Source organism: Colossoma macropomum, unplaced genomic scaffold (assembly GCF_904425465.1).
Source record: "Colossoma macropomum unplaced genomic scaffold, Colossoma_macropomum, whole genome shotgun sequence".
In the NCBI taxonomy this organism is placed as follows: Eukaryota; Metazoa; Chordata; class Actinopteri; order Characiformes; family Serrasalmidae; genus Colossoma; species Colossoma macropomum.
The window spans coordinates 676,571-748,659 of record NW_023495818.1 but is presented as its reverse complement, the minus strand read 5'-3'; positions in this window follow the sequence as shown (position 1 = coordinate 748,659).

The following is a 72,089-nucleotide window of genomic DNA, read 5'->3' as shown; positions in this document are numbered from 1 at the left end:
ATAAAAATCACCTATGTTCTGTTACATCATTCACTACATAGTTCCAAACTGCTTCTGGAAGCAACATCAGCACAAGAACTGTGAAATGGGTACACAAGCCTAAAATCACTATGCGCCTCGGCTGGAGTGACTGGCGCTACTGGACTCTGGAGCAGTGGGAATGTGTTCTCTGGAGTGATGAATCATGCTTCACTATCTGGCAGTCTGATGGGTGAATCTGGATTTGGTCAATGGCAGGAGAATGCTACCTACCAGAAACAGTAAAGTTTGGTGGAGGAGGGATAATGGTCTAGGGCACTGACCACCTGCTTGTTTCATTACAAAAAGAGCATAATCAGTCCTGTTTAACTGGACTTAATGCAGTGCAGGATGTGAAATATTTAAAAAAAAAAAAATCATTCTATTCACAGTTTTTGGTAGACATTTTTAAATTTTAAATTTTTTACTGATCCAACATGTCAAACCCCAGAAAAAAAGATATATTTTGATGCATATTGTATATCATGAAAATGTATAACAAAGTATTACAATGTTGTATTTTGCTATATTGACCACACCTAGTCTGTGTTTCATGTGAAACTGCGCTTGTTGCTGATTAAATTGTCTGCTAGGAAAAAAAAAAAATCTTAAAGGGATTTAATTGAATTACTTTTGTGTCTATTAAAGGAAAACTCCAAGCAGTTCTCTGCAGCATACAGTCAATATATAATGGGCACCTGCCCATTATTTTCTATTATAACTGTTTACTGTATCTGACTACCACTGGTGAACCATGGCTGTTAGATCTAGGCCTTCAATTTGGGCCAAAAATGTAAAAACTCAAAATGTTTAAAAATTCTACCTCTATGAAAATGGTAATGTCTGCTAACATCCCTATAAGATTCTAGTAGTTTCTTAGCACTAAGCTAATAGTGTGTCACATGAACACCTACTCACGAGGTTGAAATTGGCTTCTTATTTGAGTTTTCATTTCCACATTTAGGCACCAGAATGTGCCAGAATGTTACTGCTGTACCATTTAAGGGGGTACCGAAAATTTTACAAAAGCAGTTCTAGATTAAACACAGACATCTGAAGCTTCTAAAAGCCATTCTATGTTTGACTTGAAGCTTATGACACATATATTAGAATATATTTTATATGTAGCAATTTCACAGTGACTCTTTCAGTAGTGAGCTCTGCTATAGAGCTGCCGCTCTGTTTTCTAACAATCCATTGATTAGGCTGCCACTCGTATACAGCCACTGATGTATCTACAACATCCAGAAAGCCTAGAATGATGTTTCTTTCTCACAAAATTGATCCTGCCTCTCGGAAATCAAAACATGATTGGTTGATTGATCTGTCATGTCACAAGTATACTAATTGTTGTTTCCACATATTAGGACTTCTCTTCAGCTCTTGGAGTCCTAATCAATATGAGAGCTTGCTTAGCTATATGTACCTAGATACCACAGAGAAAAACAATTCATGACTTGCAGAGTTTAAATAAAAGTTTTAAAAAAGAAAAATGTATTCTATTAAATAATAATAAAAAAAAACAGCTAAAAATTACAGACATGCATTTTTTTAATTCCCTGAAATGATTCAGCCTTTTCTGAAGGCCTAAAGGGCCCTGAAGGTTCCCCTCTGCTGACCAGATGCTGCACATATATATATATATATATATATATATATATATATATATATACATATATATATATATATATTTTAATTCACTCCCCCCATTGCCAAGACCTGACTTTAGAAATAAAAGAAAACAAAAACTTATTTGGTTGCCAAATTTTACTTAGCAGTGCAGAACACATAAGGTTCCACACAAAGGATGGTCTTTGCCTCTAGCTCCTGACAAGTGGTCAACACTGAATGATGTCACCTATGAATGAACTCCACTAGCAGAATACAATACATAGATATTCAGATACTGTATTTTCCAGCTTCTCCTGCTAATATAAACAGATGAGCTGCCAGACCTCCGGGAGAGTGCTGCACATGAACGTCGCAGGCAGATGAATAAATCATAATCAATCAATCTGCCAATCAATCAGGAGCGCCCATACGTGCCTCTTGGCTCGGTGGAGCACAGATGCGGCGGCGCTTAGGTGCAGGGTGGCGTGTAATGTGTGTGTGTGTGTGGGGGTGTCACGTCTGTAAACGCTGCAGTGGTAAATTAGTCCCTATGGGAAGCCATCAGAAGACGCTTTTTACCCAGCAGGCATAACAATCCTTAAGTCAGCCGGCAGGTTGAACCATCCCTCGGTAAGCAGGGCAGGAAATAGGGGACTTGTTTGTGGCTAGCTTTTAATAATCACATTGTTCTTATTTACAGACATTCCAGACGGTCATGATTTGTCACCTGTCTCATTAGGACTGTTCTGTATCAACATTAGGACAAATTTCAAGGTAGTTTTAACATCTGGACTTGCAGCATAACTTTTCCTATTGAGACAGGGCATCGGATAATTAAAGGTCCTATATCGTTGCATTATTTTTCTCACATTTTGAGTCTGACGTGGCTTGTAGGCACTGTTAAAGTGCCCACATTAACTAGTCTAGCCCTAACGGCCTTGGTATATCCCTACTTATGTTTCATTGTGAAGTTTGGGAAAGAAACGATTCAATTCTTGAAATGGCCAGTGGAAAATTGGCCCATCAGGAATTGCCTTTCTCCATAGTATCTAGGTAGATAGTAGTTAAGAGAGCTTTCCTATTAGTTAGGACTTCAGAAGCTAAACAGATAATGGGTGGGACCAGTTTCATGAGAAAGAACACTATTGGCCTTCTGGAAATCCTTCATACATCATTGACTGTGAATACGAGTGGCAGCCTAATGAGTGAGCAGTTAGAAATAGAAAACAGTGGTGGCAGCTCTATACCAGAGCTCACTACTGAAAAAGTCACCGTGAAACGTCTACAAGGTAAAATATACTGTCAGAGGCTTCAAGTAAACATGGAATATCTTTTAGAATTGTCAAATATCTGTTTTATGTAGAATGGCCAAAAATGTTAACGTGAACCCCCCCCCATTAATCTGTACATTGGGACCACATAGTTGTACATATTTTAATTTTGTGTACTTATTTATACCCTTACTTATCCTCAACTAATTTAGCTTTTTATTTCTCTATTTCAAATGTGTGGCTGTCGCCTCACAGCAGGAAGGGCCTGGGTTCGATTCCCCGGCCGGGCGACCAGGGTCCTTTCTGTGTGGAGTTTGCATGATCTCACTGTGTCTGCGTGGGTTTCCTCCCACAGTCCAAAGACATGCAGTCAGGCCAATTGATCATGCTAAATTGCCCGTGAGTGTGCGAGTGAATGTGTATGTCTGTCTGTCTGCCCTGCGATGGACTGTTGACCTGTCCAGGGTGTATCCTGCCTTCCGCCTGATGACAGCTGGGATAGGCTCCAGCACCCCCCGCAACCCAGAAGGAGAAGCGGCTTAGATGTGTGTATGTATGTGTATTTATACTTATATTGTCTATTTTTTGAAAACATTTCAATTTCCCACATAGAACCGATAAAGTGCTATCTATCTTGTCCTATTTACATATATTTGCCTACAGCAGTTTGGCCCCACAAATTAAGCTGAAGTTAAACGCAGTCTTTCAGCTCAGACAGTTTTTTAAATGAAACACACAGTTCAGGCATTCAGAACAGAAGCCATTTACCTTAATCAGTCTTTAGAAATTTAAAAACGGTCATCTAAAAATGAACTATGACTGTTTTGGTACACTAAAATCACACAAATGTCATTCAAGAAAATTGAAGGATACTGGCCTCCTAATATCCTACGATATATATGGATCTGTAGCTGTAAAGGTGTAACTCGGAATCCACTGACAGACATCATAAAAAGATACTGAAACCTTGTCCTTCCAGTTGAATCGGACCAAACCAATCATTCCATTCCAATTATAGATTGCTTTCTTTCCAGATAGCCTATCATCAATGAAGTCATGAGGGAAATTCAGATTACATGTCAGTCACGATTTAAAACTAATGAGCGCACACTAGAAGATTGCTCAGACTCTTGGGAGGCTATAATAGTCTGTCAAAAATGACCAATAGTGGATGTAAGACTGTATTAACTATAATCAGAACTATATTTTCAGATTGTCACTGTTGTAAGAAAACTTTGTCTCAGAAATGGTAACTCTAGGAGGAGGAAAAACATTCTTAACTTTAGTTTATAGTAATTCTATCAGTCCATCTATGATCAAGTCTTCACACATTGTAAAGGAGAAGCTGGTGTTTATAAATAATGTTGAAAAATATGACAGTGTTTTGAAATGACAAATGATGGGTAAATGGAATATGATCAAATATACTTTCATCTGCTTCTTTTTTCTTGCATTAGTTATTAGTTAGTTATGATGTAATGCAAATTAATATTCTGCACAAACTTCTACTTATCAGCTCCTGAAAATGTTCTTAGGCTTGTTTATATTGCATACCACATAAATGATTATAAGCTACAAGTTATTTTCAATTTCTGCAAAATATGCAAATAAACATGTACTATGTGTACCTACAGTATTTAGCAAAAGTCAGAGATCACCCTTCATTTAAATATCAGTCAAAACATTTGTTTAGTTACCCATTTTTCAGGAGATATTTCTAATAAGACTAGATTAGATAGACTTGTACAAGGAAGGTAAAAGTCAAAGGAAAATAAGTAAAAAACATAAAAAAAACTAGAATTTTTCACTGGAGTTCAAAAAATGATTAAGCTCTTAAAATCACAAGGTTATTACATACTAAGGCTTTTTATTCAGTAACTACAGGGACCTCAGTGCGAACTGGTTAAGATATTCTTAGATTATAGAAGTATTTAAAAAAAAACTGTCATTTTAAGGGATTAAAAAAAGGGAAAATGTGAATTCTAACAATGATGTAGACCACCAGAACTGCCTCAGATAAACAGTACTTAAAGCTTTCATTTTTGAGAGAGAGGAGAAAATCAAGCTCCACTCTTACTTCAGATCTGAAACAATCCACAGGTGTTTCTGTCCATCCTTCCACTGTGAGAAGACAACTCAACACTATGAGTCTGAAAGGATGCGTAGCCGACAAAAAGATGTTATTGAGAAAAAGAAATAGACAAAAAAAAAATCAGAAAATCTGCAAATTAAACAAAGAAGCTGCTGTTGTTCTCAGAAGAATGTACTGACCACCCCAGAGTCGAGACCTCAGCATCACTGAATGTGTTTGGGGTTAAACGGATTATGAGAAGTAGAAAAGCAAACAACTTCTAAGACTGAACTTTGGAGGTGTGGAAAAATGTCTCTGCAGGTTTCTTTGAAACTGAAAGCAAGTCTCCTAAAAAAATAAAGGCAATGAGTGAACAAACTGAATACTGAATATATATCTAGTATGTTTTTTTTCTGTAAAACATGTTTTCTGCTTTTTGTTTGACTTTTTTGCACTAAAATCCTTTGCATAAACATTCATCAAAAGAAAGAAAGCTTTTGCCTTCTGCTGTGAAGTTACCATTTTGGAGATACTTGTTTTTCTATGGACAGTAACAGTGTATCACAATATATGTTAATATGTGTCTGCAGTTTTCTACTGCTTTATAAATAAATGATGAACAAATCAGAAGTTCAGATGGTATCCACTATTAGTGAATAAATATTACGTGATTAATTACAAAAGACATTTGAAAATAATAGTGAAAAAAATCATCATCATCATCATCATCATCATCATCATCATCATGGCTGTACTGTAGTGTGTCTGTTGTAAATCCCTATAAAAACAGTAATAAATAAAACAGGCCTCCAAATGACTTGGTCAGTATTGACAAACAGCAGTGATTTCATTGGTCACATTTTACAAATTATATACGTAGAGACAGGAGAGGGCGGATCCAGGAACAGGACACTGTGACATCACTTGAGATTAAGGGGCTACAAAAATATCTTATAAATCATTAGTAAACCACAATCAGGTAATGGTTGATATGTCTTTACAAAGTAATGTTAATATGTTACTAAATGACAAATAAATACCTTGTTAGTTCATGATTAGTCAGTATTGATGTAACAGATGATATATTCCAACTGGCTGACACTTGATGAAATTTTCTTCTTTTACATAAAGCCCACCCTTCCTAATGGTGGTGTTAAAGAACTGCAAAGCAACAACCTTTGGTACAGCATCCTTTTCAAATATTTCAGAACTGTTGAAAATAAAACCTGGGCCTGCCTTTCTATAAACTAATGGATGAATAACACAATAATACATTCACTGTTTTATAGCATGCAACTGAAGGTCTATGATGAGTATTTAACCTTGAAGTTATAACAGCAAGCCAATACCATCTTTCACCATTATATCCCTAGTAATCTGCATTGGCCAGCTGCAGGCCCAGCATATAAGCTTTTTGGTTCATTTTGATGCACTATTCCCAACATGCCAAAATGTCTACGCCGTTGGCACTGCACTGTTTGTGTAATTACGGTGTGTCTTCACCTTTACGCCACCTGTGCCTTGGCAACATAAATCACGGTGACATTAAAAAGGTTTGCAACCAAAACAGTAGCAGATTGCACATTTAATCTCTTAAAATAATCTTCTTGTTTCCCATTTTTCAGCCTGTGCCAGACTGTGGCGACTGACATGTGTACCTGACTGGGGTGCTCTCCCCTCTCTCTCTCTCTCTCTCCCTTTTTTTTTTTTCTATGAGAGAAAACAATTTCACTGTCAGGCTTTTGTCAAAATGCCAGACCCCAACAGGTGGCTAATATAATCTGCTCATGCGCACGCAATTTGTGGGGGAGTATTTTTTCTTCTTCTTCTTCTTCTTCTTCTTCTTTTTCCCCATGACTAGAGCAAAATTAATATTTACTCTTCGTATTTCATCTTTTTTCTCATCGAGATTAATGCTGTTATGAGACTCAGAGCGAGATTTAATGCAAGCTCCTACAAAAAGATCAATGCAAAAACATAGCGCAGTGCTAACGTTGAACGTACGTAAATATTAGCCAAGCATACAAAAAGAGAGCACAAGATAAGTAGGTCTTGTTGCAATACTTTGCTGTTCACTTTTTGAGAAACGAGAGAGATTTTTGTCTTGTTTGTCGGGTAGGGGAAGTTGTGTTTTTTGAATCTGACAGTGTGGGTGATTTAAGCAGAGGCTTTGAATGCAGAACTGGCTGTTATGTAAACGACAGGACAGGGGACTTTGCAGCGGCTTCTCCAAATGATTTACCAGGCAATTTGTTGCCTGCACCAGCAGCGGAATCAGACAGACTGGCTTAGGATGGAATTAGATCTCAGGTTCGGGGAGGGACAGCTGAGCGTCTTTTATTGCGGAATGCTGATGCCGCTGGTGTTCAGGCTAACAGCGAGGATCAGCTCTGAGTGTGTGAACTCTTACTTATTTGTCGGTTCAAGTATAGAGTTGAACTCTTCCCATCGGTACTCCTGGAAACTGATGATTGCAGGGAGTTGAGCGATTTCAGTGCCTAATAATTACCTCTAAATTGGCCTTGTCCTTCATTTGAAATAGTGCATTAAGGGACCCAAAACCGAATTTTCTCACTTTTCTGAAATAAAGTTGTAAGTGTACCATTTCAGTATCCAGCCCACACAGCTTTTATATGGAAAGTAAGTTAAAAAAGCATATCATTTTGAATTCATCAAGGCTGTAATGTCATAACAGTGAACACACTTACAGATGGTATTCACATATGGAAACTGGAGTGCAGCAAGTTGAATGACTTTAGTGAACTGTAAAAAAAAAAGAAAGAACTTTCACTGTCAAAGCAGTAAAAGGTTAAATGCATGTAGTAAACCATATATACTGTGCTTATTTTGGTGGTGTTACTGTTATTTTTATGGAGAAATATGCCAAGATAACTAGTTGAACTAGTGGAATTAATGTAAAAGACAGTATTTATGAGAAATTAAATGACTATAATTATACAGAAAACATACTTTCACTGTTAATTAGCAGGTTTTTTCTGGCACCTCTGCCTGCTAATTAATCATCTAAAAAGAAATATTATATATACAGTATTTGCCCCTTTCCAATTTCTTCTATTGTTTGTGTATTTGTCACATTTCAAAGTTTCACATCATTACACTACTTTCAAAATTAGACAGAGATAACAGAAGTACACACAAAATGCTGTTTTTAAATGATGATTTCATTTACTGAAGGAAAAGTACTGTTCAGCCCTACCTGGCCCTATGTGAAAAAGTAATTGCCCCTTCAGCTACTAAATCAACCGGTTAACCAAATTCAATTGACTATTGGGTTCACTTTCACTAGCCATACCCAGACATGATTACTGCCAGAATTGTTGAATCTAAGCATCACTTAAATAGAACTTGTCTGGCAATATGAAGCAGGCTATAAGATCCCAAAAAGCAGCACATGATGTCATGAGATTCAAATACAGATGCAAAACAAAGACACTACCAGTCTGAAAAGGGTTACACATCCATTGCTAAGTCTCTGGGACTCCAGCAAACCACAGTGAGAGCCATTATACAAAAAGGGAGAAAACTTGGAACAGCAGTACACTTACGTAACAGAGTAGTAGACCTGTTTCTAATAAAGTGGCCAGTAATGTGAGTGAACATATAAGGCAGGTGTTTCTAATAAAGTGGGTGATAAATGTGGATTAACAACAGATCTTAAGACCTTCTGAACGAGATCATCTATAGATTTATGTTCTACTGCCTTCAACCGTTCACATATCAACTAATGAGCACATAGTCAACTCATTATTTCATGTGTGTGCCTGTTTATTTATTTATTTATTTATTTATTTTTATTTTTTTAATGAATCCAGAATCTGTTTGGACACAGAGGGAACGACCTTGAAACAATGAGCTAAAGTGAATACATTTACCTCCTGAAGTAAATTGAACAGTAATGGCCAGCGGCCCAAATAAACATTGATAAATCGGAGGTAGCTCATGGAAATATTGGCATTAGGTTTAATCTGTTCTAATTACGCATTTGTCTTAATGGCCCTGTGGTGACAGGACTCTGTGCATTAGATGTATCTTTCTGTCAGAGGCCCACTCATTCTACCAGCAGAGCAACAAAAAAAAAAATCAAATCCCCGTTGCCTTGACAACGGATGATGAGTATCGGGGCCCCGATGCTCGGAAGCATAAATTTAGATGTGACATTATCTCGTTATTTAGAGGTGCTTACTCATAGCATGCGTTTGCCGGCTTTCAGGACGGGGGGCTGCAGTGCTTTATCCCGCCATGATGAGAATACAGATGCAGCAAATCAGCAAATCCTGTTATGCCTATGCATTCTCCATGTATGAGCTTCTCTTCATGTGTGTGTGTGTGTGTCACTACGTGGGTGTTACATATGACTGAGTGTGTCAGTACTGAATTTGGCAGTACTAATATTGTACTGTAGTAATATTGTCTTCGCTATTATTTCGCTGTTTTATTGGATTCTATGGGCTTTATGTGTGCTGCAAATGCTTTTTCACATCTAAAATCCGTGTTATTGCTGTATTGTTGACATCACATCTGTTTTTTATTGATTAGCTTGATCTACCAGCTTCACAAAGAGAAGCACACAAACATTACAATATACAAATCAAGCAATAAGCTCTTAAAATATGTTCTTCAAAGGTTCATTAGTGAAGGCAATGTTTACATAGAACCATGTAAACATTTAAAGTGCCATAATAGCTTAGAACTAGCATTCTATATGTTATTCATCATGTTATTTACTATTTTATAATGTAGCATTGCATTCTGCAGCCTCATCAGATTGACATAATTCACGATTTTGCATCTGATGGATTTTTCATCATCAAGATTGTTTCACAACAAAAAATACTCTACCTCAAAGTGCACGTAGTTTTTTTGAAAGTTCCTCCCACCTCCAAGATTCACCATCAAAAGCAGTCTTCCTGGGCTTTAAACCAGGAAGTCTTACACAGAGGCTGCTGCAGCACAGCTATAGGATGAGGCTAGACAATTTTACCATAGATGTAGCAGTTCATTTTGGCTGGAGTGCCCCTTTAAATGGTTCTTTACCGTTCAGGAAAATGTGTATCTTTCTAATCATGGTATGCTTGCCTTTGCAACCTTATGATGGCCAGATATCATATTCTGTATTGCATAAATTCTTCCTGGTCTTCTTCTTCTTCATATTATTTTTAATGGACCTACTGTCATTAGTTTCATGAACAATCTATCTCCACAATGGGGAACCTGTTTCAGTCCTTTAAAAAATCTTTTGAAAATGGGTCATCCCAAAAAAAAAACCACTGTATAACTACCTTTGTACATACATTAGCACTGAATAACATATTTATAAAGCAATAGTTTAGTATTTATGAGTAGATTGTGCTAGTTACCACAAGATGACATGCAATGTTCTATGAAGTAAATGACATTGCATTGATAAAAGGGATCTTAACCTATAACCATGGACAGTTGTTCCATTTATAACATTACTATGAAGCATCATTCCCAAGTAATAGAACTTCGAAGGCAGGTCTAGTTTAGACATTTATTTCTAAAAAACTCATGTCATTTACTTCAGCTGATGGTATCTTGTGATTGCTGGCATAAAAACTCAATGAATAGTCAAGTATTGATTTATAGATAAGTTATCAACGCATGTGTAAAGTTATCAGGTTTTGTTATAAGCAATAGAACCTATGAGTGTAATTATTTTACGTAGTGAATGAACCTTGAACCTAGAAAACCTTCAGCAGCTATTAGAGGTTAGCATCCTTTTTAGCATTCTTTGAAGTAGTGCATAAAACACTTATGCTGGGCTAATCACATGGGACGTACTTTTAACCCCTCTAGCTCTATCATTACATCTTTTTTGAGATGATGGACACTTTTTTCAGTTAGGGCACAGTCAGCACCTCCATTAATTGGCTCCTGATGTCTGCAGCGAAAGTGATGCCTTCCTCACTCCGCTTCACCGCAGCACCTTTCTCATACTGCTGTTTGGCCTCGACGTGGGACAACCCCACTTCCCCCATCCAATTTCACCCTGTCAAAGTCACTGTCTATCAAGCTGAGGAGATGAGTGACTAACCTGCTTGTTATTTGAAATGAGCCAGCTGCATGCTAATGTTATCCTTCCTTCTCTACAATCTACAGCCTTGATAAGCTTTGGGATTAACAACAGTGATGCCTTTAGCTGCACGCTAGGTTCATACTGAATTGTGTATCTTTCCTTGTCTGAATAAACATATCATAATGTAGGTTGCCATGTACGTTGCGCATAGACATTATATGGGTTACACTTTTTTACACAGAGCAATTGTTTATTAGAAACACATACTTTATATCTACACTCACTGGCCATTTTATCAGAAACACCTACCATATAGTATAGGTACACTCTGCAGGTTTACAGTTACTGATAGTAGCCCATCAGTTGCTGCACAATTTATCAGCCCACCTCCACCATATCTATCAATTAAAAAAAAGACATTGAAGCTGCTACACCAATATGCTGAATTCAAATTTTCAGTATTGGAAAGCACTCAAAATATCAGCATTGAATCAATGACTAACGGTTATTTTTCAATGTTAAAGAAACTTCCACCAACCAAATACCAATACTGGTTCAATGCTGATTATAAATGAAGGTTTTGACATTGATACACATTGAATCAATGACAATGTGCTATCTGGAAACTACAGAGCCCTGCAAGTGACATCCCATAGAAATGCCTTATTAAACTGGGGTCAAGGCTTAATTGCCAGGCCTTAATAACCATGCCTCATGACCGTGCATTAGGATCTCGTCCCCACTCCTTACTGACTCATGGTCATGACTTAATTATCTAGTTCCCACACCTTAATAAGTTGTGGCCACACATTATTTTTTATTTATACGGGATGTCATGAGCAGAGCTCTGTAGGAAACCCAGACAGCAAACTTTAAACAAAACAATATTGATTTGATGTTGTGAAACACCATTAAAAACACCTTGAACTGGCATTGATCTTTCTTGTTGTATCGGCCATTGATTCAACACTGGAAAATCAACCATGTCCAACATTGATCCAATGCTGATTCAACAGCACTCGCTGATGGTTGAATAGCTGTTGATCTGAAGTCACTACTGATGTTGATTCAATGTTGAAACAATGTTTACTTTTGTTTGTGCAGAGTGATTCATTTATTCAGCATTGAAAGCACTGAAAGCAGGTGGGAAGTGGTGGTGGTGTGTGGGGGGATCTGGGGTTTTGAGTATGAATTCATAGCCAAAACTCATTATGTGTGTTGTACTCTCTCTTTGCCTTAGCGTCTAGTGTGTAGGCCCTTCAGTAAAAGCAATTGTGCGAAAGACTGATTTTGATTTTGTTATACTTTCCTTTTCAGAAATCTGTTAGGATTTTGTTAAGAAGTTGTGTATGCCCAGCTTTACAGTGGGAGGCAAAAACAGTATTTGGAGACTTTCCAAAGGGAATGGGCAGTGAAATCTCTGATCTTCTGCATGCAATTGCATTACCCAATGCACCATTCTTTATACCTTTCTACACTTCTAGCTCTTATAGCTACATGGAGTGGGTAATGCAACCCCTTCCATACAGAAAATTAGAGGTTTGATTCCCCCCCTTCTCCTGACAACACTGCCATATAGGAATAAAAGTTCTTCGTTATGTCTCCAAACACTCTATTTGTTTACCACTGTAATTGCTCTGGATTACAGTGTCTGCTACATGCCAAAGAGTGAAAGTAAGGTGAGTTATATTTTGTAAACACTGAACTGAATTAATTATGAATATTGTACAACACTGATCAACATTGCATAAACATAGAGACACAGATTAAATGCTATTTTGGCATTAAATCAACATTAGTACTGGCATTAGATCAACAGCTGTTTAGCAATCAGTGAGTGCTGTTAAGTCAACATTGAATCAGTTCAGCATAGATTTTTCAATGTTGAACCAACAAGTAAGATCAAAATAAGATAAAAAAAAATCACAATAATTCTATAACCTTTTATCACAGCGTATGATTTCATCTGGATCTCTCTTTAAAAAGTAAAATAAAATAGGTTTTTAATGTTAGAAAGATAATATTATTTTTAAATAGGGGTATAGTTGTGAAATATTTCCGCTAAAACAAAGATTAAAATGGAAAAAAAAAGAAACTGCCCACATAACAATGCTCAGTGTTTATCACTATCAGCGCTGAAACCTTTACCAAGAGGCGTCAAGGTGCTCCAATATAAAATACAGCAAAGAACATGCGATTAGTACACATATTTTTAGAACATATAAATGACATGTACATTACTGTATCATATAATTATCATGAACATTGCGTGCCAGTGAAAACCTTTACTTAATTATCAGCATGTTTATCAAATACACTTGTGAAAGGAATACTAATTTCTGCTAGCAGGGAAATGAAGCTATTATTTAATGGAGAATATCAAGCTAATGACAGTGGAGTTTTTTCCACACTAGGTTCAGTACAAACTTGGTTTGAGACTTGTAACAGACATTCAGGCAACCTTTTGTACTTTATATGCTGTAGACATACAGTGAATCATTCAGTAAATATTTCAGTTTAATGCCAAACTACTGGATTCATCTGTTAGCTCATTAGCAGTCTGTCAGCTTTACTTTGAGATCTTTTTTTGTGCTTTTTACTTCATATACATAAGTTTTTGACAGCAAACATCAGTGTATTTGTGAGACTGACCATGTTTTCCTTCCTTAAGCTAGGGGCAATGTGAGTTTTTACATTTCTGAGGCCCTCCTTCTGCTGTGATTGTTTATGATCTCTGCTCTGAGTTGGGACTTTGTCACATGATAAGAGCAAGATAATAGAAGTTTATGAAAGCAGAAACTGCAGGTTGTTAAACTAAACATCTGAGAAGTTTCCAGTCACTTAACACAGTCTGTGAGACCGTCAGTACCTGATACATTCATACCAGTGCAACACACACTACCATGGCATTACTACTTTGGTGTCACTGCTGTGCTGAGAATGGTCCACCAGCCAAATAACATCTGGTCAGCGATGATACTAAGGCAGTCCCTTTTCATTGATGAATAGGGTAGAGAGTGGCTCATAAATTGCACAGCAACAGATGGGCTAGTAATTGTGCCTGTACACCTAGGAGTTTCTGATAAAATAGCCAATGAACTGGCACCCATACAATGGATCATGTTCTTCATGTTGTGCTTGTCTGTTGTTATAGCCGGACTACAGTTCAGCTCAGGCTTCTCTTGGTCCAGCTGCTAATTGTGTCACTATTAGCATGGCGACCTCGTCCCATCTTAAGGAAGCGACTCATCTCTGAACACTGGCTTCAGATCTTGTTAGGCTTTCGCTGCGTCTTCGTTGTCCCGGGCGAAGAGACAAGCATTAATGACATTGTTCTCATTTCCTCTCAAATTACTATGCAGAAGAGCCAATAGCTCCCTCATTCTCTCTCGCTCTCTCTCTCTTTCTTTGCAAGGAGGCCATTTCAGCCCACAAAAACACGGCAGGAGTGGGCTCTTCAGCTCCACGCCAAACGGATGGCACGTCTCGCAAAGTGATGCACCCTCCTTCTCCCTCCTGCTCTCTCTCCTTCCCTCTTTCCACACAGCTCATTTCAGGGAAATTATTCATGGCCGAGCCCGCGCACTGTAATCACTCCTCCAGTCCCGCGAAATCTCCATTTGTTCAAAGTGGCCGTAAATGAATTTTCAGATGGGCGCTATGAAGTGGTAATATTTGTATGGGGAAATTCGTATGCAAAACAGAATGATCTCTGTTCCTTGAGCACACTCAGAGTCGAAGACGGCTTGATGTACTCTTACATGTCGGATCTAACAAGAAGATTGGGAGCAGAGGAGGGCAACGATAGTGAGGAACATTTCCCCATCTTGCTTTACTCATCCAAACGAGCTTTTTCTAGCAGTTCTAGGTGCTTTCTGAATATATATGCCATTGTTAGTTTGATTATTACAACCCTGTTTCCAAAAACGTTGGGACACTGTGCAAAATGTAAATAAAAACACAATGTAATGATGTGCAGATCATTTAAACCCTACACTTAATTGAAAATAGTACAAAAACAACATAGCAAATGTTAAAACTGAGAAAATATATTGTTTTTTGAAAATATATAACCATTTTAAATTTGATGCCGGTAACACATAAAAAAAAAAAGTTGGGACGAGGGCATGTTTACCACTGTGTTTCATCACCCCTTCTGTTAACAACCACTCTGAAGAATTTGGGAAATGAGGAGACCAATTCCTTAGTTTAGAAAGTGAAAAGTTTTCTTATCTTGCTTGATATAAGATTTCAGCTGCATCACAGTTCAGGGTCTCTTTTGTCATATTTTTGTTTCATGCACCAAATGTTTTCAATGGGTGACGGTTCTGGACTGCAGGCATGCCAGTTTAGCACCTGGACTCTTATTACAGCGTCATGCTGTTGCAATACATGCAGAATGTGGTTTGGCATTGTCTTGCAAGATCTTTCTTGAAAAAGACGTTGTCTGGATGGCAACATACGTTGCTCCAAAACCTGTATATATCGTTCAGCATCCATGCCATGTGCACTAATGCACCCCTAAACCATCACAGATGCTGGCTTTTGAACTGTGCACTGATAACAAGCCGAATGGTCCCTCTCCTCTTTAGCCCAGAGGACATAGCATCCATGATTTCCTAAAAGAACTTCAAATTTTAATTCATCAGGCCACAGGACACTTTTCTACTTCATTTCAGTCCATCTTAAATGAGCTTGGGCCCAGAGAAGGTGGGAGCATTTCTTAATCCTGTTTTAAATTGCATTTGTGGATACTGCACTGAACTGTGTTCATAGACAATGGTTTTCGGAAGTGATCCTGAGCCCATGCAATGGTTTCCACTATGGAATCATGTCTGTTCGTAATTCAGTGCCATGTGAGGGCCCAAAGATCATTGTCAGCCAATACTGGTTTTTGGCGTTGTCCCTTGCATACAGAGATTTCTCCAGATTCTCAGAATCTTTTAATGTTAAATTAATGTTTGCTATTTTACGTTGAGAAACATTATTCTGAATTGTTGCACTATTTGCCCATGCAGTCCTCCACAGAGAGGTGAACCCCTCCTCATCTTTACTTCTGAAAAGCTCAGCCTCTCTGAGATGCTCTTTTTATACTCAATCATGTTACTGACCTGTTGCCAATTAACATAATTAATTGTGAAATGTTCCACCAGGTATTTTTTTAGCACTACACAACTTTACCAGTCTTTTGTTGCCCCCGTCCCAACTTTTTTTGAAACATGTCGTTAGTATTAAATTCAAAATGGGCATATTCCAACTTATTTTGGAAACAGCCTAAGAGAGTCTCCCCCAATTTTACATTTTAAAAGAAAAGTAAAGAAATCTAAACTAAGAAATAACACATATACAATTTAGTAGCAACTAAAAAACCTTCTAGATAGCCTTTTGCCTATATGCAGTTGCGTTAAAATTACCTGGGATGCTTTTCAACGGGCTTGAAAAAGTTTCCACATATGCTGAGGCCTGTTGTTGGCTGTGGAGAACTACTTCTTAGAGGGTATTTCAAATTTCCAAATTTGAAATTAGCAATGGTTGTTTGGGAAATAAATTCATGAATCAACTTTTCTATATAATATGTGTTAGAAACAAATTTAAAGAATTGAAAGAAGTAGCATTACTGAGTTTAAAAAGAAAAACATGCTAAAATATGTGTAAAGCCAGGGGCTCATACATCTTAACATGTTATCATCACATATACAGTCTCAAAAAGAAGGTCTGGCTTAAAGTTTAGGTCTCAAACACAATCATCAGATTTACCTGCTTGACGAGAGTCCAAAGCACAACTGATTTTAAAAAATGATCTTCCACACATTGTGTGCAATTACACATTTCCACCAGAGAGGCCTCCACATGCAAAGCATTTACCTAATGTAGCTTTAAGCAAAATGTCTTGAAGATTATTAAAAAAACATACATGCAATCAGATGTGTCCAAACGTTTGACCGATACCTAATACAATTTCCACAGTTTAGTTTCTTTGCATTCTTAAAAAAGAGTGTTTTAGAGGTCTTGACAGAGCTGAGCAGTTCTGTATTCAAGCAGTTAAATGTACTCATTATAAGTAACTGTGTGATTAATCTGACCTCAATCAAACTGAACACCTTTGGGATGAAGTGAAACACTGTTTGCGAGCCAGACTTCTCATCCATCATCAGTGCCTGACCTCACAAATACTCTTTTGACTGAATGAGCAAAAATTCCCACATACACACTCCACATAAGCCTTCCTAGAGGAGTTTAGGGTTCTTTGAGTATGTCAAAAAAGCTCGTATAGATGTGGTCAGGTGTCTACATTCTTATGGCCATATAGTGTGTATTTAGACCCAGAAATGATGACAATTGTTTCTTTTTTCCAGATGCTATCTGACATAGCACGTAGCTAAGGAAGGTGGGGCTTGTCAGAATGTTTGCAGATGATGCCGCACCTTGTGCCTCATCATGTAACCAAAATACATCTAGTTTTAAATAGTTTTACATAAGCTTCCAGCTGTATCCAAGTTGAGAAGCCCAATCAAGGTTTCTACATGTTCATAATCTACATTTCTCAATGTAATTATGTTAAATCATAGCAATACAAGTAATTTTTCTATATGGCTTCACAAGTAATGCCATCTCATTACAGCTAGAACATAAGCTTTTATATGGTTATCATAGTAGCATGTAATCATTACTGTTGTTAGGCTGAAATTGCATGCAGCAGTTTTAAAGTGCTGAAAGCTGTAACAGGCTATATAAGAGCCTGCATTGATTTCTCTCCATAAATTCACAGGCTGTGCTTCAGAGCACAATGGAATTGTCATTAATCATTTATTACACATTACTGGAGAAACCTGCATGTGGAGACTAATGAGCTGCAATGAAGATGTGCAAAAATAGAAGCAGGGTGGTACAATCAGAAGGGAGTGAAGGCAAAAAAGAGTGAAACCAAGATTGGTTAAAGGTTAAAGGGCCTGTCAACTTATTTCCTTAATCTGCTCATGCTTCAAGCTATAGGGCCCTGCATATTAACTGTTAAAATAAAGAACAGTGCTGGTCATTTTGATTGACAGATCTTTGCACTTTTGAGTTTCCTCTGATTTGAGTTGGGTAGAACTATATTAGAAGAAGATGATGTCTTCTTACCAATCAGGATTAGGGCAGATGTATGTCAGCTACTCCTTGTCACAGCAAACCAACGTCTCACAGGTTGACTGACTACCATTGAGTGAGCTAGCATTTTCAGTGTCGTGCCTTAACCAGTCCGTGGTAAAATCACAGGAAGGGACGGTTTTAATAATCAAACCCATCTCTGCCTTGCCTCCTTTAGGAAAGACTAGCTCTATGATTTCATACAGGTGAAAATGGGCTTTGGAAAGCTTGCTGACAGAGCTGTTCCATCTAACTTTCTCTCTCTACTGTTACTAGATGTCTGAGCTGCCATGCAGAGCATGCAAGAAAATAAAAATAGTTCTTTCTGCATTATGTGTTGGCTGGCCAATACATATTAACAGTGTTTGAATGATTTGTCGCCTATCATAACCATTTAAACACAGTTTTATACTTGCAAATGGTAGCAGTGTTTGCAGGATATATTGGTCAAATTCCTACTTGTGTTTGCCCTTAACATTTACCATAGTAACCATAGGAACTCCCAAGGTAACTTTACCTCTGTAATCCAATATCTCGTACATTCAAAGTTCAACTTCTGCCAGAAAACAAAAGCTTGCTGTAGTAGGGTTGTTTATGTTGCCATGGCCACACCACTGTCAATCACCAGTCTGAAATGCCCAGACAGTCCTGCTTAAGCAGAAGCTCCATTTATGTAATGGTTAAAGATTTGTTTCTTTCAAATTCAGCCTTGGTTGATGATCCTCTAAACATATCTTTAGTATCAGTGAGCTTTTATAATATTGCCAATCAAGTTGGCAGAACCTATTGGAATTTGAATCTCCATCAAAGTTGACAAGAGGCAGCCCAGTAGCTGTTTCACACAAAAAGTGTTGACAACTTGCTCAAAAACAACCTGAATTTGCTGTACGGCATCTAAAATCCCAGACGAGCTGTGCTTATTGACATCTGTTTACTTCAATTAAAACCCTAAATCCTTCCTTGGCCCTCACGTATTGCCAGAGAAGCCAGCCATTGGAAATAGGTCACATCACTACTTAATTGAATTTTCCCCTCTCGCTTGGTGCTCGGTGCATTGACTATGCCAAACTGATCAGCTAGACAGCTTCTGAGCCTTGAGCTACGTCTTGTGACTCATTCCGTCACCCACCAATGAGCCCGGGGATCGCAGCTTAAAGGTGTTACAGCTGGCTTGCATCTCGCTAGCTCCTTAGCATCAAAAAGCCGCCTATAACCCTGATTCATAACCCAGAACTGATTAATTATGTTGCTCAGCAGTACATCAATCAGAGCAGTTGACTGGAAGATGAATGAAATATGTTTAGCCTCTGAAAAGACACATATGGCTCTTTTCCTTATGGGTGTGATAGTTTGCCCTCTTGGATATGAAGCAATGTGATTGAATGTTGATATGAAGTTTGGTCGATATTACAGGCTATTCTCTACTGAATTCAGCTACATTAGCAAATATAAAGTAATATAAATATTCCAAATATAAAGTAGCATATCATTAGGGGAAATGTAGTAATTAGGGGTGTAAAAATCCAGCATAAAACATCATTAAATCAGCAATTCAGCTGCATTGACTTTGGATAGGATCAAATATAATCATTTATAATAATAGTCAATAAAGTATGAGCTCTTTTTTGATCAAATTAAAATTCTTGGGTTATTTTCCAACATATAAGACTTGATAATTGTTTTAATTACCTTTAAACTTATATTAATATAATTTAATTGTCCCACTGACAAATGTGTTCTTTCATAACAACTGATATTAGGTAGGACAAGCTTTACAGAAACTGGCAAAATTACTCCCATGCAACCAAATGAGAAATTATAGTATAACTCAGTTTTTGCAAAAATACTTACAAGTAGAGTTTTTTATTAATTTTAAATGATTTTCATTTTATTTATTTTTATTGTGCATGTGACAAGTGACATTGTTTGGGATAAAGCGAGTGTAGTGTGGTATAATCTCACACTGCCTCACAGTTTAAAGAACCATGTCAAAAGTTTATAGATAAAGACACTTTGTGTAGTTTTTCATTGGGATCTCTTGCTGCATCTCTTCATCACTGTCACAGAGTAGCTTGTCGTTGCTATTAATGTAACTCAAAGCAATGATTTATGCAATCTATTTTAGCTGTAATCTGAGTATATATGGCAAATACGAAGGGGGAAATGTTGCAACAGTAGCTGGTGGTGTGGGATATGATATTAGCTCTCTAGCAATGTTACAACAGCTGATAGTACAGTGAAAAACTTAAGGCGCAGCATATCAAGGTGTTTTTCCCTAAAAACCTTTATTATGTGACAAAAACCTTCACTTGATCTATCACAGCAATGTGACTTTTTTACACACTTGGAAAATTAATATCATTGTACATTTCATATTATGTGTATTAAATAAAAATAAATAAATAAATAAAATGAATAACATGCTCTAAAGCAGACACCATACTTTGAAAAATGACAGAACTAATAGAAATCAAGCAATAGAAATCATCAAACATACTGTGGGAAGTATAGTAAGAAGCACTTAATTTGGGCTCACTATCAATGTCGGATCATGAGTTTGATCTACGGTGATGCCACAGCCATGAATGGCAGAATGGAGTGCAAGAACACAGTCCAAGAGTCGCACTCTGCATGATGCTAGACAACATGAGTGTCTGTTTCTTGCAACTAGTTGCATGTTGAGAGCTGCCTGTAACATAATTCCCATGCAACTTGTTACACAAAGCAGTTCAAAATCACTCAAAGTTTTGATACACTGTAGTTTTCATAGACTTTTTGATTGTCATCCGCATATTTGCAACATCTGTTAGCATTAGCAGGTTAGTGAACACAGCTGGTTACGGAAACGTTAGCTTTGAGAAACTCATGTTTGTTGCCTGAGTCAGTTGGGGAGAGGTCTCATTTTCAACTACCCTGTTATCTTCTGTTTTATTTTCTTATTTCTTCAATTATTTATGTGATGTGATCTTCATAATGCATTATTGCCATTTTGATTGGCTGTTGGGAAGCTTGCGAATGTTGTGGATGAGTTTCAAGCTATGCTTGACATTATGCAATTTACTTTCATGTAGGTTTCAAGCAACTAAAGTTGCATGAAAGATTCACCCTGTGAAGCCAGCATTAGCTAACATAACAGAATGTAAACTTATTAGGGTGGGAAAAACTGAGTCTATAACTTCTAAACCAACACTTTGTAAAGGTGAAGCTAAAAGTATGGAGCATACTACACTCATAAAATATCATCTGACAGACAACAAGACTATTGTTAGCTCATGGATTTAATGTATATCAGCATGGCTTAGATGTCTTAGAACTCCAGTTAAGCACGTAGATGTGTCGCATGTGTGGGGAACATATTACATACAGTAAAAATAAACATAACCTCTTGCAAGAGAACAGTTCTATTAGGTCTATTAGTTAACAATAGAATTGTCATTTTGCTTGTGTTTGCTTGATTACTCTAAAGGAGCACAGAATAGAGGGGTTTCAGGGTTGGGGACATCTTTTAGAGATAGCGTACCCTTTAGAGGGAGTCTACCCATGCTTGTAGAGCATTCTAGTACCAAAAGTCTAACAAATTGTCACCGTTTGTGTATTCATATTACATGATCACATCTGGCCCTGTTAGACTATTTCTTTTGAAGTGTACAGTCTGCTTAAATTTTGGTATTATGGGGTCCTCAAACTTGCTTGTGCATCAAATTCCATGTTTCTGTGGTCCATGCTTTTCTGTCTTTGTGATAATACGGAGCAGAAATATAGTTCAAACTTTTCCTGAATCTGTAAAGTCTGCCATTTTGATTCCATCTTATTGCGAGATTGTACATTACTTCTATCCAAAATTATGAAGCTATGAAGAGATACACATCATCTGCCTCTGATTATGTGTAACTGGTGGATTTGTGTGTCCGTCTACATTTTGTGTAAAACTGACCATTGGACACTCAGGAAGTCAACTAATCCATCACATCAGAAACCCTTCATTCTTCATTCAGTCGACATCGAAGACACGTGTGCAACAGTGTGCAAACAGTTTACAGTGGCTGAAGTTGCTGTAGCAGTTTTGGAAAGTACCAACGGAGGTAACAGAGCATTTTGACATGAACCATATGAGTATCATGCCATTTGCAAGTGCCTTTAAAGGTGAATTTGAGAAGATATGCAAAAACTGAGAAAATACCCTCAGACAAGACCTTCTTTAGGGTGAATGGGATTTTTCCAACATTCTGAAGAGCTTGTCCAATCTTGCAAAGTACCTATGAAAGAACATACATTAGTGGATAGTGGATAGTGGTCAATTGTACCAAAATAATCAAAAATCTAACCAAATGTAGTGGAAATCTGAGATTAACTGAATCATTATCTAAAGAATCATGTTTGAATCAAATCATAATGAGGTTAGAGATTTAGCCCAGTAATCTTCACCTTTTAGGGCCCTTGACAAGTAATTTCATTCGGAAATGAAAACATAAACTCAAGCATTGCTGCATGTCTTTGCATTAAAATCTACTGAGTTTTCGTTTGTGTCTCTAAGCGATGAGGAAATGGTGGGCAGTTCACATCCTTGAAAAGCTTTCTATAGTCCCGCCAATGCATTTATTGAAATTCCAACAATTTCTTCTCATTTATTTGTACTACTGGGAGTGCATGAATAACGTTATTGCCACAGTTAAAGGATAAGTGGTGTCTGGATACCGATGCTCATGGGTGCAGTCACAGAAATACATCGTCTAGTGCGCTGTCAATACAAAGCGTTGTAAACAAAAGAATTATCAATGGACATAAATTCAACTTAATATGAAATAAACCCAGCCACCGGGTGTATTTTACACAGTCTGAAAAGAAACAGTTGACTTAAGGGTCCGGATGCACTCAGGAGATGCAGTGAGGCATTCTCCTGTTAGGGGTTTAAGGACATCATGTTTTGAAGAGTATAAATAACAGCCGCCAATTCAACGCATTGTCCACCGGGATGTCAAAATGACAGCAATTTGTGTAATTCTGAAGCCCCATCATTTTGTTTGCCACCACAGCACAGGTAAGAAATGTTGATTGTTGAAATTTTATCTGTTCTTCTAAAACTTCTAATCTTGAAAATGTAACACTTCACTCAAAACTGTACAACAATTTATGAAAACCTAATTTGGTGACCTTATGGCACACACGTTCATACAATCTAAATCTGTTTGAAACAGCTACATACTGTTGTGCTCAATCTGAAACACCTTTAACGTTTACACTGATCAGGCATAAAATTATGACCACCTCCTTGTTTCTATGCTCTTTGTCCATTTTATCAGCTCCACTTACTATATAGGTGCACTTTGTAGTTCTACAATTACAGACTGTAGTCCATCTGTTTCTCTGATACTTTGTTAGCCCCCTTTAACCATGTTCTTCAGTGGTCAGGACCCCCATGGACCCTCACAGAGCAGGTACTATTTGGGTGGCGGATCATTCTCAGCACTGCAGTAACACTGACGTGGTGGCGGTGTGTTAGTGTGTGTTGCGCTGGTCTGAGTGGATCAGACACAGCAGTGCTGCTGGAGTTTTTAAACACCTCAGTGTCACTGCTGGACAGAGAATAGTCCACCAACCAAAAATATCCAGCCAATAGCGTCCTGTGGGCAGCATCATGTGACCACTGATGAAAGACTAGAGGATGACCAACCCAAACTGTGCAGCAGCAGATGAGCTATCGTCTCTGACTTTACATCTACAAGGTGGACTGACAAGGTAGGAGTGTCTAATAGAGTGGACAGAGAGTGGACACAGTGCAATAAAAACTCCAGCAGCACTGCTGTGTCTGATCCACTCGTACCAGCACAACACACACTAACACACCACCACCACGTCAGTGTTACTGCAGTGCTGAGAATGATCCACCATTCAAATAGTGCCTGCTCTGTGAGGGTCCATGGGGATCCTGACCACTGAAGAACGGGAAAGGGGGCTAACAAAGTATGCAGAGAAACAGGTGGACTACAGTCTGTAATTGTAGAACTACAAAGTGCACCTATATAGTAAGTGGAGCTGATAAAATGGACAATGAGCGTAGAAACAAGGAGGTGGTCATAATGTTATGCCGGATTGGTGTATGTTAGAGTGTTAGAGTAAAATATATGAATAACCAAACACAACACACAAGACTGGTACTGCACACTGACAGTATTGTGCAAAATGAAAAAAAAGTAGTGATAGCTGAAAACTGAATACACAGTCTTAAATGTGTTCATTAAAGTATTCTGTTACAATATATAAAAAATGTACATATTCACAATATATTCAGAATATATTCAGAATGCACATTGGTAATGCACATGGGGAGAACATGGTATTTTTTTTTCAGTGTCCTAAATATGTTCAGTAATGTATTCCCTTACAACATATAAAAAAGTAACATATTCAGAATGCTCTTAGAATACATATGATAAAACACATTGGAAAAACATGGGAATTTCTACTTAATTCACACTGTTCCCTGCTGTCACTTAGTGGTTTCTTCCTGTAATCTTTGTGGACAATTCACTCAATTCCTAACAATTTTTTCTTTCTCATTGCCTCCTTCAGTCTGCCACTCCCACAATTCCCTGAGCAGGGGTCCAGTACCACACAAATGCAAAGCTAATCACTTGCAAACATGCCACTTCTGAGGTGATTATTAGTTTGATCATCCCTCAAAAGAGCTCAGAAACACTGAGATTAATGGCTGATCATCACATTGATTGATCTGTCTACTCAGGCCTCAGCCAGAATAACTTTGGGTAAAGTTACATTTTATGTATTTTACATGGTTCAGGTTGAGGCAAGTTCAGACAAAATTTCATCAGCTTCGGGTACAGTTCAGAGAGAATTTTTCGGGTTCCTTTAGGGTTTGGGTTGGGCTGGGAGAGAACTTTGTCTGGCTTGGGTCAGATCTAGACTCAAAGTGTGATGCTGTGAGCCAGGTTGGGTCGGGTCGAGTCTCTGGCAAATTCTCAGGCTGTATTCATATTCAGCCCAAAATTTTAGGCCCAATTAAAGCTCTGCTCAGGACTGCTCATTGCATGACACCTGGTCTTCTTTGTAGCTCTTATTATGCCCCAGAACATTTACTCATCCTGTTTGTTGTTTGTCTCCTCCTCCTCTCTCCTGTTCTTTCCTGTCTGCTCCCATTCCTGTTATTTGTGGCCCTGTTTGAGTTCCTGATTTGATGACAGCCTTACTGGGCACAAGCTGCTTCATGATTGTCAGGCTACTGATGGTACATATCTGGAAAGCTTTAGCCTAAATATTATCAGACCTTATGCCACTCTTAGCTCTTATATTATGCGGTTACCTATTTAAGCATTTTGAGTGAGTCTAGATTAACTAACTTGAAATTGAATTGTATGTGGAAACAGAAGCTGAAGCCAATATGTACATATATTTTGAAGAAGAGTGGGGGTGGGTGCCTTTGTTTACATTATTTTCTCCTAATTATGTGGTAGCTAGGGAATTAGGGAACATTATTGCAAGAAATAATGCTTCTAAAAAAGCAAATAATCTGCCAAGGAAATAAAATCATTTCATTTTTTTTTTCCCAAACAGGTTTAAGATGGTTACCAGAGATTGGTTAAATGGGTCTAGAGAACTGTAGTTAAGAAACCAGTCCTGTAGATGTACAAATGTTAAAAGCTTGCCCAACATCCAGTGCTCAGAAGTCTAAAATTATTATTGTTGATTTGCTACATATTGTAATTATTTACATTTAATTACATAAATTGTTGCATAGTTGGTTATGGAATCAAATACATTTACATGTAATTTACATTCTGTATTGACAGGTTTGAGCCATTTTTACATTCGTTTCCATTCTCAGCTGGATTGTACTTGTGTCTAGTGTTTTGACAAACACAGTGACAGACAGAGTGAGAAAGACACATTGAAAAAATAACAAACAAGCGAGCGAGAGCCTGTCATGTGGAATCGCTCCCATCCCCCCAACCGTCCCACCCCCTCTTCTTTTATCAGTCCAGATAAGAGTGAGGCCACTGAAGTGTTGTTTATGCTCATATTTATTCTTCATGACAGGGAGCAGGGAGAATGCTCTTTATTGTGCAATGAACTTCTGTCCCAGCACAAAGCCTCAGCTTTAGCCATCAGTGCAACTGTAGAGTGGCTGTGCTGTCATTATTGCCTGAATGGCTTGGACAGCTTCATAATAGACAACGTGCAGAGATCAACCTTGCTGGCTGTGAATACTGTCATGAGCTCCACATGAAGCACGTCAGATCACAAGCTGATCAAATTCATCTCATGAAGCATTTTCAGAGTGATTCCTGTTGGATTTCCAACCCACACAGCCGCAAGAGAAGCATGGACCGCTAGCACCACTCTTAATTTCTTAAAAATGAAACGCTTCATGGATTGCAAATACATTTCTGGGAAAACCTTTTATTGGTAAAGACGCTTTGACATTATGTGGAGGTTCTTTAAACTTTACAATGTTTTTTTTTTTACACTTAAACATCTAATTTTAAAGTCAATCTTTAAATAACCATAGAAAAGCTCCTGTGGGATTCATGGCATACTCCAAAACCTATTTATTTATTATCATTATTATTATTATTATTTTTGCTATCACAGGCAGCCACTTGGCCTTCAGAAGGCTAAAGGTTTAGATGAGGGTGGTATACAATAGATAAATAAAAGATATTGAGATAAAGAAGAAGGAATAAATGTACAAGTGATGTTTGTCAAATTGATACCTTCAATACATACTGTGAAGGACTCGAGGACAACAGTGGTGGACATTTAAAAACCTGATAAACAAACACAAATGGATATCTACATGTATTCTCACTCTAAACACGTTGCTTTTTGCAAGCACATGTATATACAGCATCACCAATGACATAATTAATAGGCCTTTGTCAATAGGGAAGCATCCTATTTGTAATAGCATCTCTCAACCTGAATAGCAAAGATTTATGTGTCTGCCTGGATCATCGACTTGTTGAAGGACAGATATTGAAGCCCTTCACAGCAAAGCTCAGTTCCTAAGCAAATTATCCCCATCATGCAGCGGCTGACATGCAGCTGACAGACTATGAAAGGCACTGTGGGGGATTTGTGTAGACCAGCACATTAATATCTGCACCCAATTAATAGCAAATCACTGTGACCAGCGCTCTGGTAGTCCAATAATGTCTTTACCTGGGAGGGTTTGCTGGAATTAGAGCACACTAGACATACTGCAGAAAATGATCTTAAATGTAGGCAATATATTGTAGGAACTTAACTCAAATGTAATAAAACTGTATTCCAAGTCATTCTGGTGCTCTTTTTTTTCAGAAGGTTTGAATATTGTGATGTTTTTCAATTATGAGATTCATGCATGTAAATGAAGATTATTCCACATATTTCTAGGCCTGTAATATGATCTTATCGTGCAAAATGATCCCAGTGCAATGATCAATATGTTTATTTCCTATAAGCAATATTTCTTCAAACACTGCATTGAGCTAATTTTCATTGATAAAGTTACTTCATATTTTGTCATAAAATGTTGCATCTTCATAATAGTAACTTATGGGAGAAGGAAAAACATTCTAAAATGTAATGTAGGTTAATGAGAGATTTTATTCCAGATATTTACTCCTTCTGTTGGTTCTTCTTAAGTATGAGGCTTGTATTTTAAAATGGTCTAAAAAATGAAGTAATAAATAAAAACCAACAAAAAAATAGAGTACAAGGTTTTTTTAACCCAACTTTCTCCCCAGTGTAGTCTTAGTTATTTCTACCTCCTAGGTAGGCCTCCCCAAATCATACTATACTACAGAGCAGCGAAGTTGAGGCGTAGAATGTGCTTCCTCTGTGGCGTGAAATGAGAGTGAAGCCAATTATGCTCAATAAAGCTATGGCTGTGGCATCGCCAGGGCTCAAACCCACACTCAAAACAACACTTAGACAGCTACGCCGCTTGGTTTTCATATGATGGTGGTAAGACATTTTTTTCACTGTGATGATTGAGGTGAGGTTATTACAAGGCAAGTGAAAAAGAAGCTGTAATAATCACATAAACAAACACCTTGTGCCTCCAAACAAAAAAATCCTTATCTCCAAAATAATAACTTTACAGTAAAAGGAAAAAAGCTACTTTACTTTTAATGTAAGTCAATGGAACCAGACTGTTTTCCAAGCCATTTTGGGACATTTCTCTTGGCCCATTCTTCATGAAATTTACACAAAATGTAAAGGGCAACAGGCATTTTCAAATTATGTCAAAAACTGAAAAATGACAAAAAATAGAGATACAAGGTTTTCTTCTGACCGCAGCGATATGTACACTGAACGCAAACAAACTCCTGGGAATAACAAAATAATAACATTCACTGAAGCAAACAAACATTTCACCAATTTGAAGCAAATTTCCAAAAAGATGGTAAAATTAAACGCAACTGCTCTTCCCAAAGATAACACCACACGCTCACCATGCTTGGGGGGATTCAAACCTTTATTGCAATTTTCATTGCAATATAAACAATTTTGATAGTCATCTGTCAGCTGTACATGGTTGTAGCCCTAACAGTTAAGAGATGCCTGGCAGAGTGGGCAGTTGCCCATTTATTGAGGGCTGTCCTCCTTTGACCAAACCTCCGCGAAGATCCAGATGAGCATTGATGGCTGTGTCTCAATTCATATAGTACTAAATCGTATGTTCAAAATACTAATAGCACCACTGATAGTACAGTATAAGCAGGTCGAGCCACAGCCAGTGATTTGCCGTTATGAACAGTTATATGCAAAAGTTCGGTCAAATGACATTTTGTTGATTTTCTAAGTGAAAAAAAAACACATCCTTTACAGAGAACACACTTCTGCACATTTGAATGCATTTTAATGCAAATTTAACCTGTACGTTATCATCAGATAACACATGACTTTCACTCCCACTACATCATCACTTCTTCAAAAAAGGCTTAAAAACCTTTTTGTGATATTTAGCCTTTTTTTCAATTTCAAAGAATTTATGTGTATTTAAAAATTTGCATAAAAGAGGTGGATAGAGAAGTGTGACATGAATTTATTCCACTTAATTTTGCATCATTTGAATCAGTCCATACATCATGAAATACACACATAATGTAAAGGGCACAGGGGATTTTTAAATGTTGTAAATCTATACCATGACAAATTATCAATATTAAGAATATTAATATTATGTTGCCTACAGTCAAGCTGCTTTCACTTGCTGAGTTATCATCTTTTGAAGTGCATCTCCTTTTGTTCACCTTCTGCCTGTTTTCTTTTCTTATGAGAACACTGTGTGGTAGCCAGGGACACTGCTGACGTTCTGAATGGCCATAAGTAGCTCAAAGGTCAGGGGAGGTCACTACAGACGTCCGTTTACAGTCTGGAGGGAGCTGAGGCTGCAGGGAAAGAATCTCTGACACACAGTCTTGCCTCCTCTGCCTCCCTCAGCCACCATAGCCAAGGGCCCAATTAACAAGATCTGCTGCTTAGTCATAGCGTTGGCCTTGCCTGGATTCCACCGTCCAATAAAACATCCACAATAAACGTGGGTAGCGCAAGGACGCTGCTGTAAATAATGGAGGGACGCTGAATATTTCACAGGTGTGTGAGCGAGGGCTCGGCCTGGCGGACGTTCGCAAGGTAAATATTTGAAGATCGATGCCTGACACACTGAGAGAGAGCTATCGAAGGTTGAGGAGCAAAGGTTGGGATAAAAGCAGCAAGCGTTCGCAGCTAGAGTCCAAGAAGGACTATTTCCACTGTGAACATTGGCAGGGTCTTCGCAGGTGGCGGCACTGGAAGTAGATGGAAAATCAATGCTTTTCAGTGGCTAATATTAGCAGGCATTCCTCTTTTTTGCTTTTCTTGGTCATTGGGGATGGAGAAATAGCGCTTGAAAATCCAAAATGGGAAATAAAAGTGAATGATTCTTGGTTTGAGTGATGTGAACTTTAACACTATGTGTCTGTTTTCACTATGTACCTTTTAGCTCAGAAAAAGGGAGTGTATGAAGAGTTAAATAGCTTTTTTTTTGGACTTTTCCCCAATTTTCTCATATCCAATTCCACCCACCAGTTAGGACTTCCCCAATCACACTACACCACCAGCGCTAGGAGGGCGAAGGCTAACATAGGCTTCCTCTGAGACCTATGAAGCGCCACCGGATCTTTTCAAACTGCCGCTCACTTAACGTCATTGGACAGCCGAATGCACTGGGAGGAAAGTGCCAACCACCAGCTCTGTTACGTTAGCTAACAATAAAAAAAAAAAAGCTTTAAATTTTACTGTACATATTTGGCAACTCCTATTCTCTCAAGTTGAGTTGAGTCTAAAAGCTGTGGTTGTTTGTTTTGACCTGTTTAGTTTTTTTCTTTTTTTTTTATCTTAACCCTGACGTGAATGCCTAGCTATGCTGTTTCAATCCAGCCTCTTTTATCCCATCAGCCAACTAAAACCCTAACACATTACATTAAGGACCTCTGCTGATTAAACTAATCTTGCTCAAAAAGAGCTTAAGATGCTAAGTTTTGCAGACTAAAAGTATTAACCCCAAAAATCATTCCTATCGTTGAGAATTCCACTAAAGTGTATGTAATTTTGCTTGCAAAAATTTGGCTGCCCATATATCAGTGTGGCTGGGCTTATTACCGTTAGAATAGTATGTTGAATTGCCTAAACCTTTGTGTGCCACATGCGCATTCTGTCGACCCATACTGGCAAACAGGTGCAGACAAATAGACTGGGTTATCAGCAAGCAGCAGGGGTGGAAGCCTCCAGTTTGATGTCACTAGCCTACACACAGAAGCCCTGCTCATTTTGTTCCTAAACTTCATGAGTGATGAGACACTAGTAGCCATAGGGGGTTAGCAGTGGGAGACTTTAACAGATGGTAAAGAGAGCAACAGTGGAATCTAAAGCTCCATGATTTGCTAAAGCAGAGGGTGCAATAACCCAATAAACAGCTGTGTTTACTCTGGATATCAGTATATGCACATTTCTGCTGAAAGATCACAACTAAAAAGTTTTCCAGCCACAAACCCTCTATTGTGTCACATTTCTGCTTATCAGCCTGCATGTCTGCGGCTAAATAACCACAACAATATTTCCTTTGCTGATTCAAATTCAACTTGGCTTTGATACCAGTATATATTTTTCCAGCACGCAGAGTGCAGTGATATAGCGCACACACGCACTGCAAGTATCATTTGCTGCTACACTGTAAGGCTGACTATTCATGTTATGGTAACCCTTAGACATTGAGACACTCAGTTTGCAATATTATTGAAATGTAATGACACACTTTTTGGATTAATTATATACAGCCACTGGTGGAAATTGGTATTTTTTGAAATTCTGCAAAAATTCATCTGAAATTATTTGTTTTACTTAGATAGAGACAGTAATGACAAAAAGAAAGAAGCCCTGGAATCTGTTTCAGCACTTCTTTACTGTATTATGATCCTTTGTTGACTCATGCCATATGAGTAAATATATTTCACTGCTATTGGAACAAAACCTTGTACCTCAAAAATGATAATTTTACAGGAGAGTGAGAAAAAAAAAACATACTTTACTTTTAATGTAAGTCAGTGGAAGCAGACCTATTTCCAAGTCATTTTGGGGCATTTCTAGGTACATTCATCATAAGTGTACCTAAGTGTACCTGTATATAATCCATTAAACAGAAGAATAATAACCATGTAAATGCCTGTTTTATCCGATTACATTTCCAATTGGAAAGTTTAAGTATGTTCTGGGCATGTGCGTTCTCGTCATAGCAAAAGTTTATAACGTTCAATGTGGCGGGAGCAGAAACTGGTCTGCAGAGGAGACAAATGATTTAAACTTTAAAAAACGGTAGTGGAACGGTTGTCCAGCTTATCCGTCTCAGAACATGACGGCTTCCTCTCTCCCTTCTTTAATAAGTACAGGTGGAATACATTTTCCTGAGTCTGACATCATTTTAAAACAACACAAGCACTGCTCACTGCTGCTTGTCTCACTCTGACTGGACTCACGTGATGCTCGTTGTCATGGTAATGTTTACACTACGTGGTTCTCTATGCATGTGCGTAATGTTGGATCAGATTACTTGTAGTGAGCATGTAAACAGAGATTTTCCATCAGACTGTTGAGTAACGTGGGCATAAACACCTCAGTCTTAATCTATAATTGGAATATATATTCGGTTTGGCAAAAATCTTTGCATGTAAAGATTACTTTATTTCAATAATTCAATGATTCAGTGTTTTAGCTAAAAATAAATAAGTAGCCTGGTTGCCTGAGGTATTATTAAACTTATTATTTGAAATTCAGTGAAGGATACGTCATTTTTTACAGTTTAGTCAGGGTGTGAGTGTATATATGTGTGAGTGCGAATGAATGGAGGGAAAAAAGAGGGACTTTTCATTCCCCTAATAAGTAAATACCCTAAGTTTCCCCAGCCTCATTGTGAGCATGTTTACAAAACAATTAAAAACAATGCATTTCAATTATTCCCTCCACTACCAACCTCTGTAATAAGAATTTGATTATGCTGCTCTGCCGAGACATTTCGTATTTGGAAGGCGTCTCGTTTTTAAACATGTTCTTGGTGGCTTGGACGAGCGTGGAAAACCCCCGAGCGTGGCAGTGAGGAATAGAAAAATAAAAATCCAAATCTTGGCTCATTCTAAATGCATATGTTTGGCTCCCTGTCTGAATTACAAACTCCCAGTGTATTAGGGCTTGCATTGTGAAACTGTGACTTCATCGTTTTCTAGGTTGTGCTGAGAAGCTGGTGGGTGCTGTTGGTGGGTGTAAGCCCTACAGCTGCTGTAATGAATTCTGCAACATGGTGCCCTGAGATAATGTATTCAATCTTGAAAAACATTATTATTAAAATGATCACCTAATCTATAGGTGACTCCCTCCCAATGGGATTGATCTGGAATATTGACAGGAAGTCTTACATATTTTCTACACATATGTGCACTCTCACACATACAGAGAGAGAGAGAGAGAGAGAGAGAGAGAGAGAGATTCACAAAGATAGAAAGATAAAAAAAAAAACGACAGAGGGATATTTTCAGAGAGAAAGAGAAATGCTGACAGAGAAAGAGAACAAGATATGAAATACATATAAAGAAGAAGAGATAAAAGAGAGAGGGAGATATTAACAGAGAACAGAAAATAGCCAGAGAGAGCATAACAAAGAGAAAGAGGGAGAGATATATTAGCAGACAGAGGAAGATGGAGAGAGTTACTGACAGAGAAAGGAAGAGAGAAATGTTAAAATGAAGACTCAATAATAATGACAGAAAGAGAGGAAGAGATAAATAGAGAAGAAGATAGAGATATTGACAAAGAGAAAGAGAAGAAGAGATTTAAAAAGAAAAAAAGAAGACTAAGAGATATTGATAAGAAGGGAGGGAGAGATATTAGGAGAGAGAAAGAGAAATATAGAGAGATATTAACAGAGAAAGAGAGGGAGAGGTTTCAGTATGAGAAAGATGAATGGATAGATAGAGAGAGATACTGACATAGAGAAAGAGAGGGAGAGATTAACAGAAAGAAAGAGAAACAGAGCCATACTGACAGAAAGAGAGACAGAGATATTAACAGAGAAAGGGGAAGATTGAGAAAAAGAGAGGGAGAAGTATTAACAAAAAGAAAGAGGCACATAGAGAGAGATATTAACAGAGAAAGAGAGGGAGAGATTTCAGCAGGGAGAAGAAGAAACAAATAGAAGAGAATGTTGACAGAGAGAAAGAGAGGGAGATATTGGAAGAGAGAAGAGGACAACAGAGAGATACTGAAATAGGGAGGGCCATTAGGAGAGAAAAAGAGAAAGATGGAGTGATACTGGTAGAGAGAAAGTGAGGGAGAGATATGAGCAGACAGAAAGATGAATAGGAAGATAGAGAGATACTGACAGAGAAAAAAGAGAGGGAGTGATTATAACAGAGAAAAAGAAAGATGGAGTGATACCAGTAGAGAGAAAGTGAGGGAGAGATATGAGCAGAAGCAAGATGAATGGAAAAATGGAGAGATTGTGACCCAGAGAGAGAAAGTGAATAGAAGTCAGTGAGAGAGACACTGAAAGAGAGAAAAGCTCACAAATGGACAGGAAGAGAAATATAAACGGAAAGAGAGAGAGATACAGAAAAATAGAGAGATACTTGCAGAGAAAGAGAAAGAGAAATATTAAGAGTGAGTGAGAGAGAGAGTGGCGGCAGTGTAAGATGAGATGATTATTTCATGTTAAGCTATGAGCACTGGGGTGCAGTGACCAATGAGGAGTCATCATATCTTTCACGCCGCCTCGCCGTTGGCTGAGGAGCGAGCCTCATTTGCATGTCACAAGGTGATCCTGCGCATTCTATTGCCCCGCGCGGGCCCTGGGGCTGATGGGTATAAATTGGATGTGTAACAGCTATGGACGTTTGGGTTCAGGCCTGGTTACGATAATGCTAATGTGGCGCCGGTCGATGGCGGATTCATTTTGCCGTTTAGCCGAGGTCTCTTCCTATTATGGCGTCGGAATGAGAGTGCCTTTTCATCCTGTCAGGCCGATTTAAAGACGGCTAAATACAGGCAAAAAGAGAAAATTTGAAACTGATTGCTAGAGAAAAGAATACAAATAAAGACAGATTGCAAGGACGAAAGCGGAGGTGATGTCATATTCCTGTGAAGGAGTTTTATCCTGATGGTCTCCTGTAAGGATTTGTGTACTTACTGCTGGACCGGCCTGGCCAAGAGTAATCAGCAGGGGATTCTCCATCTGCTCTCTTTTTTGGCTTTGTCATCTTCAACTTTTCAAAGTCAATTCCAAAACTTGAAAATTAAAGAAGAAAGAACAGTTCAAATATTCAGAATCAGTTTTCATCCAACCAAAACACCTGGATGCATCACTTGGTGACTCGCCAAGATGAAAAAATTGAAAGTCCCTTAACCAGTGTAACTGTGAATGAGCTATTAACCCCATATACGGTCAGGGCCCGCCAGCAGGCCCAAAGTTTCATCACACACTTCTAGGAACAGCTCAACCTATTTGCAGTGAAGTCTCTGTAGTTACTGAATAATAAGCCTTAGTATGTAATGAGCCTGGGATTCTAAGGGGTTAACTCGCAGTGGCGCTTCCAATTCTAGAAATATATATTCTCTGTTCTTGTGTTGTTACAGTTGTGCTCTTAAGATGTTTCTTCCCTGGAAGCACAGTCCAGTCTTTGCATTCTTGGAACTGTCAAATACCTAATGTCCCTAACTGACCGACCCACTGACTTTTTCCTCATTGTTGAAATATGCATGCATTAAAATTTCAAGTGAGTCATGTGGGCAACACTGTTTTGGGGAGCAGTATTGAAACAATATATCATCGCTGTCCAAAGAAAAACAAGTATCTCAAAAATGGCACATTTACATTAGAGTGCAAAAACATTATTTGCTTTTAATGTAAGTTAATGTAATGAGATTTCATTTCAAGCAGTTTTGGTGCATTTCTATTGGTCCAATCATCATGAAATTTTTACACATTTTTGGACAGCAACAATACTTCCAGTTCTAATTCTACTATTTCTACAGTACACACAGCAATAAGTGACTTTCAGCTATTAAGATGACCACATTTCCTCCACTATTCCCTTAATCACACATAGCCAGCTATATGGATGGATTGCATCCAAGAATAAGATTTTTCTCTAACATTAAGGCTGGGACTTTTGGTTAGCAGGATAGGTTGCAAGCTAGCAGGGAAAGTAGCTAGACAGCGCAGTCCAGATAAACTCTGTCCTTTGTTGTTTGTGCATTTTTAGTACAGTAGTGTCCTGGCAAAGCTAAATACACGTTTTGTTTTTTTTTACTTTTTTAAAGATCACTTATGTTGTGGATGGAAGATAACTGACATTAGGGATAAACAGTCACTGCTAGCAGTGAATAGCATGATAATTTGCAAGCTAGCAGGGAATGTAGCCACTGCTGTCCAGCTACACCAGGCTTGCCTATTGTTCATGTGTTTTAGTACAGTTTTAATTGCAATGAAGAAAATGAAGATGTAAAACCTTTTAAAGAGGCAATGTAGGGGATAAAAGATGGCTAAACTTGGGAATAAACATTAGCTGGTAACTGTCAGCAGGATAGCAAGTCTGGCTAAACAAGGCTAGCTGGTCGGCTGGCTACCCTGCTAGAAAAACCAGCATACACCAGCATAGCTGACCACCAGAAAAACTAGCATATGTTGTGTTTTGGATGTTGGTATGCTGGCCAACCAGCATGACCATGCTGGGTGACCAACTAAGCCAGCACCAGACCAGCATCAATAGGAGGGAATCTGTCCATCCATCCATCTGTCATTCTTTTTTCTGTGTCTGTCTGACTGTTTTTGATGTGTTTGGTGTCCTAAAAACATTCAAATGTACCACCACAGAAAGTGAGCGGTATGTTCAATACAGAACTCTTTAATTGCATTTTCATGCTTTATAAGTGTGTATCTCTCTCTTCATGGTTTTGTTGGTGGCATGCCAGCGAGTGCATCCACATAATATTACCTTCACAGGAAACCTATTCACGCTTCACCGTAGCTTACTGCTGTCTGCTGGGTCAGATATTAAACTCGGGAGCACTCCGGAACAACACTGTGAAAATAGAAACAGCAAACAGATTACTCTGGCATTTCACTGAAATCACCATTACAGTACAGAATCGGACTCTCTGCAAACCTCAAATGAATGTATTCCACCACTTTTACCCAATTTTGTCCTATCCCATTTCCAATTTCATATTTTAACAGGATAATACCCCCAAAACTGGCAGCTTTGAAACTTTCTCTGATGTGCATGAAGCTTGCCATCACGTTCTTTTCAACTACTGCTCACACAGCATTAGTGAGCAGGTCAGCGCTCTCAGAAGGTCAACGTTAAGTGCTCTGCTCAGTGATGGGACCATACAGATGCAGTGACTGATACATTTCATTACAACAGATGAGAGAGTCACAGGAACATCAAGCATTAAAGCATTACTCTGCAGTGCTGAGCAATTCTCTCAGTAGGTGCACCTTTAGGAGCAAAATGATAGCTATCAATATTTTAGAAGGCATCTTGTGGATTATACAGGAGTTAAAGATAGGAATGAAGTTTATGCCTGTTTGTGATGAACAGTGATCAAGTGTTTTGCTCATGAGAAATATCTGAGCATCAAGAGACGTAAGCAAACGTCTCATTTGTCTTTTCGTCTAATCTAATGTGTAAAAAACTGCAGAGATATTAAAGAGATAATTTCATTTGGTTTGGTTGGTTTCACACTGCAAAGGCTAAAGTGCACCAAATTACATGCGTGGGTGTTTGTTTATTGGTCAGAAATTTTGCTGGGATGCAAGCTCTCGGTTACTCTTATCTTTTCCATTATGATAACAGAAAATGGAAAAGAGTTAACGTCTATGTATAACATAAACAAAGCAATAATTATGAACCTTACTTGACATTGGCTTCTTTGTGATTGGTTTACCAATTTGAATTTAACCATTCAGGTTGCTGACGCTCGGCCAAAAATACTTTCTGCAAAATCAAAAGCTTATCTTTTGTATTATTGCATTTTCCATCAACCATTATAGGGATGATATGAGCTTTATAAAGAGTGAAATGTTAAAACAGGATGCAGACAGTACAGCACTGATGTGCACCGAGAAAAGCGCTCTGGTGTTGAATCGTCTTATTTGGTGTGAACCATCATAAAAACGTATTCCCACCAGCAGCAAACTGAAAGCAGGGGTCACTTAGAAGCTGATGGAGAACTGCAATTTTTGCCAGACCATAGTTCAGGTCTTTGGTGCAGACCTGAAAACGGATGGAGTACTCACATGTCAACGAAGATTGAACTAAAGAAAAAGTTCAATAGGTCTGCACCAAATAAGGTAAGTCTGAAAGTCTGATCTTTGCTTAACTGTAGGTCTGAGAAATATTCAAACTGACATTTAGTAAGTTCATTTAAACTGTGACTGAGTGCATTAGTTTGTGTATTGCATTGTTACCAGATTAGTGAGCTGCAGCTCCTCTCACTGAACTTGAACTCTCAAAGGCTTTATGTCCAGCTTCCCACCTGAAAAAGAGGCTTTGGTTGTATTTGCTGATGAGTTTTTTAGTTTCATCTCTATGAGCCTGTTTACACCTTGCATTAACATGTGTTTTGTGTCCGAATCATATCTGGATAAACTTTGGCTGGATTCCATTTACACTTTTCACTAAAATGCATCCTCATTGTGACCCGATGAGATCAGATTTTTTTCTGTGTTAAAAGCAGACGTTGTTTCTGTCTTAATGTTTGCCCTCGCTGAAAAAAATCATGCAAACCATTAAACGTTTCTGTTGGTTCCTGGTTGTGTCCAGTATCACTAATGGTATTTTGAGTGTTCCAGATGGGTTGCTATCACAATGTTAAAGATTCTAATGGTTTGCTAGGTGTTCTGAGACTCCAGATTCCAAATGCATTTTGCTGCTGTCGGAACAAAACCTTGTATCTCCAAAATGGTAACTTTACAGGAGAAGGAAAAAAAAGTCAATGGAACCAGACATTTTTTTGTTTTTTTAGGTCCGTTCATAATAAAATTTACACATAATGTAAAGGGCAACAGGCATTTTCAAATTAGGTCAAAAACTGAAAAAAGACAAAAGTGGAGATACAAGGTTTTGTTCCAACAGCGCTGATTGTATAGTTTCCTAATGGGATCTAAAAGTGTCTCACAGGAAACTAGTGATCTCTAATGGTAATCATTGCATGTCTGTTAAGTGTTGCGTGTTAAATTAAACTGTTCATAAGTTATAAAGCTTAAGAACAGATATCAGGTTATAGAGTGGATTTTTAGTTGTTTTCGAGCCAGATTAGAGAGGGCAGGTTCAGCTGATTGATGTGGTATTATAACATATCTGTAAGTTAAACCGTTACTGAGTGCTGGACGACTGCCATGCAGAAGACAGCCATGCAAACTGCCTGCAATATGGGCTTCAGGTTCTAAGAGTTAAAATAGAACTTGATCTGCAATTATATTATTGGATCAGATCACCCCTACCTGCTGTTCTCTGCTTTTCAGATGTAATGGTCAGATGGTCAGTATAATGTGTATATAATGCTGCCTGGCAGTACTGGCCATGTGTTTACTGATAGAGGTGACTAATAGCTGCATTACTGCCGAGAATAACAACACTATCAGTTCTTCCCAATCAAAACCAGGCTGATGAAATCTTGATAATTAGATGACGAGAGAGAGAGAGAGAGACAGAGAGACAGAGAGAGAGAGAGAGAGAGAGAGAGAGAGGCAGGCAATATCTCCTCTTTGGTTGCAGGCCCGGTAGCAGATGACCCCAGGAGTATTGGCCGTGTCAGCTTGCTACAATTATCATTCAGCACGAGTGAAGCCCCCTGTTTGATATCTGCCAAGGTAATTTAGTGGGAGAGATTGGACTATGTCCTTCTCTCTCTCTTTCTTTCTCTCTCTCTCTCTCTTTCTCTCTCTCTCTCTCTCTCTTACACACACACACACACACACATTCTCTCTATCACACCCATTGTGTCTTTCTTTCTCTCCCTTATTCTCTGTTACACCCTAATACCCGCTTTCTTTCCATACTTTCATCACTATCTCTCTCTCTCTTTCATTTATCTTTTGTTTTCACTCTTATCTCTCTCTCACTGTTATTCTCCTTCTCTCTCTTTCTTTCACCATCTCTTTCTTTCTGTCTCTCTCTCTCTCTCTCTCTCTCGACTCTTCTCTCTGGCACACCTACACTCGCTCTCTTCTTCCCTCTCCCTCTCTCTCTCTCTGTCACTCTCTTTCTCTGTTCCTCTCTCCCTATCCCTCGCACATTCTCTTCTTCCCTCTCTCTTTCTGTCTCTCTCTCTCTCTCTCTCTTTCTCTCTCTTTCTGGCACACATTCTGTCTCTCTTTCTCTCCCTCATTCTCTGTTACACCCTCATACCCCCCTTCTTTCCATTCTTCCATCACTCTCTTTCTTTTTCATTTATCTCTTGTATTTACTCTTATCTGCATTATTTCTCTCTCACTGTTATTCTCATTGTCGTTCTCTTTCTCTCACTGTCTCTCTCTTTCTCTCACTGTCTCCTTCTTTCTTTCTGGCTCTCTTCCTCTGTTGCTCTCTCTCTCTCTCTCTCTCTCTCTCTCTCTCCCTCCCTTTTTTCTCTTTCTCTTCCGTTGCACCCACTGTGTCTCCTTCTCTACTGCTCTCTCTGTCGCACCTACATACCCTAACCTTCCCTTATTTCATCTCTCTCTTTCTCTTCCATTTGTCTCTCTCACTATCTATCTCACTTTCTCTCCTTCTCTTTCTTCTCCCTCTCTATCTTTTCTATTTCAAGGTTGCTTTACTGGCATGTCAAATGTTAACACTTGTATTGATAAAGCTTTGATAAAAAGACTTCTTGTGTCTGTCCGTCTCTATGGGCAGGCGGTGCTGACTGAGTTTGTACTTCGTCTAGGTGGATGTCAGTTCTGGGCCACTCAGCATGCTCAGGTAATTTGCTACACTATTCTGTCTCTTAAGGGCCAAAAAACAATGCATTTTTTTTCTGAGTTTAATTTAATTTTACAACAGGTGGTATAATTTTGTTGAGATTGTTCTGTAATTTGACTCCAATTAGGTTTGTAGGTGTGTTCTGGTCCTGATCCTGTTAAATGTTAATGTGAATTGTATGTTAGTGGGGTGTTAGTGGTGGTGTAGAACTGTGTTTCAGAACCGACTGAGTGAGGGGATTGTTTTCTTTGCTCACCTCTTTGTACTGCAGAGCTTTGTAATGATATGAGTTGGGGTTGCTGTTTAAATGCCATCTCGCTTTTTCATCCATCCAAGATGTGCATCAGAAACACTGGTGAACTTGTCTATCATCGCTAGATCTTGCTTGATATCAGAAAACAAAGTTCAGCTGTAATAATTGTTGGACTGTTGGAAGCGCTGTGTGACCTCGGGCTGATTTACGAACCAGGCCTCGGGACCTTGAGCCTGTGTGACACTGCTGGCTGGGAGAAAACACATCACAAATGGAGTGCCCGAAAGTGGAAATGCAGTAAATGCTCAGGGATTTGAGCTAGGCTAAAAGCTAACCCTAGCCTCCTGGCTCTACTATCTCTCCTACTCTCCAATGTCTGCTGTCTCGACAAAAAACTGGACCACCTCAGTCTACAGCTAACTCCCTAGCGTAAACTCCGGGACTGCAGCGTTTTTGCTTTTAAGGAGATGTGATTGAGTGACAGCATTTCAGATGTGGCCATCCAGCTAGTAGGGCTGACAGCTGACTGTGCTGGGTAGCAGCACTGTCCAGTAAAACCCATGGTGGTGGTTTGTGTGTTTAAACTAACAACAAATGGTACAGAAATGTAGTAGTAATATTGATTGACTGCTTGGCACTGATAGTGTTTATGGGAGCAAGAGAGGCTCTGAATGAACTCTATGGGGCTATCAGGGACCTACAGACTGTACGCCCTGACACATTTTTCATTGTGGCCAGGGAATTTGTCACTGGGGAATCATGCAAATCTCAAGTCAGCACTACACAAATACTACCAGCACATTGATTTTGCAGCTCAAAGAGTACGTACATCAATGACAGCACGTACAAAGCTGAGCTTTGCCCCCATTTCTGCTGCACGGACCACGTCTCTGTCATGTTAATTCCAGCATACAAACATCTGCTTAAGCATACCAAGCCAGTTCTGAAATAGGTGAGAACCTGTTCTAAGGGGGCCTATTTTAGCACTTCAGGACTGTTTTGATAACAACAACTGGAATGTTTTTTAAAGTGGTTGCTATATTTAATGGCTCAACAACCTTGGAGGAATGTACAGCATCAGTGACTGGCATTCAACAAGATCATATCAGAGCAACGTACTGAAAAGCTGAGCTTACTGGACCTGAACACCTCCTTCTGCAACTGGATGCTGGACTTCCTGACCGGGAGACCTCAGTCTGTCTGAGTTGACAAAAACACCTCAAACACCACCACACTGAACACAAGTGCTCCCAGGGCTGTGTGCTCGGTCCCCTGTTATTCACACTGCTGACTCATGACTGCGCTGAAAAGCATAGCTCAAATCACATCCTCAAGTTTGCTGATGATATTATAGTGGTGGTCCTTATCAGAAATAATGATGAGTCACCATTCAGGAAGGAGGTGGAGTGACTTGCAGACTGGTGTAGAGACAACAGTCCGTCTCTGACTGTTAAGGTTAAAGAGATGATTGTTGACTTCAGGAAAACTTGCAGTGATCACTCTCCACTGCACCTGCACCATTTCGGACCGCAGCAATCTAGAAAGGATTGTAAGGACAGCTTAGAAGATCTTTGGGATGTCTTTACCCACTATTGACACTTTCAATCACAACTGCTGCATTTGCAAGGCCGCCAGCATTGTGGATGACCCCTCCCACTCTTCTCATAAACTCACTCTGCTGGAGTATCCGTTAAACTACAACCAGAGTCTGCTTCTTCCCTAAGACTGCCCGATTCCTGAACCCCCCCAGTACTGTTCCTCCCTAACATATGCCTGGACTAATCTAGACCCATTTCAACATCCACCATAGATAGATTATGCACCGCTTTACAGCCACTCTATGCCTGCAATTCTTTAACTATTTGAAGCTGCTATGAGACCTCAATTTTTCTCTACAGTTCACAGTGGCAATGTTTCACTGACATGCTGCTTGCAGCCAATCCATTTGTATATACGTATATGTGTATATACATATATATGATTCCCAATCGCACATGTTGTTTTGTCCTGTCTAGTATTGCTAGTCGTGTGGTTCTGTATATTTATTGGCTAGCGTATTTATTTTATATCCTGCACTTGCTTCACACCGTCATGTATCTGCACTCTGTACTGCTATTGTGTGTTGCACCATGTGGTCTGAAGAAGGCAATTTTGTTCCAGTGTATACAAGTTACATAAAGGTATTATAATAAAGACCACTTGACTTGGTTTTGGTGACTGCTGGGTGATGAAGTGTTGCTCTGTGTTGTGAGGGGCAACATGCAGGTCTGACTGGTAAAATGCACTGAACTGATTGAGACGGGTTGTGGCGGCATAGATGATGTCCTTTCTGGGCTCTTTGCATGTGGGTGGGCTCCTAGTGGGTGTGTGGTTGTGAGATAGCCTTGTAAGTGTGTCGACCCAGTGCTGGGTCCTTCAGTGTTTCAAAGTGTATGTCTGTTAAGGTGCACATGATCATAGAGGTGATGAGGGGTTATGCTGGAGTGGTGAGCCGGGTGCACACAGGGGATGAGGGCACATCCTGCGGAGATATCTGCATTGACTCTCTGAATGTTGCTGGGATGGAAGTCCTTGCAGGGCAGGATGGCGGAGACTATGATTTTGGCATTTTGGCATTTCTCTCACCATGTCCTTATTTCTCTGCCTCTGTCTCTCTTTCTCCATCATTTTCTCTCTCCTCTCTCTCTCTTTCTTTCTTCCACTCTCTCTGGTGCACTCTTGATCACTCTCTCTTTATCTCTCTCTCTCTCTCTCTCTCTCTCTCTCTCTCTCTCTCTCTCTCTCTCTCTCATTAGCTATGTGTCTTTTTCTCTCTTTATCTCTCTCTCTCTCTCTCTCTCACTCAGTCTCTCTCACTATCTCTTTCATTCGCTCTCTCACTCTGTCAGTGCCCCCCTCCTGGATATGTAAAGAACACTGTAAAAAGCTTTTCCAAGAGCATCTTCTCCAGTCAGTCTCTCTGAGGGTCTGAGGTGAGATGGAGAGCCCCTCTCTCTCCCCCCACAGTCACCGCTGGCTGTTTATTTGTGGTCGGGTGGCTGGTGAGTGAAATTAAGTGACACGGAGTGAAATTGTTTTCCCATGGTGCCGCGGCCTTGCCTCCGCATGTCTGATTACTGCTACTTTAGGGAAGTCCAAACAGGGCCGCGAGTCCACAACACAGACCACGCTTATCAACACCTTCTTCATTTAGAGACAGAGCGGAGCAGAAACAGACCTGCAGCAAGGAGATTTCTACACTACCTTAACCATTTTACAAATAACACCATGTGAAATGCACCACGAAGCAGACGGAACCCCAGCAGCTTTCACAGAGATTTATCTCAAGAAGAATTCTGCCTTCAGTAGAAGTGAAATAAACAAACATTTCTTGGGAATAGTCTCACTTAAGCATTTCATCTTTGCTGACATTCTGTAAGAATATTATTTATTCAAGGCTTTTATGACAAGAATTCTTTTTTATAAAAATACTATTTTTACTTTTAATACTCATTTATTACATAATTAATTGCATAATTATGATACTTATAATTCTACTTAGAATACTTATAATAATTACCATTTTGACTTCCAACATGTAGTATAATCATAATTCTGCTTATAATAATTATGATGAGCTTTAATAAATCGCACATTTATAACATCAGTAATAACATGTAGTAATGAACACCCAGAGAAATGTTCCACAGGATGTGTGAACTTGCTGATTACTGATTACTTAGTGGCATGAAAACATGGGGCAGCATTTTTTTTTTTTATTATTTAAAAATTAAATGCATGACAAATCTAATTTTTAAGAAATCCAAAAGATCTTTTGAGAAACATCATTGAAAACAAACAAAAAAAATGTAAGTATTATTTTGAAGTGGGAATTTAGGGGTTAGGGTTTGGAACAGACATCTCAATAGAAACTACCCTGTAAATGATAACTTTGTACATATTTAGGTTATTACTATCTTACTTAATGCCTTGGGTTTAAACAGATAACAATCCTTTTACTTATCCCCTTAAATAGCCAGGGCCTGCCGACAGGCCTGGAGTTTTATTACACACTTTTACACACTTTCCTGACCTATATAGTTCAGCCAGTTTGCACTGAAGTCCCTATAAATACTGAGTACTAAGCCTTAGTATGTAAGAAGCCTGGGATTTTAAGGGGTTAAGAATTAATTGTTTGTAATTTTTTTATTTATTTCTTTTTTTACTGTGGGACTAATCCAGTACTAACTATGTACAAGAATAATGTCTTAGGTATTACTTCATTACTTGTTAATATTGAATACTTAATTGAATACTAATTTGTACAGCTTTCTCTGTCATTAAGGAATCATCAACAGCTCTGTTCATCATTCTGGACTTCTCTAACATTTCCCAGTGTTTCCCTATTAATGACTTGAAAGTTGACATAGAACAAGCACACTAAATTCATTTATTGAGTTTACATGAGTTTTTTAAATGTTGCTGTACAAGAAATAGATTTGGAGTTTCAAAATTTGGCATACATTTTTACATTTTACTGTTTCACTCTTTCAAAATTATATTTGGTCAATATCTAATTTATTCAAAAAGGTCCATATTAATTGACCCTTATTAGTCTCACAATGGGAAATTTCACCTCCACATTTAACCCATCTGTGCAGTGAAACACCACATACACACTAGTGAACACACACACTAGGGGGCAATGAGCACACTTGCCCGGAGTGGTGGGCAGCCCTATCCGCAGCGCCCGGGTAGCAGTTGGGGGTTAGGCGCCTTGCTCAGGGGCACCTCAGTCATGTACTGTCGGCTAAAGGGATCGAACTGGCGACCTTCAGGTCGCAAGGTTGGTTCCCTAACCTCCAGCCCACGACTGCCCCCAATTATATTGTGTAGAATTGTCAATTCAGGAAAAGTAATTAAATTGCAATTTTGTTTAGGTTGGTTTCACTATCTTCAAATAACGGAACAGGACAAATTTGACCTGAAGAGTACATCAGGGCTATGATGTTTTCAAACTATGAAGGTTGAAATTAAATCCAAATCTTCATAAATCAATAATAGATATGCCTTGTTGAGTAGTTTGTTAAAGTTAAAGGCCTTATAATCAGTATTTATATGCTGTAATCTTTGTCAGACATTAGACATTATTAGAGATTTGCAAATGTAACTGGATTCTAAGCATGGCACTTAACCTGAATTAAAAACTTACATCTGCGGCGCCCTTTTCTTTGACATTTAATTTATAATTACAGTGATTTAGCCAACTTGAAGGCATACTAAGGATTAATCAAAAGCTTTCATTTTATTTCAAATTTGAGTTTTATTCTTGGTTTGATCTGATGGCACACCTCAGTGAATATTTTCATAATGAATGTAAATTCAGTCCTTGTCAATTTACTTTCAGAATTTTAATATGTACATAAACTAATAGGTACACACAGGAACTTACAGAAGGAGTGAGTGGAGCATTTAAAGCATCTTAAGCCAATGTTTTTATGAATTTTCATCTTTTTTTAAGCCCAGTGAAGTGAGCTGTGCAAATGAGGAGGCATAGTTCAAGCCTCTCTTGTGCATCATGACAAACAACCAAACATTTCCTCTCCTATTGTTGTAATGGCAGTGATAAATGAACATGAGTTGGTATTTACCCTTCTTACCTGGAAGAACTGCAATTCCCATGTTTAACAAAGGCAGAGCATGGTGTTTTTTCCCCTCCCTCCTTTGAGTTGTGAATATGCTAAATCCATTTTTATGCCTCAGGTACAATGACCTCTCGCAGGCTGCTTAGACATTAATCTTTCGAAAGCGAGCAGAGGGAGTGAGGAGGGAAAAGCAAAAGCTGCACAGCTGCAATCAAGGATTGCACAACAACAAAGTGGCAGCCGCAAAATGCTTCTAAGAACACTGAAGGAAAAAGCTGGGAACATACTGATGCACTAAAATTGCTAGAAAGAGAAAGTAAAGACTAAAGGTCAATAACAGAGAAATACAGTTTGAGGATATTTTTAGAATATGAAGTGATGTAAATATACATACGTTTTACTTCACTTCATAGCACCAGCCACTCTATACTGTGCAAACATTTTGGGATGAATGGGAATAGAAATGGTCCAAAATTACAAGTCAACATAAACAAGTCAACCTAAAAGCCCTGAAAGAATAATTTAAAAATCAGACGAGTCGGGACAAACTTTGCAGGTGATTTCAAACCATGTCATACATCTTTACATATTAACGTTACACACACAGGCTCAAAAAGAAGGTCCAGCTCGACGCTTGGGACGCAAATGCAGAATCAACATTATATTGAAGAAGATGTGATGACGACAGTAGATAATTCACTTATAAAGTAGATTATTTTCTTTCAACTCACTTGCAATCATCAGATTTATACACTAGTGAGGGTCAGAAGCACAACTGACACTACAAAAACGTGCCTCTGCCCAAATCCCCAAATGTTATGTAGTGCTGCTTTAAATACAAGTTATTCATTTTTCAGCATCAGAGAAATAGATACACCGATCAGGCATAACATTATGACCACCTCCTTGTTTCTACACTCATTGTCCATTTTATCAGCTCCACTTACTATATAGGTGCACTTTGTAGTTCTACAATTACAGACTGTAGTCCATCTGTTTCTCTGTATACTTTGTTAGCCCCCTTTTACCCTGTTCTTCAGTGGTCAGGACCCCCATGGACCCTCAGGTACTATTTGGGTGGTGGATCATTCTCAGCACTGCAGTAACACTGACGTGGTGGTGGTGTGTTAGTGTGTGTTGTGCTGGTATGAGTGGATCAGACACAGCAGTGCTGCTGGAGTTTTTATTCACTGTGTCCACTCACTGTCCACTCTATTAGACACTCCTACCCTGTCAGTCCACCTCGTAGATGTAAAGTCAGAGACAGAGACTTAGCACAGTTTGTGTTGGTCATCCTCTAGTACTTCATCAGTGGTCACAGGACGCTGCCCACAGGACTGTTGGCTGGATATTTTTGGTTGGTGGACTATTCTCAGTCCAGCAGTGACACTGAGGTGTTTAAAACTCCAGCAGCACTGCTGTGTCTGATCCACTCAGACCAGCGCAACACACACTAACACACCACCACCACGTCAGTGTTACTGCAGTGCTGAGAATGATTCACCACCCGAATAGTAAAATGGACAACGAGTGTAGAAACAAGGAGGTGGTCAAAATGTTACGCCTGATTGGTACATATGTAAAATAGAAAATTCCTTAGTTCTTAACAGCTTTACCATTGTAAACATTATATAGAATTGTCAATAACAAAGTGCATATATTATGCACTGCTTCAGTATTGTGCCCACACTTTATTACAGCTTCCATTCTTTTTAGGAGACTTGCTTTCGGTTTTTCAAAGTAATCTGCAGGGATGTTTGTCCACTCTTACGAAGTTCAGTCTTTAAAGTTTTTGTGATCTAAGTAATCCCAAACATATTCATTGATGTTGAGTTCTGGACTCTGGGCTGGTCAGTCCATTGTTTTAAGAACACCAACAGCTTCTTTGCTTGATTCGCAAATTTTCTTTTTTGTGTATTTACTTTTATCAGTAAGGGCTTCTGTGGATTTTTCCAGAACTGAAGCAAAAGTGGAGCATGATTTTCTCCTCTCTAAAAGATGAAAGCTTCAGGTACTGTTTATTAGAAGGGGTCAGTTTTGTCCTTTTGTCCTTTGACTTTCCCCTTCCTCGGGCAAGCGCATTATTTTATATCTAATCTCCTCAGAAATCTCTAAAAAATGAATAACTTGTACTCAGTGGCTGTTTTGACCGGAAATTGACCTTCAAAATCCCAGGCTTAATACATGCTAAGGCTTATTATTCAATAACTACAGGGACTTCAATGTAAACTGTGTGAGATATTCTTAGGATATAGAAGTGTGTAATAAAACTTTGGGTCTGCCAGTGACCCCTAGCCATTTAACAGATGAAATAAATAATTGGTGATTTACGCTGTGTGTTCTGCTCACTTTCTGAAATACTGTTAATCAAGTCAAATGAAATGATAAACACTTGTGATTGTTAATAATGTTTTTTAATTACTTGGTGCTCTAATACACCAGTGAATTCAGCTGATATGTGCAACCAAATGTGCGTGTATCAGGTATTTTATGGCTTTGACACGGCTTTGTGACTCAGAACCGGAACTAGCTGTTTCACCAAGGCATAAAACGTTCAGCTGTAGGTTCAGCATTGTCAGCAGCAGCAAATTGGCAGAGTGAAGGCCATCACAAGCCTCCACAGATGCATCAGAACTCAGCCACCAAGTAATCTCATGACCAGAGTGTGCCTGACTGCACTGCTGAAAATGGCTGGCTTATAGTGGCACTTACATTTCCTGACATTTCAAAATGGCATGATCCAATTCCATGAATCACGTTGTAGAAGCAGGGGTTTAAGGGAGGATCTGGGCTTGGTATGCAAGTAATGAGGATAGAATTCAAGTGACTCATTTGCAAAATGCTATCTTCATATGGACAGGCGGAGTAGAGGTAAAGGTACCCAGCAGTTTCCAGCCTATAGAAGAAGCAGCTTGTCACTAGAATCTCAGAGCCAGATGTACATTAAAAAATACAGATGCCAGGGTTTTTTTTACAGCAATGCAGTAGAACAGTGTTTCTCAAAAAAGGGTCCACTGGATTTTTGTGATCCAACCTAATGCGTTGATATCTGGGATAGATCCAGAGGTGGATCTAGAAAATTTTAAAAGGGGTGGCATGGAGTTTCACCAGGGTGGTAAAGTGGATGTGTAACGAGGGGTTGTTGGGAGTGTTGAGAGAAGTTGGATAGTTCTTCCACAGACCACTGATATTGACGTATATGGGGGGGGGCGTTTAGAGAGGTTGGACAGTTGTCAGATGTTCTGCCAATTGGCGATAGTGAAACAACTCTCCTCTCAGAGACACAAACACCTGGCCACTGGACTTGGACAGTGCAAAAAAGGCACAGTCAGGTGGGCCCCAAGGACAATTCAAAGAAACACTACCATAGAAGAATCGTTACTGGTCCTCCAGAGAACCTTTCAATAGATTTTTGCCTTTTTTTCTGTACATGAGTGAAGTTTGAAGGACATATTTTCAAAGTTTAAAGAACCTACATATAGTGTAAAGGTTCTATAGGAAGGCTCTGTATGTCTAAGAACCATTCAGGATTTTGTAGAGTGTACATACACAGAACTGTGCAGCACAAAATGTGCCTTGATGCAGCTGCAGTATGCACTCGTAATTAACGTTCAATTTACTGTGGCTGTAGCCAATCATGAAAACTAATGCCTAATACTCAGAGAGCAGGGCGACATTGATCTGTTATTGATTTTCCATCAGAATTATCATTTTGGTCTAGATTAAAATTTCAGCGTCAATATTGTGTTGGATCAATGTTAAACCATCAATGAAAGTTGCCAGCTCCTCACATTGGCCGTAATGACGTTGAACATACATCGATTTATAGTGAACTGCAAGATCATGTGACAGACACACCAACGAGGGCTCTCTTGCTAGTCCTGCACCTCAGTCCCCCTCATATCTCAATGCTGTCTCCGAAAGAAGTAACTTAATTTTACAAAGTATGGTTGGGGCAATATACAGCATTGTCTTATTATATTGTCACCCAATAAACATGAATAATGAAACTAATAGAATATCTTGTTGTGTTTTAGGCCACTCTTTAAGAAATGATCCTTGCTGTAGATAAAGCAGGATAGCTCTGACACATTTTTTACTGCAGTAATAGAATTTTTGAAGGATTGAAAAATAATTGAGGTAGCACAGGTTTAGTGTTTTTTTTGTTAAACTTTTAATGATATTTCAATATTTAGACAGGATGTGAAAGTTAAGAATCAACATTTCATAAGAACATTGCTTTAACACTAATTTAATATGGATTCAATTACTGTTTTCTATCTGAGTAGTTTTATGCTTCTGAGACGAAGGGGTTTAAAAGGTGCAGTGAAGTAGTGCGGCTGCCAACAAGCTTAGGACAAAATAGAAAACGTGAGTTCAGTGATGAAGAAATAGCAGTTAATAAATTAAGCCCTTTCTCACTAAAACATTGAACAGCAGTGTAATTCACCACAGACACAGAACTTTTCATTTGGGAAAGCCAATAACATAAAAATCACTAAGTGAACTCTGGAGGAATTCCAAGAGTAGAAATAGTGTTATTGTGTTGGTAAAGTTGCCTCTTTCTGTATGTGTCTGTGCCTTCGTCTAGATTGTATATCCAAAGTCACTATTGAAGGAATTCTTTAAAAACATACTTTGAGATGCTGCTGCTAATTTACACCTGGTTTAAAGAGGCAGCGGAAATTCCATACATTTCATGGGTGTTTGTCCGCATACTTCGCATGTAAACTGACCATTTAGGCCCGTACGCAAGTTTTGTGCATTACCTGCATATTTTTCAGATGCGAGTGGGAAAGGGGAGTTGGTGGGGGGTCTAACTCACCTAATTAAGAACACTCATTATGAAGAGAAATTAAAGTATTAAAGCTAAAGCTTTCATAAACTAGATATTTATTTAAGTCTTATTTAATATAATGGATATGTTAACTGTTCTCTTAAATCATAGATACTTGTTGCATGAATACATGATGCTGAAAAGTGTTAGCTGGTAAACTTATCTTGCTAACTGGCTAGCAACTAGGTTGCTAGCTTGCTTTCCCCATCATTGTGAAGCTACAGGTTTTTGAGTCAAAATTCCTATCCAAAAATTCCTATCCAAGAATTAGCTGGATAGAACTAGTTAAGTTAGCATGAATTTATTTTGACTGAAGATAATCAAATCAAAACTATAGCATGCTAGCCAGCTGGTGTCAGTCACTATAACATGTCAGCTAGCTAGTATCAGTAAGTAGTGTGTGTGGCTTTTTCATATCAGTGATAGTAATATTGCTGGCTACATAGAAAATCTAAGAAACATTAGAATTCAGTTGTTTTGATAGATTGAGTGGTAAAATGCTAAAATCTGTTTCCAGGAATTTCTGATTCTGTGCTGGCTTTTTCATATAACAAGTATAGCTACCTACATAGAAAATGAAATGAATTTTATTATGATCAATATTATACCATTAAATGAATATTACATTGCTTTTTGTTCACTGAAGCGCAAGCTGGCCTAATAGGATCTCTGGACAGTCACTTTGGGGAAGAAAAAGCTGACAAAGCTTAGTACATCTGGCCCTCAGTGTCTGTCCAAGATTAGCCACCGCATTGAGAGTGAAGATGTTGCGTAGACCTGGGCAGTCTCTGAGCCTTGGAGATCACACATTTAAAACCAGGCCTACTACACATTGCCTGCAGCCATAGGCTTGCTAAACCAAGCTGCAGGGCAAGACAAGTTAAGTTGTACAGTCCTGCATCATTTAGTGTGTTTAGCAGACTGCATGAGTTGTAAAACACTAAAAATACCTGTAACCAAGAATTTCACACCGCTACAGTGACTGCTGTTGACATGTCTACAGCTACAGGGACACATATAGAAGAAGTAGAGATGGCATAATACCCATTTTCTTTAAAGATAACAATACCAACATTGAATATTGGCTGATGCCAGTGCTGATCTGATATTTCTTCTTTAAAAGCTACTAAACTACAACATAATTTATTTTTAATTGGGCCCATAACACAGAAAATTGTCCTCACTTTTAAAATAAGATTTTAATATGGTATGTAAACACTGCTAAACTTTCAAGACATACCACCCAGTCCATACTGTCTCTGTTTCTTCAATTTTGTTTTTATTGTTCTGCTTAATTCTCACTGCAGAGGCCCTTGTCCTGGAGTTTTTGAACACCTCAGTGTCACTGCTGGACTGAGAATAGTCCACTTATCAAAAATATCCAGTCACCAGCGTCCTGTGACCACTGATGAAGTACTAGAGGATGATCAACACAACATGTGCAGCAGCAGATGAGCTATCGTCTCTGACTTCACTTCTACAAGGTGGACTAACAAGGTAAGTGTGTCTAATAGAGTGGATAGTGAGTGTTTAAAACCTCCAGTAGCACCGCTGTTCCTGATCCACTCGTACCAGCACAACATACATTAACACACCACCACCATATCAGAGTCTCTGCAGTGTGGAGAATGATCCAACACATAAATAATACCTGCTTTGTGGGGGTCCTGATCATTGAATAACCACTGAAGGACAAGGTAAAAGGGGGTTAACAAGCAAAGTATACAGAGAAACTGATGGACTACAGTCTGTAACTGTGAAACTACAAAGTGCACCTATATGGTACGTGAAGCTGATAAAATGGACAAGATGTACTTTATAAATTGGTTGGTCTGAGAATCTATACATATATCATGTCTTAAAGGCACAGTAACAAAAACAGCCTGTTTAGTTCTAAGAGATAAAGAGAGGTTAGAAACCAGTCATATAAAAGTTAATTATGACTGTTTTTTGGTACATAAATCCACATGTATGTTAAAACTGGATCTCAGGGGAAAAATATCAAATCTTCTCTTGAAACTCTAAGAAGAACCCGACACATAACTTGTATCACAATATTTCTTTTAGCTGATGCAAAACCTATGCAACATTTGAGCATATGATAAATGCTGAAAATGACATTCTGTATTCTTGTAGGTTATGAATGGAGCTCATTTGTAATTACCTCTTGAATAATTTCCATTCAATATCAGATATTTGTCATCTTCGGTTCTGATGCTTTGAAAGACGGACACAAAAGAGGAGAGCGCACTGTTTCAGGCTTTTCTTCGTCCCTTAATAAATCACATTTCTTTTAATTTACAAAATGACATTTCTTTAATAGGCCGCAGTGACCTTCAGTCATATTCATTCTGTTTGAAATTTCAAAGCAGAAGAGAACTTGGCAATTCGCCTTGAACTTAGGCTGAGGCCTTCTGCTTTTTGCAATGGAAAAGAAAGGCTGTCTGTAGTTGGGTTTAACAACATGGATTGTTATAGAAAATACGTGAAAAGAGAAACAGAGAGCAGGCGAGAGAGACCTTTTTTTAACCAGATCTTAAAAGAAAGAGTGAGGACGCTTCTCGGATCGCTTTGATTATTGGATGTCTATTAAGTCAGAGGCTCGTTTCTTGAAATGTCTCAAAGAATGCATGACCTGACTGGAGATTGCATAGACCTTTCCACACTTGAGCGAAGTTTTGATCCACTCGTGAATAATACATCATTATGAAAAGGTTTAGCTTTCATATTTTACAGCCTCTCTCCTTCTCAGAGGTTGAGGACTCTCCACGAACATGTGTTCCATACAGAGGAGTATAAGATCTTGCATTTCCTTCATAAAGTGTTAGCGAAATTATGAATATTGACATTTGCATATTTTTATTACGAAAGAAAGCATAGCTCATCTTGATCAGTGATGTATTTTGCTGAAGTGGCTGATATAGTCAGCGATACATCTTGTTTACCTGTAAGTGGCCTCATGGGGCAAATTTTACATGCCTACTTTAAGGGATACATGATATACTTTCATGTATTTTATAATTTTTTTTTTATCTGGTCCTTAAAATGTTGTGTGGTTTGATGTACCAAAAGATGCGTAATTCATATTTCCATGACTATTTTCTAACCTCACTTTATGCCCTGAATAAAGCAGAATTTTACCATTTTTTCCCCCCAAGATTTCTACATAATTCAATCATTGAAATGTAAGCAAAGTCATTCAGAGTGGTTTGATGTGGAATGGTGCATTGTAGAGAAATTAACCAAGTCCAAAATGACCAGTAAACCTAAAAAAAAAATGTGTTTTTTGAGTTTTTATATACTCACCAAGCACTTTATTAAGAACACTGTACTAATACTGGGTAGGGCCTCACTTTGCAGCCTCAATTCTTCATGGCATGGACTCAATGAGATGTTATAAACATTCCTTTGAAATTCTTGAGATTCTGATCCATGTTGACATGATTGCATCATGTAATTTCTGCAATTTTTTAGGTGCACTTTCATGTTGTGAATCTTTCATTCTACCATGTTCTAATGGATTTGGATCTGAGAAGGCCACTGAAGAACACTGAACTCATTGTCACTGCCCACTGCAGACTCAGCTTTCTGTTCTTGGCTGACAGAAGCAGAACCTAACATGGCCTTCTGCTGCTGTAGCCCATCCGCCTCAAGGTTTGATGTGTTGTGCATTGAAATGTTTTTCTGCTCACCACAACTGTACAGAGTGGTTATCGGAGTTACCGTTATGTGTAACAGATGAGAAGTTGGAGAAGTTTCTCTACAAATTAAATCATTTCACATTTGACTGACTTTGTTTATGTCTGAGTGATTAAATTGCACAGAATTCAGACGTCTGGTTCCGTATTACAGAACTTACAGACTGAATTTGGGACAGTAGCCATTACAGAATAACTGTTCTTAAGTTCATAATCTTAACCAAACTACAGATAAGAAAAAAGTATTGTAGAAGTATTGTAGAACTATATATATATATATATATATATATATATATATATATATATATATATATATATATATATATATATATATACACTACATACCTTTTCTTTAGTCTTTATGTTTTTATTATATAGATAATTGTTGCAGTGCTTTGACAAATGCTATTTTGTCATGTCAATAAAGTAAATATGAACTTGAACATGAGAGAGATATCTAGTTAGATATGTGTATATAAATAGAAAGTAAAGATGAATAATAAAATATACTAAAACAATAAAAATATAGTGCAGTACAAAAATAAGAAATAAATCGCTATGCAGTTGACAATGCAGTGATGCATGTCCCCTCCAGTGAGATTTCTAATATACAGCAGAAGTAAAGGTACTCAAAAATACTATGAGATACTATAAACTTGAGATAAGATGCTGAAAGATAAGATTGCTAAATAAAGATAAGATTTGCTTCTGTTCATCTGCTTCAGCTGCTCCTTTCGAATGACTGGATCCATTGGAAAGCTGCAATGATCTGTTTGCTTCCTGACAGTCAGGAACAGCATAATGTTTAATCATTTTCTTCTACTTCTTCTAATAAATCTGCTATAGATTGCCTCCAGTACCAACACTCCTTACCACTTCAAAGCTAAATAAGTTCTCAAATGCTGAAATGTAAATGTGTTCATGTTTCCATAATAAATTTAACCATGGTCAATTCTAAACAGGCATTTTTTGCAGTTTAGTTACCATTTATGGACTTGGAAATGAATATGTTGAAACTGCACATAGCACAACAAATTCTTACACCAAAAAATAGCACAATAGGGAATTCAATTTTCTTGACATGAGGCCTTAATTCTGGAAAAGCTTTACTGTGTATTTTCTTCTACAACTATATGATCCAAATAACACTTAGAGCCTTTGACTTTTTTTTTTTTTAATTACCCTGTACATTTTTCCAGATTGTACACAGTTAATACTGCATAGTCTTTACATTCCTTCAGCCACCCATATTTCCAATATCAATGCTCAGGTACATAGGAATTAATATTACATCATGGTCACTGCTATTGAAATATTCAACAACTCATGAAATCTGAAGCAGCTGCACTTGTTACAGGAAGCGTTGCTGTCTTTGAAATTCTAATGTTACCTATGTTCATGTGTTTAGACAGCAGAAACCTGTGACGTCAAGTTATGAAGGATTAATCCTCCCTCAAGATCCAATGTTTCAGAACAGACTTTAGCCATGTTTTAAAGATGTGCATTTAATTGCCTCAAATGAGCAGAGCGAGGCCCGGGGCTCTGTGATGAATTTCTCCTTGTGAAGCTGTTCTCTTGCTTTCTCTTCTCCTCTTTCTTTTCTTCTTTCTTTTATTCCCTCCTCCCTCTCTCTCTCTCTCTCTCTCTCTCTCTCTCTCTGACACACACACACACACACATACACATACTGCTGAGTCCTGAAGCTATTTTGCAGTTCAACAAACAGAATGGAGAGAGATGGAGAGAGAGAGAGAGAGAGAGAGAGAGAGAGAGAGAGAGAGAGAGAGAGAGAGAGAGAGAGACGGGAAAGGCGAGAGAGAGACAGGGAGGAAGAGAGAGATAGAAGAGACATAAGAGACAGTGAGAGAAAGAAAGAGAGAGATTATTATTAATTGTTGCTCATTATTACTTATTTTAAAGTTATTTCAACTCTTTTTTATGCCTTTCCTTTATTCATCCTGTGAATGTTCTATTCAAATCTATTTCTATTATCTTTTTTTTTTCTTATTTATGTTTACGTATTTATTGTTAACTGCTTTGGAATTACTGTATCTTGCTGAACTGAAAAAAGAGAGAAGAGGGGGAGAGAGAGAGAGAGAGAGAGAAAGAGAAATAGAGAGAGAGAGAGAGAAGGGGAGAGAGGGGCAGAAAGCAGAAAAAAGAGAGAGAGAAAAGGGATAAAGAGAAAGAGAGGGAGAAATAGAGAGTGGGAAGAGAAGAGAGAGGCGGAGAGGAGCAAAACAGAAAGAGGGAAAAAAGGAAGGTAGAAAGAGAGAGAGATAGAGAGAGAGGAGAGAGCGGAGAAAGTTAATGTGAGTGAAAGTGAATGTGTGCATGTAAGTGACTAAGTAAGTAAATGAATAAGTAAATAAATAATTAAATACATAGTTTAGGTATATTTTAATCCGATGAAAACTTTTAAAAAATACATTTGTATAGAGAGACAGAGAGAGAAAGAAGAAGAAAGCTGAAGAACGGGAGGGAGAGAGAGAAAAGAGACAATGGGAATAAATAAATAAAATAAATAAATAAATAAATAAATAAATGCAATGAAACTGATCTAAAACACAGGTGTCTCTTCTGCTGCTTATTGGTCTGAAGCTGCAGGCTGTTCAGGCTGTTCAGTCTGTTGAGGCCTTTTAAAAGAGTATGGATGGATTAGAGTGAGTGTGAAAGTGCTGACCAATGCAGGAGTTTCACTCCCTCTTGACCATGCAGGGAGACCTTACAAACAAGGTCAATCACCGTTAGTCAGCGTCCATGCTGATTTTGCTCATGTCGAAGCTGTTCATTACTGAAGGAAACCCCTAATGCAGAGAGTGCATTCTGCACAACGAGCTCCACCTGCGGTGCCTGATCTGTTTGTGTGCTTGTGTTTGCTTTTATACAGCCTCATCATACTGTACACTGTCACAGTCTTGTGTGTCAAACGTTACACATAAGCAGGCTTTCTTTGTCAATTTGCAATGACATAACTAATAAAAGAATAACTAGGTTAAAGTTTATAAAAAACAACCACTAATAAATATTTGGTAGTTTTAAAGTCCACACATTTGATCCCCTTGTTATGATGCCAAGGCTCATCAATCAAACCTCAAACCTGGTTCAACCACCTCTAAGCCAAAAGATTTCCAATATGTTCTTTTAATAATAGTTTGGGGGGAAAAAGTCAAATCATTATTGATTGAGACAGATTGGTTTGCTCTTCATACCAAGGAAGAAGGAACATGATGCTGAGAAAATATGCTCAAAGCATTATGAAATAACTGTTTATGTGAACAGAATTATGCAGGTATTCAAACATAATCTCAACACAATACCAATTTTAAAAGCAAGCAAGGCGTCCTCAAACTTTTGACAAGGACTGTGTATGGAACCTTCTACAATTGCCACAATATAGTACACCTTAAAGAGGCTTATCTACTTCAAATTTAGTGTAATATATTCATTAGTCACTTGTATTTATTTGATATGCAGTATTATATTCCTCAGCTTTGTCGATTTGACAGAAACTCATAATTTTATTCAACAATATCCTGTAACTACAATACCCAGCATGCACTATGCAAATACATCATCACACAACCATTGGGAATTCCTGTGATGTCAACCAGTCTTGACTGCTAGCCTAGCCACTGATCTATAGGCTAATAAATAAAGCCAAGTTAACACTAGTGTAATCCGTGCTTCAGTCATCATACATAACTGCAGAAAATACCAATCGTCTTTATTCAGCACGAAAAGGACACCGGAAGCAAGTTTATATGGTTTTACCTTTTCAGCCAGAGAAAAGGAGCCAAACTGAGGTAAGATATCCAGTTAGCCAGGCAGCTTACCTTGCTGACTTTAGCTTTCAGCTTGTTCTCCTTCCCATCTGATGAGTCCTTTCTCTGACTTGAGTGGTCCATTCTGTGCACTGCAGCGATGATTTGTTATATGGGTGCAATAAGATATTAAATATATGTCAGGGATTAGGTGATACATGAATGTAAATGGCTACACCCATTTCCATGGTTACGCTACATGTTTCTGGCTTCAGAAATTTGCTTGAAATATTCAAAACTAACTCCGGTTTCCTCCCACAGTCCAAAAACATGCAGTCAGGCCAATTGGACACGCTAAATTGCCCCTAGGTGTGAATGTGTGTGTGACTGTGTATGTCTGTCTGTCTGCCCTGTGATAGACTGGTGACCTGTCCAGGGTGTATCCTGCCTTGCGCCCAATGACAGCTGGGATAGGCTCCAGCACCCCACCGTGACCCAGAAGGATAAGCGGTTTAGATGATGTATGTATGTATTCAAAACTATCAACAATATCGATAATAATCCCTTCTGTCAGAATTTACTTTAATAAACTTTCTAGCTATGCATTACCAGATAATTAGTGAAATGAGCTGACTTAGCTAACATTTGCTTGCATTCGTATTAATGTTGGCTATTGCCATAGAGAGCTTAATTTTATTGCTAAAGTAAGTTAACTTGTATAGCTAAAATTGGCTACAATAAGTAGCCATTAATCCATTAAGCCATTAAGTAAATATTAATCAAGGATTTTTTATTTATAATTATTTACTTAAGTCCAAAGTATAAATTACCTGTTTGTTCGATAAACTGTAATTTATTACTGATCATCTTTTTAATGAACTAATTTTAACTATTTAAAATGGCTGCAAAATGCTGGTCATGTTAACAGCCTATAACTAGCTGGTATCAAGTCAAATATAATGGCATAATGTGAAATGGTCAGTTTAATAGCTTGTAGCTTTTACTTTCTGAAGGTATACACCTACATTTATTCATATATCAGTACAAATCAACCTTTGGCTGACAATGGGTCACATTCACCAATATGGTCCTAAGTAGTTTCATAAATTTGTTCTTGAGAAAGGTCCTAAGAAAAAGTCTACATCAGATTCATGACGTTCTTGAACCACTGAACTGTTCACACCTTTGTGCGCTTAAGTGTGTGTAGTCTTTGTTAAAGCTGCATGAGTGGGATTTAAGGAGAAATTTCTTCTTAAGAGCGATTGGTGAATGAGGCCCAATCTTGGCTTCTCAAGCCTTGCTAATGCAAATTGGTCTCCAGCAGTTGTTATTCAAACGTAGGCCCACCAGACAAAATGTCATAAGCTCAATGCCAGCACTGGCCCAACCTATGCCTGCTGGCATAATGAAGCCCCCCACGTCTGTAACCAGAATATTGTTTTTTGTTGAATATATTACATTATAAACAACATTTTGAAAGCAGATTATTTTAAAAAGCTGTTGTCTTCAACAGCTTGTAAAAATGGCTCACAGGGTCTTTCATGGTTGACCTAACATCCCCTTCTTCATGACATCATTACAGTTTGAAAAGGAGTAATTTACTGCAAAATGGAGGGAATGGCTTGTGCTAGCAGGACCTTATTATCACTTAACCGGTGATGGGGGCCTGACACAAACACACACACACACATACATACTTGAGTCTTCAGAAGCCCCCTGTGATGAGGACAACAGCCTCACGACTAGCGATTAGATTTGCAAATGAAGGACGCTGGCCTCATCCACAAAGGAGCAGCAGCCTTGTCTCTGTTTTGTAGTGACCTTCATATCAGCTCCATATCTGTACTTTCCCTGCGCCATTAGAGCAGGCGTGGAGGTTAAATGAATGGAGGGGGGATAATCTGAATGGGACGTGTTTAGCCACGGCTCCATCATTGCGATAATGACGGAGGAGGGGGACGGAGCCAGGAGAAGACGAATGGGCCAAGGAGCACTTTGGGAAATTTATGTGTCATCTACTGTAATCATCAATCATGGATAAAGAGAGTGGGTTTAGGGGGTGGCGAGGCGGGTGGGGACAGAGGATCGTGCATGCAAATATGTGTGGTTGAAGTGATAGAAGGGGGCTGTTCCTTCGATTCTTCTAGAGGTTCCTGAATGGTTTCTAGCTTGAACATATGGCTCTAGGTACACCGTTAATGGGTAGATCCTTCCATTATGTGGAAGTTCTTTAAACTTTTAAAAGGTTATTCACACTTGTACACTAAGGCACCAACTTGACAAAAAAAAACTGTATAAATAATAAAAATTCATTGCTTTTGGTTCAGCTGCCACCTAATTGAATCATTATTCAGCATCTTGGTTACAGAGGAAATGTCATCAAAGTTGAACTATGCATTGTTTTTTTTTTCTTTAGTAACGTTCATGTAATGTATTTTGATGGAAATGTGTTTGACTTACAAATGTGTTTGACTTGTGTTTGTCTTTGTAAGTGTGCAAGCAAGTCAATATTTGTAAAAGTGTTTATGTTTAAATGCTATTTTTATTCTATTGTAGAAGTTGTACACATTTTTGATATAAAGAAAGCTGCAGTTCTGCTGTCTGTTTTGTCTCGACACAGCTGGTTTTGGTGGAAAGGTGTGAATTGTTTGCACAGCAGGGGGGTCTCATCCTCCCTTTTCACCAATCATTGCTCACTAGCAGCTCAACACAGAGTCGCAACATTCTCACACAGAGAGCCAAAACAGCATAACAGAGTCATGGGGAAAATAATGTATTTGATTATGTTAAATAACATTTAATAAATCGTTTATTTTCATTCCACCGGCAGAGTGGCCACTGCAGAAAGACCTGCAGAAAGAGGCTTCACAATTTTATGGTTGGCTACAGAAATCGTAAAGAAAGCCTTCATTAACTTTTAATATTCAAAGGTTTGCAAGTAGTACACACTTCAAAGAGATGGTTCTTTAAGAGTTTATTTCATGCTTGAATGGTTCTTTGCATGGTGAAAAGTTTCTTCAGATTGAGGGAGAATGCGTTGAATGTGGCTCAATGCAGAACCTTTTTGAGGTTCTATATAGCACCAAAAAAAGTTGTTCTATTATAACAAGCTTCACAATGCAACAATAGCAGAACCCTTTTTGGTGCCATGTAGAACCATATGCAACACATTCTCCATCAATCTGAAGAATCTTTTCACCGTGCAAAGAACCATTCAGGCATGAAATGGTTCTATATAGAACTTATGGTGCTAAATAGAACTGTTGCTTTTACTAAAGAACCATTGAAGAACCATCTTTTTAAGTTTGTATCCAGTTAAACCAAAACCAAAAAGCAACTTCAAGAAATCTAAATTTTAAGAAAGTGAGCAATAACAAAGTCAGATGTATATAAGCGGAAAAATAATTGCTTTAGCCATCCCTGCTTATAAAATCCCTTCTGTTTTTATCTATTCCATTGAATTTTACTGTTGCATCTGTGTTTGGAATCATCTATACATCTTCACATTATTTCACTATCACATATTCTCTCTAGCTTTGCAGTAAAATAAAACGTGACCCAATGCCTCTCAAGAGTTGTCGCTTGTGCTGTCATATTAGTGTTTTTTTAAAGAATAAATCATTCAAAGGATCTTTAGGGTGGTGGTTCTCAAATCAGTCCTCAAGGCCCCTCAGACAGTCCACACTTTTGCTCTATCCAGACATGGATTGAGGAAAAATGTGGATCGTCTGGGGGCTCTGAGGACCAGTTTGAGAACAGCTGCTTTAGTGAACCAAAAGTGGTTCTAAAATCACTCTAATTAACCCTATTATTATTATTTTTATTAAATCATTGCTGGGAGAAAGCTAATCTTACTAATACCAGTCCCTTGTACAATCAATAATTTCGATTGATAGATTGGTCACTAGGTCACAACCATTAGTTTCACAAAAAATAAAAGCAAAACAACAAAAACAGCAAAATTTTGTCCAGTGTCCTCAAAATCAGTAAGTCATTTTGTTTATCTGCAATATTCTTTGTACAGTTGTGGAACTATTGTTGACACGGTCAGTTTTTAATGTGTTACTGGCCAACTAATGCATTTCACTGGAATGTCATGATGAAAATTGTAAACCTGAATAATGAATTCATGAAGGGGCTGGGGATTTGTGAGCATGTGTATTTATGTGCCTGTGCTTTTGTATTAGTGGTTTGAAGGATGTGGGGTTGAGATGGGAACAGCTGGGCAAATGCTCTAGTGTGTTTTAATATGCCTGTGCATGTGCATCTTCATCCTCTTGGCCTATGCAATAGCATCCCCCGACTTCTTTTCACCAGCTCAGCACAGATCACAGCTAAGCCCTGCGGGGTATCAACCACTGTCACTTTATATTCAAATAATAACACGCCCCGAACAGTTATTGATTCCGGTCCCAGAAAACAAGACAATGATTGTGCTTGGAAATTACTGCAGGAATCTGCGGGTTAAGGCCCCTCCGGCAAACAAGCCGAAGATTTATGTTCGAGCTTCCCCCCTCTTATAGCGTGACAAGGAGAAGAATGACCCAGTCCATATCTGGTTCACTTTTGGGTCTTGATCGATGGACCCTTCTAAAAATGACTGTATCCGGCTTTATCCTTGGGAAAGGAGCACATAGAGGAACTTCATGCGCCTTTCAGGTGTCAACTGTGACTTACAGGAAATTGTCTGGGGAGAAAAAGTCTCTGCGCACTTTGACCGTATGCTGGAAGGTGTGCAAAAGTGTGTCAGAAATGGTGACTTTAAGGTGACCATCAACCACAGTGGACCAAGGCTTGACATTATAATAACAGCTCAGCACCAATAGTTCACCATAGTAGATTTCTACTGATTTTTCAGAATTTCTGCATAATGAAATGGTGTTAAGTCATTTTGAGTGGTGTGATGTGAAATGCTCCTTTCTAGAGAAGCATGCTGAGTCAGAATTGTTCACAGTGGTGGTGATGGGAACCAGATGACAGAAGAATTGAGTGCATCGAAAAGCTACCTCACTAATAGTTATTACATGAAATGGTTACATATACATTCCCTGATGTCTGAGACATTGTTTTATGATAGATTTGGGAAAGTCCTGGCCAAAAACATAATTTTTCAAAATCTAGAGAGGTACAAGCAGGGTGTTATAAGGCAAAATAGTCCCTAAAGAAACCAAATATTTTGAATTTACTATCATTTTTTCATTATCAACGTGACATATACCAGAAGACACATGTAGATTCACTGGTCCTTTTAGATAGTTAATAAATAGGCTGCATTTGTGCTGTAGTCATTCTGTCAATTATGCTGAAATGGTTGATAAGAAATGAGAGTTTGTGCATTTCATAATCTCTTTGTCCTTAATTGCACTTAACACTAGTGGTTTCTGTACATACATGGTTAGTTGTAGTTCTAAATATACACACATTCTCACACACAAAGTATGATAAATCATGTTCTATGTGTAGAAATGCATATGCATGGTTATGCACAAAACCTGATCCCAGGCTTTCACCGCAATCCAGCACCAAAAGTTTAACAGGTTGTGCCCAGACATGTGTTCTTGGTACGAGATCACATCTGGCTCCACAAGACTATGGTGCTTGCAGCTGTGTCAGGTCAAAGTTACTGAATTAAAATCTCCTTAGGCATGCAGTACTGCTTTTGAGGTGGCGCCCAAGAGTGATAAAGTTTTATTCCCTCAAATCATTATTTTGCCACAGTAAGTTAATATTTTGGTTCAGCATAGTAAGTCAGTATTTTAAGAAAATAAGACAGTATTATGACCAAGTAAGTCAATATTTTGAGTTATTTTTTGACATAAATCATTATTTTGTATGATAATATTTTGAGAAAAGAAAGAAAATAAGTTTGGTTAGATATAGCCATTATCTTAATACATAGTTTAAATACCACGTCAGTATTTTAGGATATAGGCCACTATTTTGACCAAGTAAATATTTTGAGAAAGTATCATTATTTTGAGATAGCAAGTCAATAATTTAAAAAAGTTAGACATTATTTTAACATTTTAACAAGTCTTTTATTTTATTACAAGCCAGTAAGTGAATATTTTGAGAAAATAAGTTATTTGTTTTTCATAATCATTATTATGATACTCTCAGTCAGTAATTTGAAATACTATGTTGATATTTTGAGGGGAAAAAAAAGACATTATTTTGACAAATAATATTTTGAGAAAATGTAATTATTTTGACATAGTAAGTCAATAATTAAAATAATAGGTAATTATTTCAACATAGTAAGTCAATATTTTGAGAAAGAAGTCATTATTTCAACATAATAAGTCATTTTTTCAACATAGTAAGTCACTATTATCAAACACTGTTATCATTCTGAGATATTAAGTTATTATTTCAAGTAAATAAGTCACTATATTGATATACGTAGTCAATATTTAAGCATACTGCTGCCAGAAGCGGAGAAGTAGAAAAAGATATGTGATGAACAGGTGATATTTTCTCCTTTTGCTCCCAGGAATGTATTTCATTCCAATATTTTGAGGCCAATAATTATAATGCATACCAACCAGGAGGCCACTTGTGCAGACTGAGGGCAAAAGGGCAGGGGCTCAAGCCTTCTCTGGGGTGTACCTGTGCACAGGGCTGTGTAAGACTATGCTGGCGTGCATGTGAATTGTTGATTAATCCTTTGATTATGCTTTTATACAGCTCTTCTAAGCATTTTGCTTTAGTCCAGTTTCTTAGACCAACTATGAACTTACTTGATCTATTACGTGCATGTTAACATAGTTAATGTAAGAATATGATATGCCTGTTTCTTGTCTTGCTTATGCCTTAACCAATAAGGCAACTGAGTGAAGATTTCTTGTAATCCAACAAGCATGTTGAGCTGTCCTATTCAGCTTTCAACCAATGAACTGCCTCCTTCTCTGATAAAGTCTTTGGGCTATCTTTAGGCTGAAGTCTGTGCATATAGGTTGTTTTCATGCCAGTGTATACACACTGATGACAGATGTGAGTCACTTACAAATATGAATAAGAACCATCAACACAGACTGAATCTGAACAAAAAAATGAAGCGATGAGGCTAGTAATGTGAACTGCTATCATTCCCTGCACAAGGTTTACAGACGGGAGTTCTTAGGTCAGCCCAAGCTTTTATTTTTATTCTAAGGTCCTCCTGAAAACTCCTCTCACCATGTTTGGGGGAAAATAAAATAAAGCCCTCAGCCACCGAGCTGCTAATATTCCAATATAAAGGTCTTGTGCCTGAATGCGAGACGGATGGATGGCAGACTGCATAATCTGTCAATTTACATGAAAGGGCCAATCGTACAGTTAACGCTCAGAAGCCTGGCTCCGAGCGAGGCTTGAAATGCACATAAGCTATCACGTCAGTCTTACTTAACATGGCTGGGTGCGGGGCGGGGAAGCAGTCAGCCAATAAACGCCGCTCGTTTGGCACCAAATCATGGGCAAATCTGCCGTAGCAGCTCGGAAGACTCCTCAGGGCTAATTGGAGAAGCCTCAGCGGGCGCCTGTCCTCGACATGTGGAACCACTTGTTACGAGCCATTACGCACGAGTGCGTTTTGTTCTCATGCTCGCTGTTAATGCACTGTATTTTGCAAGACTTTCTTTATCACAAAGCCCTTTAAGGCTATATATATATATATATCAATTTATGGAGCTTATTATATCTTTGGAGCTTGTGTTTAGGAATCATTGGCTATCATGGAGCAGCCCCAACCACCACTTCTGTACTAAAAGTATTGTACTAAAAAAATGAGGCTTAATTTTAATGGTCCTCTATAGATTATCCACATATGTCTGAATTTTGTCTATAATTTTAACAGTATGTCCTTCAATGTCAGAATCCACATAAACAAGTCTATTTGATATTCTTTGACAAATTGAGATAATTTGACATTTAGAAATTAGCACAATGCTAATTGCTGTATGCATTTCCATTATTTGTCTGCTGCATTAGCCTCCCAGCTCCAGTGAAAAACCTGAAGAAGTAAACTTTAGACACCACACATGTCTCAGCTGATTTGGAGTTCAGGTGTGATCAAAGTTATGCACACTGTCAGATAAAGACTTGGTGAGCATCTACAGTAAACACAAAATAAAATGCTACACTCTTAAAAAAGATGGTTGTTCAAGGGTTCTTTACTAAAGTCAATGGTTAGATCTAGAACCATGGACACTCAAAGAGTGATTTGCATGGTTAAAAGGTTCTTTGCCTGGTGAAATGGTACTTCAGATTGATTGAGAATGTGTTGTATATGGTTCTGTGTAAAATCGTTTTGAAAATGATTCTATATAGCACTAAAATGGGTTGTTATATTGGTACAAACTTTGGTTTTGAATGAATCTTTATCTTCAATAAATGGAATAATAGTTTAAAAGCTGCATTTTCTGTTTTCTTGTGTTGTCTTTATCTTGTAATTAGTTGATGTGTAGGATGATGTGAAACATTTAAATATGACAAATTGGCAAAAATAGAGGAAATTGGGTGAGGGGCAAATACTTTTTCACAGCAATGTATATGCAAAATCCTGCTGGTGTGGGTTCATGTATCTATTTTGTCTCTTTTAATGATGCACAGAATGGCTTCTTGAGTACTTACAGTGCCCCCTCTTTTAGGAAATCTGAATTACTGCGGAGAAAATGAATACTGTGTATTTCAAAAATGCACAAGATGCAAATCTTTTACATGCTGCTTCTGTTGTTTTAAGTTAAAATGACTAATTGTTCCACCACTAACAATAAACACATTTTAGAACAATTATAATATAGCTTTTATTTTGCTATTGTCATTTGTGCTACCACATTTGCAATGTTCCTAGTACCAGTGCTACTTGCTCAAAAAGTTTATGCACAGGCTTAGTTACCTGGAAATAGTTATGTAATTATCTTATGATATTGAAATAGTGTAGATGACAATAACTGCGGGTTAAAGCAGGAAATAAAACTAATGTTTGTGTAATTGTAATGGGCAGCTTTAGTCCATCTCTCACTGTCTGTTCTCGCTATCCGTCAGCACCTGGACAAGCCTCAGACCAACAGCTGGCCACATTACAGTCTGCTTTATACAGGCCTGTATTAGTCAGTGAAACTGGGGCAGCAGGTGCTACACTTCACAGACACCCACACACACACAGTACCACACTGAACGCACACACTAAAACACATGGTAGCAGTAGCATACACACAAATATACACTCACTAGTACACTCACATACCCGCACTGCCACATACACACATCACAACAGCACATTTATATTCACATATGCAGACGTATGCATGCATGTATGAACATACATATCATGTGTACACACACTGGCTGCTGCAGGTGACAGCACTTCTTTGTGGCTAATCATGGGTCTGTTTTTTCCTTGTTGTCCTGCAAAAATAAGGTTTATCCAGTTAAAGTTAAAGCCTTGTGTTTATGTGTACCACAAACAAAGCCTGTCCGCGCCTCGCTCTAGCCAAGTAAAGTAGGTCAGGAGGTAGTTTTGGATAGAGAGCGTTACCTTTTGGGCAGAATTTGTTCTGTACTTTAGAACAATGCTGCTATGCCTATAAATAGCCATCCCAAAAAAGTAGCTCTGTGCTGATATAAAAAAAAAGAAAAAAAAAGAAAAAAAGAAAACAGCTAGCAAAAAGTCTACCAGAGGTAGATGGTAGCTTTATGAATTTCATTTCATTTCTTTGTCAGTAACAACGTCTGTACTGCTTTGTGATTGGACACATATCTGACTGTTGTAGCTTTGGTATTTGAGATCAAGAGTGCATTAGAAACAGAAGAACAGCACCTAATGCGCTTAAGTTCCTGTGCTGACAGATACTGGATGTTAAGAAGTTTGACTACTGGGTTACTCAGTACTTAAAGGGGGCATTACTGACCATAAGCTACAGTTTAACATCTTACTAGTTATGCTCTGCTGTAATCAGGTGCACAGCCAGAGCTCCAAGGCTGGTGTCAGGGGATCATTTAATGGGGCAGTGCCCCACCAACCAGTCACTAAACTCACTGCCCCACTAAAATACAACTTTTTATACATGCTTATGTAGTGGCAAGCAGCAAAGAAGTGAAACTAAACTTCATTTGCAGTGCTACTGCTGCATACGCCTGGTTTAAAGGCTACATTGATTAACATAGGAGGGTTTGTATACATCAATCTGTACTGGCTGCATTTCAGGGATGCATGTTGTGGGAAGAAAAATTAGCAGGAGGCCTTTGGTGACTTGCTGTACGTGTGGCTCTCCAGTTGAGAGACAGATGTACTGTACATTTCTTGGCCTGTATTTTCTTTATTATTTTTTTTATTTCTTTTATTTTTTGTGTTTTTGGATGACCCACTCTTGATTTAGTTCTGTTGCTGACTATATGCTTCAGCACTGTTGGTTTGACAGAATTCATCATTTTATATAATTTTCATGTTTTCATTCATCAGTATTCTCTCACAACCTGCCAAGTATTTTCTAAATACTGTGGAGTCCAAAAGTCTGAGACTACTATAAAAATGCTTCTATTTTTAAATTCATTTCTCATGATATTATTATATATTATCAGTATAGCAATTTGAGTAAAAAACTCTATACATTTGTACAAAAGCCTCTGATAAACAGATCAAATCCACCTGTGAACATGTGTTTCAATAGAAGAAATAAGAATAAAAAAAAATCTGACCAGGCCTCTTCATGGTCAATTTTACAAATTTGCTTCAATTTAAATAGTGCCCAAGAAAAACAGTATAGAAATAGAAATATTACCTCTAAGTTTTGTCATAACTTTTCTTTTATTGTTTTAAATATTTCAAGATTCTAAAACATTCTGTTTTTTTATTCCAGATTTAACTGAAAAAAGTGGTCTCAACCGTTTGGACCCCACTGTACAACATACAACCAGTGGGAATCCCTGTGGAGTCAACTAATCATGACTGCTAGTGTAGCCCCTGATCAATAGGCTAATAAAATCAACCAAGCTACCATTAGTGTAGATACCTTTTCAAACAAACTCAGGTGAGATATATGATAGACAGCTACTTACATAGCTAAATATGGGCTTTTAGCTTGTTCTTCTCATGTGGTACATGATTTCTGTTTGAGCAACCACTGTAGGATGCAAGTGGCCAAGTTTACTACAGAAGAAGTGATGGTTATGTTTTTCTTAGGCCAGTGCATGCAGATCAGATTGCCCTCTTGATTTGATTTGTTTGACTTTCCTACTTCAGCCTGAAAGAGAGAGAGAGAGTAAAAGTAGATGCCACCCTTGAAAGGAGAGCAGATGTGCGCTGGCCATTAACAACAGTGATTCACTGTCCCCCACTGGCCTCCTTTTTGAAAGGTGCTCTTCTCTTTCCAGCACAGCTGGCCTGTGCGCATCACTAAAGATCGTTTAGCGAAGCCAGAAAGATCCAGGGCAGCCGGCTCTCGCCTCCTTAATTATCGCCCCATATGGGACTGTAGTGCTGGTGGGGCAGCACCAGTCAGTGGCCTGATGGAATCACAGCTCCACACCTGCAGCCACCTTGGCCTTGTGAAGGCCAATCAGTTAAGCTTTGGTTGATTTATTTACTTATTTATTTATTTAACCCCACCACAACAATTAGCCAAGGCTGCAAGTCCTTCCTCCATCATAGGGTGACCACATGTTCCATGGTCCAGTACAGGACTGAGGAGTCAGGAGGAGAAGGAGAAGTGACAGCACAAAATGTTTCAACATTCAACATCACGAAAATGTGATTTTTATAGGAGAACGGGAATAAACATTTCTAGCTTTAATCTACATTAACCCCATTTCATGGTTCTGGAGGCAGACCCTTACACAATGAAATATATTTGTATGATGAAAATGTGTCTAACTTACAAAAACAGGAGTGAAATGAAGTTTAAAATTGTGAGCAAACAAATCTACAAGTGTTTTGATTGGGTTTAAATGCTGTTTTTTATTTCAAGAAAGCCGCAGTTGTGCTGTGCATCTTATCTCGGCACGGCTGTCTTTGTGGAGAGGTGGGAACTGTTTTGACAGGAGGAGTTCTCACCCCCCTCTTTTAGCCCTCATTGCTCATTAGCAGGTCAATACAGAGTTACAACATTTCGCACACACAGAGACAACCGAGTCCTAGTCTGATGAAAGAGTTACAGGAAAATGTTTTTGTTTTTTGTTTTTTTGTTTGTTAACTAAAAATATCATAAATGTCCATTCTAACAGCAGAATTGCTACTAAGGGTCCTGCAGAATACACTGGCTACACTGTTAATTGTAATCTGCACAGAATTAAAAAGGTGGGAACATTTTGCTAAAAATATTTGTAGTTTTGGTCAAGCTTGTGTAAATTTTAGGCAGACAGTTAAACTGTCTGTGAAATGTGTATGCAAAATGCATACTTGCGGTATTCTGTGAATATACAGTGTAAAACATGGTAAATACAGTCACAATTTTTCTGTTTATTTTAGTGTATTTTTCACTATCTAAAAATCTTTCACTTATTTAAATTATAAATTTTTACATATTTACAGGTCAAATTAAAAGTATTTTTTTTCATATGTAATTTTACAAGAAGTTACTGGCTACAAGGAAGTGTTACTTTTCCAGTTGTTCTGCAAAAATACAGATGATTACTGTATTTTAATTACAGCTTATAACTGAAACTGTAGGGTTCTTTGCACCGTGAAAAGGTTCTTCAGATTGTTTTATATGGTTCTATATGGAACTTATTTGAAAAGGCGTCTATATAGCACCAAAAAAAGGGTTCTTCTCCTGATACAGGCTTGACATTGCAACAACAGAAGAACCCTTTTTGGTGCCATATAGAACCCTTTTTTAAAAAGGTTTATGTGTAGAACCATATACAGCACATTCTCCATCAATCTGAAGACCCCTTTCACAATGCAAAGAACCCTTTAATCATGCAAAGTGTTCTTTGATTATTCATGGTTCTATATAGAACCAATTTTCTTTACCGAAGAACCCTTGAAGAACCATGTGTGTGGTCTAGTAATTTACTATGAAAGTAATGCAACTAGCCAGGAATTTCTATTTCTTCATTATTTATTGGTGTAGGTGCTTTGTTGTATGAAGGTCCTTAAGACTAGTTCTAAACCAACTAAACAGTGGTTCTTCTTTAGCACCTTTATTTTAAGAATGTGCATGTTTGATTATTTCTACTGTGCAGGCTTGAGGAATATGTGATCATTTCACTCTCAGCAAAAAGCGTGAAGTGAACCTCTGCCATTAATGCAAGCCTGGAAGTGGAATATCGATGCGTCTCGCT